The 72,089-nt window shown below is 47.4% G+C and overlaps 1 long non-coding RNA gene across 1 annotated transcript; it reads right to left on the bottom strand.

Annotated features, from left to right (window-relative positions):
• Positions 1-36,479: 36,479 nt before the first annotated feature.
• Positions 36,480-59,238, bottom strand: LOC146789621 (uncharacterized). Its single transcript, XR_014969836.1, has 2 exons — positions 59,092-59,238; positions 36,480-39,784 (listed from the first exon to the last, which is right to left on the bottom strand). It is a non-coding gene; the product is annotated as an uncharacterized LOC146789621 (long non-coding RNA).
• Positions 59,239-72,089: the final 12,851 nt, after the last annotated feature.

The following is a 72,089-nucleotide window of genomic DNA, read 5'->3' as shown; positions in this document are numbered from 1 at the left end:
GTTTCAGAGTCCGTAAGGGAACATAAGGGTCCTGCACTGCATAATACCCAAGTCACTACATAGTGGAATAGTTTTCCCATTTGAGCGATGTGATGACATTGGGAACAATGCAAGGCTTCAGAAGGTGAGCTGGTGATCACAAGTGAGATTTACTGTCCCCAGCATGATTTCTGGTGCTAGGAGGACTTCTGGTGCGATTTTCCGAATGCGGGTGCTTGTGAGCGGTCACGGTCAGAGGGCTGCTTTCCAAGTAGATTTTCTATATCACTCACACCAGCAACCTCCAAATAGCACAAGACTCAAATGCAGACACAGCCACAGACATTGATTCCCACTTTAGGATGTACATTGAGCCTGCCACCTCCTGGTGCTTTTCTCCAGAAGTCACCTCTGTCAGTGGCACCACAAAAGAAAAACTTCCAAGCTACAATTACAGGCATGTTTACCCTCGAGGGGAACTAGAAGTACAACCCCCCAACGGCATGGCATCCTGCTGCAGCACACCTAGAAAATGGAAAAAGCCTTTAAGGATTGTTTGTGTTGCAGGGAGGTGTCCCTTCCTGGACAAAAACAATCCAGGGTGTAACATAAGCACCCTTGAACCATGTTGCAATTCGCGCTAGGCAGCACTCAGTTTGCCAATGCAGGGAAAGAGCAGGAATGCAACATATCTTGGAAATATACATTCCTGCCCCCTCACTTTCACTCAGCTTGGAGCAACACGTGGCCTTTTGATGAATTGGGTCCTGATGCCCTCCTCAAAGTGAATAGATGAAGCCTAGCATATTACATGTCCACTCATATTGAAACAAAGACAGTGGACGCAAGCACTCTTTGAGGCAAAAATAACATTTATTTTTGGGAGTGGCACAAACTAACATTAAAAAACCTCTTGTCTGAACATTGTACCATGCTCATAAATAAAATGTCCTTTTTGCACCAGAGGGAACATGTGAACACAATTATTGTTGCAGAGATATCTATCTATCTATCTATCTATCTATCTATCTATCTATCTATCTATCTATCTATCTATCTATCTATCTATCTATCTATCTATCTATCTATCTATCTATCTATCTATCTATCTATCTATCTATCTATCTATCTATCTATCTATCTATCTATCTGTCTGTCTGTCTGTCTGTCTGTCTGTCTGTCTGTCTGTCTGTCTGTCTGTCTGTCTGTCTGTCTGTCTGTCTGTCTGTCTATCTATCCATTTATAGCTATTAACAAATCTGTAAATAACAGATCAGAGAACCTAACCAAAGGGAAGGGCTTCCGCCAAATGTGCAAAGCAATGCCCCGAATCTAAGAAGAGAAAATTCTCTTCTTGAGTCCCCTCACTCACCAAGTGTTGCCCCTAGGTGACATGCTTCATCATTGGGGCCATCCCAGGTAGCTACTCTCTGGGGTGTGCTGCATCTTGCAAAACTACGTAGGAGCACTTTTTGTGAATAAATGTGTAATGCAGTGTTTGGGGGAGTGGTGATGGTGATGCTAAACTTACCTATCTAGTGAGTGATTAATTTATTCCTGCTCCTAGTTGGTATGGATAAAAAGGGGTTAATAGTAGGGAGGAAGTGTAACTGTTATGTGTATACTATCCATAGTATTTGGTCGACATGTTTCGAGGTGTCCCCTAAACCTCTTGTTCAGGACCACACGGAGACCGGCCCCATGCTTACCACTCCATGAGAAAAACAATCCTATACTAAATAAATAATATAATATTGAATGAAAATGCGGTCAGCCCGGGTACGAGTTGGTATCATTGACGGAGAAGTGCTGACCCAAGGTTACTACAAGCCCCTCCAGCCTGGCAGTCCATGAGGCACAGCGTTGCCAAAACAGAAATACTACGAGTCTGATTTCAACCAAATGTATTTAATTTTGGTGCTCACTCGTTAGGTGTGCATCTGTTCTTTATTATATTATTTCTTTACTATAGGATTGTTTATCTCATGGAGTGGTATACATGGGGCCGTAGAGGGGACTGGGATGGCAATCAGGGGAGGACAGGTCAGTAGAGTAGGAAAAACAGAAAGTACAAATATGTAACTAAAAACATACACAAAAAAATAAAATAACACAAAAGGAAAGTCAGAAAGTGATATAATAAAGTAGAGGTGGGATTTGGATTGGGATCAGAATGGGATGGATTGGGTTAGGTAGGGCCTAAGAACAGAAAAAACATGTGGGAAAGCTAGGCAGGAGCACTGTGAATAAAACAAAATGGCAGCATGCTTGTGCCAAGAATGAAAAATAAGCACAGAACGCTCTACCGGCACTAAAATCATAGCACGAGCAGTGTGACGTGCATGTTACCCCTCTGGCAGAACAACACAAAATCTCACGAGTTCTGCCCAGGCCTAAACATTACTTGACATCACTAAAAGATGACCTATCTTCATTCCTTATCTGTCTCTCTTTTCTGTTGCGGTTCATTTTCATTATATTTAATGTTTATGTTGGCTGGCTTACCAACCAGTAGTTGTGAGGCATAGCAGGGCCTCTGGTAAAACCTATTTTCCATTTTTCCTATTAGCTCTCAATGATAAACCTCTGTGGGCAAATGCATTAATAATTTGGTCTGACACTATTTAATAATATTCATTGTTGCATATTGGAGAGGCATATATATTGTAAAATATTTTCCATATACATGATGGTCAACATAGTCTCAATATTCGAAAGAAAGACAATGTGTATAGCTGGTTTCCTGGAGGCATTTGAACCAGTCATATATTCTAGGAAACCCACACCCCACATCTTTCTGATTGCTGCTTGGAAAGTAGATGACAATCTGCTTCACCCTGAGAATGATTAACAGAGAATAACAGAGAATAAGCAAGTAGAGATGTGATAGCCCTGATATTCTTAGCATGGTATTTCCTCCAAACCATTTTGTTTGCCATTACCCTGCCTCCTTTGCTGAATTATTTGTGTTGGCTTTAGAACTCTGTGCACTCTACAACTGCCAAGTAGTGCTAAAGTGTTTTTGCTCTCTCCCTAAAGCAGGATACATTGTCCTACCCTTGATTGTCTCATGTAATTTATTTATAAGTGCCTACTATAGGGTACTACATGTTCCCAGGGCCTGCACATTCAATGCCACTAGTGGGCCTGCAGCACTTATAATGCCACCCACTAAAAAGTAGCACTTTAAACCATGTCTCTGGCCTGAAATTGCAGCCTGTAGGGCATTTTTAAACTTCTATATCGACCTAGGAAAATAAAATGTCGCCAGGTCCAAACCTTTATTTATAATACTTATAGGTTACCTCAAGGTAGGCATTAAAGACTTCTAGGGCAGGGTGCATTGTATTTAAAAAGTAAGATATGTGTATTCAAGTTTTACATGCTCTGGCAGTGAAAACTCTTATGTTATTTTCACTGTGGTAAGGCGATCTCTCCAATTGAATAACACAGGAGTAACTTATTACCTTACAAGTCAATAGGCTGTGCCTGTCTTCACGCAAAGGACTCACTCATCGATCTGTCCAAGGTGCATAACTGGTTGGCCTAATTTCATGGCGTCTTTCTTATCTACAGCAGCAAATCCTATTCAGGGATATTCGACCTTGTGGAGCCCTCATTAGCTACAGCTTGCAGCTTTGTCATGAGACCTCCTGCAGCCTTGGCATGCTGACACTTTATCTTCTCAGATATTTTTTCACAGCATTTATAAGTCGAAGATAAGCTCTGACTGAGCCCAATGCACTTCTTGTATTGGACCCGAGCTCCATAATGGTTAGCGTTGTTTCTTGACTTCTAGATGTCTCAGGGTGTCGCTTTGATCGTTTTACCTTAAACTTAAAAAATTATAACTCTGGTTCTTCTGATTGGATTTTTGTCATTTTGGACTCAAACACTGTATTATATTTATTCTATTTTTCTAAACTGGTGTTGTGTTGTTTGGAGTTTCACTTTATTACTGTTGTGTGCTGCATAAATACTTTGCAGATTGTCTCTAGGCTAACCCTGATGACTTTGTGGCTGGGTTTACAACCCCCTCTACCAACAAGTCAATTTGTCACAATCCCCAAATCCAGTCTCCTGTACACTCCTGGACATGTGAAGGATTCAGAAGAAGGACTGCTCTGCTACCCTACTTCCAATATGACTGCCCTACTGCCCCTCAGCTGAAAGAACTGTCTTGCTTCCTACTGTCTGAAGAAGAAGAACTGGGCCTGCTCCTTGAACCCAAGGGTTACTTGGGTGGCCTACTCTTTGAGCTACAAGGACATAACAAGCTCCTGAGGCCTTGAACCATGCCTCTGGACTCTGCTGGAATGAGTACTAACTCTCCAAGTGGTGTGCCCCCAGGTCCTGGACTCTTGACGTGGTGCAAGAGGGGCCCACTCCTACTAGAGTCCACAATCTCGAATTACAAAACTTTTTCCCCAAAATTGATCTAAGAACTAAAAGGAGCCCGGGACCTACCTGCAAGCCGATTCACCACAGTTGCATTGTCGGTGGACTTGACTTTGTCACAGCTCTCACTACATTATTCTCTGGAGCAACTAATCCTCTTCATCGGCTCAATGGCAACTAGCACCTCATCGTCAATGACAACCTTCTAGGCCTGAACATCCATCTTTTTCTGCCATCGTCAACTAACTCACCAAGACCTCATCCAGTGACTCCCCGTCGTTGACACCTTCCTCAGAATACAGCTAGGGTGGGGACGAAATATTCCATTCCCACCGTGGAATTGGTGGAATTTTGCCGACAAGAGTAACGCAGAGTTTCAGCCACATTCTGCCAATCAGTCTGTGGTGGATTTTGTCTCACACAAGCCTCCAGAACGGTAAGTTGGCAAGTGAAATGTGCCATCCCCTTGCATGATTTCTGTTCCCTAGGAAGATATCTGGCACCATTTGCGCTGATTTGTCTAAATCACAGCGCAAGCAGAGGGATGTGTCTATGTTTGCTCATTGGCAGGACTCCACAGAATCTCGTAAAATGTTTATGTACCTCCACGAAATTCTGCTGAGTCCAAAACTTTTTCTTTCAATTTCTTCTAAGTCCAAAGGTAAGTTGAGATCAGGCCCAAACCACCCTTGTATCTGACTTGCACTCTAATGTTGACGGTCATAACTTTTGACTTTTCCCCAGTCTTGCACGACCAGATAACCGGGGTTTCTGCTTTGATTTTTAAGGTGCTAGATTTCACTAAAAACTTAAAAAATACATAACTCTAGTTCTACTGATTGGATTTAATTTGTTTTAGTGTCATGCTAATTATTACAATGTTTTGTATTTCTCGAAATTAGTTTAAGATATCATAGGATAATTTAACTTACTTTAATATTTCACCTTGACAGGAACTGTCATTGTTGCCTGAGTGGGGCTTCCACCTCTCTTAACTTATAACCCAGAAAAGATTGTGAACCATTTCCTATTACACAGGCACCGCTATTGAGTATGTTCACAACCCAGGACTCTGAGGCTCCAGCCCTCTAGTGTTACCTGTCAGATTAGACTAGACTAGATTAGCAGTTTCGATTTTTCAGCTAAAAAGCACCACCAGTACTTACAAAAAATCTGTTTTAAATGTTTTTGCTGAATAAGTGTCCATATGTATGCAAATCACAAACATCTATTGATAGATTCTGCATATGGCTTAAATGATTATGAAGATGTGGAAAACTTTGTATTTTATGGGTAGTCTGAAAAGAACAAACCAGTTATTGCAGTTCCAAATCAAATAAAGATATGCATATAACTCATTTAGTGGATTCTGATTTGTCTGAAACAAACCAGTCATTCAGTTCATGTGAGAATTACCAGAACAATGGCTCCATAGAAACTGTATTTTACTTATTCGGATTGGCCCAAGACTAATCCACTAGAGATCTGAAATTTAAAACATACATGAAATTTGAGAACCCAACTGATGTTGGTCATTCTGTTACATGTAATCATTACATTTTAATTACCACTTTGTCCCTTTTACATTTCACAGTCCTTAATGCAGGGTGATCCACCACTGGGCATGCATTTTGACACCTCTCACCCTTAGTTTAGGCCACAGAAAATCCAAATTACAGGTAGAATAATTTGTATGCCTCCGTGCTGGGGCACAGTTCTCATTATTCCTGCCTTTGTTCTGGATGTCCTCTCAGAGACCATTACAGCACTAATATTGTCACTTTACTTTCTTGGCAGGGGGAATAGCACTGTGCAGAACTCACAGTTCAGCCCTGCAGATTGCAGAAAATGGACACTGCTGTGCTGTTTTTTGTTTAGTTGTAAGAGTAATGATTTTAAAGTATGACTAGCCAGTGGAGTTTGTGCAGTGGCGCAGCATTAAACACCTTGGTGCCGATCACGATCCGGTAAAAACCGGGTACGAACCGTCGGACGGAGCATATTCTCCGTCCGACGCGTACCCGGTCGTCAAAATTTACAAACAAGGAATTACGATTCGCACGGAACACCATTTCCGTACGATTCGTAAAAAAGCCCGACCGAACAAAATAAACCTACCAATGCGATCCGGGAAAGGGCCGACCTGACGTCGGGACGCTCGCAGCCTGCCATTCACGAACCAGGAATGACGATTCGCACCGACGTCATCCCGCACGGTGAATATTTTCCGGCTGCCAAAAACTGCCGGGAAATCAGGACGACGCGAACAAGGACCACCAGTACGCGACGGACACACAGGACGACGCGAACAAGGAGGACCCGTATGCGACGGACAGACATGGACCCGAACCTACGGGTCATCCCGGCCCTCATAGCAGTCCACCTCCTCTACAGGTTACGACGCAGACGCCGCAGAAGGTCAGAACAACTAAGGGAGGGGGGAAAGGGGGGGGTGGGGGTGGCAGGACCAGGGCAGGCCACAAAACCCCCACCAAAGTCACACACCACACATGCCCAGGACATACCTGACACCCATGCCCTGGTCACTACGAGGGGGTGGGGGCGTGTCCAGCTAAGCCAGCGTCCGCCACAACGGAAGTCCGTCACCACGCGAACCGGCAACACAACCAGACCGGTACATCCCGTACCCACGCCTCAAGAGCGTGGGTACGAGACGTACCACGCCCACACCCATGTCACCCCAACAATGGCGGGACGGATCGTACCCACGTGGCAAAGGCCTGGGTATGGCCCGCACAAGCATCACATAGCGTGGGGATAGAGATGTACGGACCCTACCCCCACCCCCCCTATGCATGGAACGTACCCCCACCCCAACAGTGTAAGTACGACCCGTACCCTCACCCGCGTATGCATGGAGCGTACCCCCACCCCAACCGCGTATGTACGTACCGTACCCCCACCCCAACAGTGTAAGTACGACCCGTACCCTCACCCGCGTATGCATGGAGCGTACCCCCACCCCAACCGCGTATGTACATACCGTACCCCCACCCCAACAGTGTAAGTACGACCCGTACCCTCACCCTCGTATGCATGGAGCGTACCCCCACCCCAACAGTGTAAGTACGACCCGTACCCTCACCCGCGTATGCATGGAGCGTACCCCCACCCCAACAGTGTAAGTACGACCCGTACCCTCACCCGCGTATGCATGGAGCGTACCCCCACCCCAACCGTGTATGTACGTACCATACCCTCACCCGCGTATGCATGGAGCGTACCCCCACCCCAACAGTGTAAGTACGACCCGTACCCTCACCCGCGTATGCATGGAGCGTACCCCCACCCCAACCGCGTATGTACATACCGTACCCTCACCCGCGTATGCATGGAGCGTACCCCCACCCCAACAGTGTAAGTATGACCCGTACCCTCACCCGCGTATGCATGGAGCGTACCCCCAACCGCGTATGTACGTACCGTACCCCCACCCCAACAGTGTAAGTACGACCCGTACCCTCACCCGCGTATGCATGGAGCGTACCCCCACCCCAACCGCGTATGTACGTACCGTACCCCTACCCCAACAGTGTAAGTACGACCCGTACCCTCACCCTCGTATGCATGGAGCGTACCCCCACCCCAACAGTGTAAGTACGACCCGTACCCTCACCCTCATATGCATGGAGCGTACCCCCACCCCAACAGTGTAAGTACGACCCGTACCCTCACCCGCGTATGCATGGAGCGTACCCCCACCCCAACAGTGTAAGTACGACCCGTACCCTCACCTGCGTATGCATGGAGCGTACCCCCACCCCAACCGTGTATGTACGTACCGTACCCTCACCCGCGTATGCATGGAGCATACCCCCACCCCAACAGTGTAAGTACGACCCGTACCCTCACCCGCGTATGCATGGAGCATACCCCCAACCGCGTATGTACGTACCGTACACCCACCCCAACAGTGTAAGTACGACCCGTACCATCACCCTCGTATGCATGGAGCGTACCCCCACCGTGTATGTTCCAAGCGTACATATCCAGAAATAGGAGGTGTGTGTGCAGAGTCCTCCCAGCAGTGCCCTGAGACAGGAGTGGTGGGTGTGGAGTCCTCCCAGCAGTGCCCTGAGACAGGAGGGGTGGGTGCCTAACACTCCCAGCAGTGCCCTGAGACAGGAGGGGTGGGTGCCTAACACTCCCAGCAGTGCCCTGAGACAGGAGGGGTGGGTGCAGAGTCCTCCTAGCAGTGCCCTGAGACAGGAGGGGTGGGTGCCTAACACTCCCAGCAGTGCCCTGAGACAGGAGGGGTGGGTGCAGAGTCCTCCCAGCAGTGCCCTGAGACAGGAGGGGTGGGTGCCCAACACTCCCAGCAGTGCCCTGAGACAGGAGGGGTGGGTGCAGAGTCCTCCCAGCAGTGCCCAGAGACAGGAGGGGTGGGTGCCTATCACTCCCAGCAGTGCCCAGAGACAGGAGGTGTGCAACACATGTGTGTGAGGCTGGAAGTACCCACATGCATACTGCCTACAAGGGAACATGTCCCCATGAACTCATGTCAACAGACTCCACACACAAGTACAGTGATCACCAAGGATGCCACGAATGTTGCAGGTGGAGACATGGCTCTGCATGCATGGCCAAAGTAGAAGGGCTCCGTCACACACACAGCTCATGTAGACACAGCTCTGCGCTAAAGATTGGGAACACCCTGCAGGGAAGATATCAGGGTACACAGAGGGAGGAATACACCCTGGGACAATTGCACCATGCAGTAACTGCTTACATGAACAAAGAAAGTTAGCTAACACCTTGTGATGGCACACAGATCCCAGGGGTCCCCCCAATGAGCAGCCCACTACTACATTTCCCACACACCCAACACATAAACACCACCCAAAACCATGTAGCAGCGCAACCAACACCAATACCAGCATAGCAGTAGTGTCAGAATGAAAAAAAAAATAAAGCTTTATTCAGCATGATCACAGTGTCCGTGGATTGCAGGCAGTTAAATATTCACAAAGCCCATAGGGCAGTCAATAAGTCTCAGCTGGATGGGGGACACAGTGGGATGCGTGTCCCCTAGCTTGCCTGCACAGTTACATGCCGTCGTCTTCCACAGGGGTGAGGCCATCAGGGGGGGGAAGCACCAGGCACCGCAGGGACATCAGGGCAAAGGGGAGGCGTTGTGGGTGCAGGGATGGAGGACTCCACCACAGGGGGTGGGGCAGGGCCAAAGGCGGAGGCCAGGATGGCACTACACACCTTTGCAAGGTCCTCCAGGGAGTCCCCTGCACCCGAAGGATCCACAGGCCCCAAGGAGGGGGGGGTCAGAGGGATGGGTCGCAGCGCCACCGGGGGAGGGCGTAGACAGGGGGGGAGAATCAACCACCGTGACCGAGGACTTCCTTGACTGCTTGCGGGGTGGTGTCACTGTAGGGCTCAGGGACAGAGCGGCCATGAAGGAGTCCTTGGGGGAGATGTGGCCAGGAGAGCTGAGGGGAGGGGATTTGGAGGGAGTGGACTGGGTGGAATGCGGACTCCCACTATGGCTGCGTGTCACACGTTTGCCCCCCGACCCAGTGGGTGTGCCTACCTCACCCTGTGTGTGCGTGTCAGGAGGAGTGCGGTGGACCTTCCCTGCTGGTGTGGTGCCTGTGTCTGTTGATGTGGGTGCATGCCGACGTGTGGGTGTACGTGGGACAGGCATGGGAGTGGGAAGTGTGGATGGGGCAGGGGTAGGTGGGGGGAGGTCGCGCTGCAGGAGACCCACTGCTGCAGTCAGTGTCGAGTCTATGGACCTCAGCAAGTTGCGTTGGTCAGCCTGCGATGAATGAATGCCCTCCAAGTATGCCTCGATGTTGTTGAGTGTTTGCCCGTGGGCATGGAGGACATTAAGGATCGCAGCCTGACCAACCTGCAGTTGCCGCTGGATGTCCACAGACTCAGCATTGGCGGCAGCAGTGGAGACAGGGGCAGGGGGTGCGGTGCCTGGCATGAAGGAGACATGCGGTGACCGGGCACGCTGGGAAGGGACACGAGCAAGTGGGAGGCGGCTGATGGGAACTGAGGGGGCGGTGCGAGGTGTTGTTCCGCTGTCAGCTGCTGGTGCAGCCTCCGCCCACTCGGAGACATCCTCCTCGGACCTGTCAGCTTCGTATTCTGATGTGCCAGTCGACAGGTCCTCGGCCACACTCTCCTCCGCCTCTGTCCCACTCGATGTGCCAGCCCCGATTTCACGGCTGGCACTGGTGCTCGGTCCCTCCGCCTGGTCTGTGTCCATGTCTCCCTCTGTGTCCCCCGACGATGCTGTGGGCAGGGTGGAGAGACAGAAATTAATCAGACACCTGTACACATCTGTCACATGAGTCCAATCTACATAGGTAACATTGCATAGCCTGAAAAGGAAGATCCCTAACATCTACTAAACAAGGTACCGATATAGGGCATGAAACACACAGTTGGTTGAGCCACCATGCCACTGAAATACCATGAAGAGCATGAGACAATAGCTAAAGACAGGAAACGGAGTCTGACATAGCACCCAGGCCCTGGGGACAATCCAGCACTGCATCTGCACCACACAGCGTTGGCGAAAATACCGATGACCAGGGACCATATCCATGAACTTGAGACACATGCTGCATAGGTAATGCAGAAAACATGCACAACATGACTCGGTAACTGCACCTTGCGTGTGTGTCCAGACAAACATCACACACTGCCCAGACCCAGCAAGTAGAAATCTGGATTTGACATATAGGCTTTGCCCGCCCCAACCACCCCCTACACGAGGCAAATAGTTGAGACACAGGTGGCACCAACATCTCATAGTCTGGGTGATAAACACAGGGGCAGGCAAAATGCAAGATTGGACGCCAAACAGCCAAGGTGCGCCTGTACAAATAATGAGGTACCAGTGCCCATCCTCAGATGAGTATAACAAGACACACAGGCACTAGCAACTGTGAGTATGAAGAAGGACATTCAGGTCAGGCTGCACAGTGGACACCTGTACAAAATAGCACGTCTATATACATGGTGCCAGAGGACAATGGCACAGAGCACAACCTACGCTGTAGACACTGAGAGTGCCCACGTTTATGATGACACATACAACACCGATGAAAAGGTGCCCCAGGGGACAGTAGTGGCCACGCAACTCCATGCTCCTGAATGGTAATGACTGCAACCCACGCCACCATCCCTGCAGTATGCGTATCGCACACTCATGCACATCATGTCACAGGCCACTACATAGGACATGCGCACTGTAAGGCATGACACATGAGAGACCTACTCCCATGTCTGGAGTCAGCATCAGTGCCAACTGACATGGAACCCACATGCAGTGAACTTGACAGGGCACAGCCAAGGTCCCAAAACCTGTTACCCACCACCCCCACACATGATGCTACAGGCATAGTTCTCGTGGACAAAGCGCCAGCCTACATTACCTTGTGAAGGAGTGGCTACACACAGACCAGGGAACACATTGCAAGGAGGGGAAGGGTGGCAGTGGCGCAGCGCTATACTGGGGCAAAATGGATCTGCACAGCACCTTTAAACCCTGGCAGTGAATTCATGCTACTGTGCCCTTACAAATGCCGGTGACACACAACACACACATGTACCTACCCCCTTCCGGCTGCTGCTTCGCCTGTAAGCGCCGATCCAAGTCTGGAAAGACCACCGGCAGCACACGCCTGTGGAGGTGGCTCAGACGGCGGCGCCCGCGGTTCTTGTGGCTCTCAGGTGAGTCCTCCAGCAGGACCCGTGCAATCCTCCGCGTCCAGCACCGGATATCCTGCCAGCGTTTCCTCACCTGGGACAGGCTCCGCCTCCGACCATCCACACCCCTCACGGCACTGACGTCGGTCAGCCAGATCTGCTCCTTGGCAGTGGCGCCTACCTGTGAGGAAGAACAAGTGACACCACATCAATACACCAGCCACATGTCACAGAGAGACATTTGATAACAAATTAGCTGGTAACAACAAGGCATGTCATGCAGCCAACGCATTGCACCTTTGTCATAGGGACATGATCCTCTGGTGAGGGAAAAAGCAGTACGTGCCATAGTGGGTACACAGGTGGAATGATGGCAATGTCACAATCAATGATCAAGGCTCACACTGTGCATCACACCCACCCCTCCTGTCTCAGGGCACTGCTGTTAGTGATAGGCACACACCCCTCCTGTCTCAGGGCACTGCTGTTAGTGATAGGCACACACCCCTCCTGTCTCAGGGCACTGCTGTTAGTGATAGGCACACACCCCTCCTGTCTCAGGGCACTGCTGTTAGTGATAGGCACACACCCCTCCTGTCTCAGGGCACTGCTGGGAGCACTCTGTACCCACCCCTCCTGTCTCAGGGCACTGCTGGGAGCACTCTGTACCCACCCCTCCTGTCTCAGGGCACTGCTGGGAGCACTCTGTACCCACCCCTCCTGTCTCAGGGCACTGCTGGGAGCACTCTGTACCCACCCCTCCTGTCTCAGGGCACTGCTGTTAGTGATAGGCACACACCCCTCCTGTCTCAGGGCACTGCTGTTCGTGATAGGCACACACCCCTCCTGTCTCAGGGCACTGCTGTTAGTGATAGGCACACACCCCTCCTGTCTCAGGGCACTGCTGGGAGACATCAGGCATCCCCCCCCCTGGGACCCCCCCAACAGTACATGGCATGTGTGTCACACCAGGACACAATGGCAGAAGTCACAGTCACAACATAGGGACAGTCTGTGTCAGAGGCCTATGCACTCACCTGATACCCTGGTCGCCCATACAGCATGGGGTAGTGTGGGAGGATCACATCCAGCAATGCCATGTTCTCCTCCAGGGTGAATGGCTGTGACCTCTCCACAGCCCTTGACATGGTTCCAGGGAATCAGTAGCAGCAGCTGGGTCGACGAATTCAAAGATGTGCAGGCAAGTACTCCCTCATGGGACCTGGCTGCCTTATATGTGCCTTTCTGCCCTGTCTCATGCACAGGAGTACAGAGTGATTGGTCACTCACATTTGCATCCTATGTTTCCACCAATCCCTTCAAGCCTAGCAGTCTGTGTGTACTCTATCGGTTTCATTCTCCTGCATGATGTCAGCTCCACAAACACATTGCAACAAAGTATTTTTATTCCAACTGACTTCTGCTGTTCACCTTCCAGAAGAAATTCGAATTTTGAACTTGGTCTCCATGACAACCAGCATGCATGTAGGCCTTAATACTTGTCCCTCATGTGTCCCCTATGTAATTCTGAGCTCCACACACAGGTACGGTGCGTTCCGGGGCCCTAGGGCACCCCAAATGCATTGCAACGGCCCGTACACGCGTGACTACGTTCACTATCAGTATGTGTGGCCTCGCGTATGCGTACTCGTAGTGGTACGGGCCGTACACACGCCTGTACGCTCCCTATCACTACGAGTACGCATACGCGAGCCCACCCATACTGATAGGGAGCGTACAGGCGTGTGTACGGCCCGTACCACTACGAGTACGCATACGCGAGGCCACACATACTGATAGGGAGCGTACACACGCCTGTATGCTCCCTATCACTACGAGTACGCATACGCGAACCACACATACTGATAGGGAGCGTACACACGCCTGTACGCGCCCTATCAGTATGTGTGGCCTCGCGTATGCGTACTCGTAGTGGTACGGGCCGTACACACGCCTGTACGCTCCCTATCACTACGAGTACGCATACGCGAGCCCACCCATACTGATAGGGAGCGTACAGGCGTGTGTACGGCCCGTACCACTACGAGTACGCATACGCGAGGCCACACATACTGATAGGGCGCGTACAGGCGTGTGTACGCTCCCTATCAGTATGTGTGGCCTCGCGTATGCGTACTCGTAGTGGTACGGGCCGTACACATGCCTGTACGCTCGCCATCACGATGGGTACACATACGGCAGCACTCCCATAGTGATATGGGAACGTACACAGGCCCTCTTTGCAGCAGTACAGCGGTATTCACACATCACAGTGGTGACAGGCGGCACACAGGTAGGGATAGGGCGGACATACTTGTCCATGGATGGACATACTTGTCCATTAATTGACATTGAGGCATCGTCTGTGCATCACTACATGTGTGGGGCACAGGTGTGAAAGGCCTGTGATGTGGAACATTACTCCTGAGTCGAGAAGGCACCAGATGTATGATGAGATGTGTACAGATGTACTGTGTGATGGTGCGATGTGTGCCAGGCATGCCCTTGACTCCTTTGACATGTGTGCATGTCGTACTGCGCACTTGGGGTGAGCGTCACTGGCATGGCACGGACACCAACACACGGAAGTGTCCCCTGATGCCCGGTACAGGGGTTATGACACCTGACTTGTCACTACCCACGGTGCACAATGTGACTATGTCATGTATGTGTGGGGGCTTCACATCAGGTTGATGTTGGAGCACCCTCAAAAGCTGCAGCCGTTGCAGCAACAAACATGTGTCTGTGTGTAGATTGTCATTGCACACTGTTCCGCACACCATGCCACATGTGGTATCGGATGTGAGGTGCACATGTATGCATGGGACACGGAGTCGCGTGACAAGGACATGTCAGCATCCTCACAAGGTATGTGTGGTGAGTCATGACATGTGCACCTTCATGGCAAGGTGTGTGGGCTGGCCTAGTGTAATGTCATGTGACCTGTGGCTCCAGTGTTCCGCTACCAATCTCTGCAATCGGCATCCTACTGCTGCTGATGTGTGGGCGTATGTCACTCCTGTGTTGCGTCTGGCTGTTCACTTGCACTGGGACACAGCTATTCCCATGGCGTGGCATGGGGAGGTTCTCAATCTCCGTGTGTAGCTGGGTCTTTGAAGGAGTGTCACCTTGCATCCATACGTGTCCTGGCCATGTAGCACATACCTGACTCCCTATGTAGCATGTGTGTATTGCCAGATTAACATGTGCTCAGTACACATGAGTTGTTGTCGTAGTGCACTCACTCTTCCTTGTCACTTCAAAATTACTGCAGAGCGCCGCCTCTTGCCCGAAGAATTCCAGACTTGGCTGCCATGCAGGATAATGACAGCATCCGGCTCTACCGCTTCACACAACCGTTGATTCTGGAGTTGACGGCGAGACTGGCACCACACCTGCAACCGCAGCACAGGAATCCCACGGCACTGACACCCCAGCTGAAGGTAATGGCTGCCCTACATTTTCTTGCCACGGGTACCTTTCAAAATACCATAGCTCATGTTGGTGGCATGTCCCAGAGCACGTTCAGTGGTGTGCTGCATGATTTCTTAGAGGCCATGTTGATTCACCTGGATGACTTCATCAAGTTCCCAACCCCTGAACAGATGACTGAGGTCAAGCGTGGATTCTATGCCCTGGGAGGGATGCCCCATGTCATTGGGTCCATAGATGGGACACATGTAGCTTTGGTACCACCACACGCACAGGAGGTGGCGTACCGCAATCGGAAGCACTACCACTCCATCAATGCCCTTGTGGTGTGTCTGTCCAACATGGTGATTTCACATGTCTGTGCTCGTTTTCCAGGATCAGCACACGATGCCTACATCATGAGGCGTAGCAGGATGCCTGATATGATGATGCAGCTGTGCAACGAACGGGCATGTGTTGTTGGTGGGTACAGTCTGTCTGTCCTGTATTCAGTATAGCCTACCAGCACGACCGCTTCACCACTTCTAACGATGACCATGTGCTTTCCATGTAGGGGACGCTGGCTATCCCAACATGCCTTGGCTGCTCACACCTCTCCGCAACCCCATCACGCCGGCCCAGCTCCGCTACAACACCGCCCATGGCCGGACAAGGCGAGTGATAGAGAGGACGTTTGGCATGCTGAAGAGCCGATTCAGGTGCCTCCACAAGACCGGCGGCGCACTCCCATATGCCCCGGCGAAGGTCTGCAAGATCTTCATGGTCTGCTGCATGCTGCACAACATGGCAGTTGAAAGAGCAGTGCCACTCATCCTGAATCAACATGACGAGGACCATCCACCCGTGGAGGACGAAGGGCTTGGCAATGGGGCTAGTGATGTGGAGGATGTGGAGCCGCAAGAGGACATCCGGACTCGGCTCATTCGCGACTTCTTTGCATAGTGGTGAGTACCAGTGTCTGAGTGTGCACGCATTGGTCCCCGTGTGGCATGCGTTGTGATGTGTGTCTCCACCTGCATGTATGGCACGTGAGTCAGAGGTGTGTGTGGGTGTGTCACTGGAGTGATGGTGCCAGTGATGGTTGTACTTCCGCAGTCATAATTGTGACCTAGCATGTTGTTATCCATACATGTGTCGAGTAAATGCACATGCAAGTGGCTGTGCTTTTTGTGGCTGACTTCTTGTGTGTTTCTCTTCCCCAGGTACCTGCGCATGCCGTCTGCTGGTTGCATTGTTGTGGCACTGCTATTCCTCATGGACATGACATCGTGGGCTGACTCAGCGTTACAGGCACGGACACGTTTGGAAGTCTCCATGGGGTAAGGGATGCATCTGGGGTGTATTGGGTGTGGCAGTTGTTCACGATGTGTGCACACTGCCCCTGTCGGTGTTTGGTTCCTCTGCAGCCATGTCGCATCCCCATGGGACACGACATGCAGCTGTGTACACCTGAATAGATGGTCTGCCTGGTTGACAGTCATCAGTGATGGGATAGGGGATTGTGATGATGGCATCAATGTGTGTGACACTGCCCTCGGACACATTCGGTTAGCATTGGCTTGACATGGTGTGGGACTTCGACATCCGCGGATCTATGGTGTATGGCAGGCTCTCCGTGTGCAGCTGTGGGTATTTAGCTGTTAGCCGACGCTTGTGTGCCAGTTCCATGGCGAACACGCATGTGTGCTGCTGAAGGGGGGTGCCAGTGTTGGACCCACATGTTACTCCACATGATGTGTTCATGTGTACTTCGAGTTGCCTCTGCAATCCCGAATACATGACTAATAAAGGTGTCCCTATGCCTCCAAGGTGCCTCTTCTCAGTCAATGCTGGTGTGTTGCCATGGTGCATCCTGCTTGTCTGGCATGGTATTCCCTGATTGTGGCTATGTGTCAATGTGTCGAGTGGCAAGATGCAAGCTGTGTGTGTGGGCTGAGACTGTGTATTGGGCATGATGTCCATGACTGTGTGGGTATTGTGACATGTGCCATCCCCATGCATCCAACGTTGGCCAGGCCCCCATTCTCTGCATCCACCGGACTCAAGCTTGCAGGACATGTTTCTGCCACCTGTCTACACATACCTGGGTGCCCCCCAGGACACTGGACTGGATCCCTGACCTCTGCGCATGACTGTTGCTGTACTCAATGTGTCTGTCAGCACGGTTGTTCGGTAACCCCCTCAGCTGGTTGGGCCCATCACGGGTGTGTATGGTGCTCCATGTCTGTCTTGCCTAATACACTGTGACCCATGTGTCCTGTGCCAGACTCAGGCCCCAGGGTGTGGGTGGTTGAAGACAAAAGATGACTCAGGCATGTTTTGACTTTACAAGACACATGTTAGGTAATAATGCTACCAGCAGGCATCTACTCTTCATAGTGTGATTTATTATTGAGGGGGGGGGGGGGGGGGAATCAAAGTGAGTGTCTTTCCGGGAAGTTTGAATCCAAAGTTCAGTAGGGGAGTTGGTGTCCTTGCCATTGGATGTCCTCAGAGTCCATGCCACAGTCTTTGTCAACATTGGTCAGCCAGTGACCAGCAGGGCCATGTGGCAGAGAATGTCTCTTGATGCTGTGATGCTGTTGCTCCAGTGGGCCAGGTGCCAGGCCAGGTGTCCTGGGAGATGGTGATGTAGCGCCGACCCTCACGGTCCTTTCCGTGGACGACCCGGCCTCCTGCGGGGAACCTCACCAGCAGGCCGTGACGACATCTGGGATGCTCCGTCGGATGTTTCCTCCTCCTCCTCCTGATCCCTCCCTGTGGGTGGTGATGTTCTCCGCCTTCTGGCACAGGGAGGGTCGGCCATGTTGTCGGCCATCCGACGGAGTGTAGCGTGAATCCCCTGGAATGCCGTCACTTGCTCAGCCTGTCTGTCCTCCATCCTCCGTTGGTGTACCAGTAGACAGGCATGTAGCTCCGCATGTTGCTGGGCCTGCTGGATCTTTATCTCATCGAGGCTCCCCTTGATCTCATTGAGGGTGGACACAACCTGGGCCATGCCTGTGGTGTCCTGCCGGTATGAGTCCAGGATGTTACGGACATGGGAAAATACCGGATCCCCAGCCAACTGGTCAGGCTCGTGCCTCCGCCGTCCTCCACTCCCACCACCCCTGCCCACTTGCGCCTGGCCTGCCCTTGCGGGCACATCGGGTCTCCGGGACCCCTGAGGGGTGGCATTGGCGTTGTCGCCTGCCTCCTCCTGGGTGCCCGGGACACCGTGTCCCTCCTGGCCAGCCTGGCTGCATTGTGGTGTTGGGGCAGGGATCCTGGGTGTCTCCTGGGATGTGGCAGGAGTGGGGGTGGTGGTTGGCACAGTTGTACCTGACGCAGGTGCTGCAGGCGGTTGGACACCAGAGGGGCCAGGTCGGTCGGGGTCGTCCACAGAGTGGTGAGAGTGGTCGCTGCCGGTGGGATCGGGCTCCTGCAGATCCGGGTCCTGTGAGTGTTCCCCCCCAGTGTTGGGGGGTGCACCACGACGTTGACCTGTGTGTGAGAGAGACAATGTTAATTTTGGTCCATGCAACATCCATGTTTCATCATTTCCTAAGTTGGCACATTTCCTCTTGGAATTAGGATCTGTCTTGCATTCCACTCACAGTGCACTTGTGCATAGGTGTGTCCCTTGGGCACCACTTTGGCACCTTTAACTATGTGTGGCACAGTCTTACTTGCTGCGTCAAGTGTGACTGCAGTCAGCAGTGGAGTGGGCAGGTGTTGCGAGCCATGCATTGGAGCCTTCCGTGTAGCACTGTACATGTGCACATGGATTTGTTCCACACACTTATGTGATGCAGGTAGCTGTCATTGTGCTCGTGCACAGGTTGTGACATGGCCCTGTGTTTTGCCATGGAGAAGAGGGGGGGTTCTGGCACGGGCCACCCTTGGCTACATGCACGCAGTCTACCTGCTGACGAGCAGACATTCCCACACACCACACGGCTGATTTGCTCTCCCTGTGTCTCCCTCCCTCTCTGTCCCCCCCTCTCCCTCCCTCTCTGTCACCCTCTCCCTCCCTCTGTGTGTCAGCCTCCTCCCTCTGTCCGTCTCCCTGTGTCTCCCTCCCTCTCTGTCCCCCTCTCCCTCCCTCTCTGTCCCCCTCTCCCTCCCTCTCTGTCCCCCTCTCCCTCCCTCTGTGTGTCACCCTCTGTCACCTCAGCCCAGCTTCCTGGGCACACACTGTTAGCAGATCTTTGAGTGGCCCTTGGCTTGTTGATGTGAGTTTGTTTCTGATCTCCAGGCACCCATTGGGTGTGATGTGTGTCTGTGCGCTGCTGCTGTGGTGGTGTGTGCTGCCACTCTTTCACAATGTTGGCTGTTCATTAGCTGCTGTCATGTGCAAAACAGTGCCTTCACCCCCATGTGTTGATGCAAGGCGTCTGCCATTTGCTGGCAAGTCATTCCTGTGTTGGGACACACTGTTTGTCTGGCTGTGACCTAGGCCATATGGGCAGAGTGCATTGTTGTCTGCTTCGGAGTCGCACTATGTGATTTTTGGGGCCCAGCCTCCCGCCATCCAGGTTACCGTGTCATGTGTTGTTGTCTTCTGTGACTTGCCATTGTCCAGCTGGGTGCATGGGGCATGGTGGCAGCAGTGGCATGTGCGTGCTCATGGAGTGTGGTTGAGTAATGCGATGGCTTGTGGTGGTTGCGTGCCTGTTAGTGATTTTGGTTGTGGATGCCGTTCCCCCCATGTGAGGTGCGTTGTTTGTGTACTCACCCGGGTCTCGGAGTCCTTCTAATCCTTCGACTGCCTCCACCGGCAGTATGGCCATCACCCTCTCCTCCCAGGGATGGTACTGTACGGGTCTGCGGGAGGGCCCTCCTCCGGTGGCGTTGGCCTGGTCGTGTTCCTCCTGCCTCTTGGCTCTGACCCTCCTCCGCAGATCGTACCACCTGTTCTGGCATTCCTGCCTGGTCCTCCTGGTGTCCGCAACAGCATTCACAGCATCGACGATGGTCTGCCACATGGCTGTTTTTGCTGCCAGGCTGGTGTTTCTGACCAATGTTCCAAAGATCTGTGGCTCGACTCTGAGGATTTGATCAACAAGGACCTCCAACTCTCGGTTACTGAACTTTGGATTCTTGGTAGTGGGCATGGTGAGGGGTGTGGGTGGGGATGGTGGGGGGGGTGTGTGGATGTTGGGGGGGGGTGGATGGTTGTGTGTGTGTGTGTGTGTGTGAATGTGATGAGGGGGTGTTTGTGAGGGTGGTTGTGTGAAGGTGTGCAAGTGTAAGGTGTGGTGTAGCTTGTTGTATGGTTCTGTGGTGTCTGGCAGCAGTGAGTCTGTTGCAAAGGCTCATGGTTTGTGTGTGTGGGCCCTTTTTATTGGTCCATGGGTGGGTGTGGCAGTGTTTGAATTTTGGGTGGGTGTGTTATAAGTAGTGGTGGTGTTTTGGCCCTCTGTTTGTCTTTGGCAGTTGCAGGTCAGTGAAGGTGTATTTGTAGTGTTTGTTGGCCATGTTTAGTGGCTTTGTGCCATTCGAATAGTGTCTTCTTGTGTTGTTTTGTTTTGTCCTGGTTGTGTACGTGCGTTTTGAGCGTGTGTACGGTGTGTAGATGGGCCATTTGGTTGTACGGTGCTGTCCTTGTGTGTGGGTTGGTACGACTCGTACATGCGGTTGTGATGTTGGGGCCTGGGGTGCGCTCCGTACTTAGGAGGTTGTGTTGGGGGTAGGACCGGAACGTACTGGGGTGTACATAGACGGTGGTATGACACGTACTGGGGTGGGGGTACGACTGGAACGTACTGGGGTGTAGGTACACGGGGGGTATGACACGTACTGGGGTGGGGGTGGGGCTCGAACGTACTGGGGTGTACATAGAGGGTGGTACGACACGTACTGGGGTGGGGGTACGACTGGAACGTACTGGGGTGTACATAGACGGGGGTATGACACGTACTGGGGTGGGGGTACGACTGGAACGTACTGGGGTGTAGGTACACGGGGGTATGACACGTACTGGGGTGGGGCTCGAACGTACTGGGGTGTACATAGAGGGTGGTACGACACGTACTGGGGTGGGGGTATGACTGGAACGTACTGGGGTGTACATAGACGGGGGTATGACATGTACTGGGGTGGGGGTACGACTGGAACGTACTGGGGTGTAGGTACACGGGGGGTATGACACGCACTGGGGTGGGGGTGGGGCTCGAACGTACTGGGGTGTACATAGAGGGTGGTACGACACGTACTGGGGTGGGGGTACGACTGGAACGTACTGGGGTGTAGGTGCACAGGGGTATGACACGTACTGGGGTGGGGGTACGACTGGAACATACTGGGGTGTACATAGAGGGTGGTACGACACGTACTGGGGTGGGGGTACGACTGGAACGTACTGGGGTGTACATAGACGGGGGTATGACACGTACTGGGGTGGGGGTACGACTGGAACGTACTGGGGTGTAGGTACACGGGGGGTTTGACACGTACTGGGGTGGGGGTGGGGCTCGAACGTACTGGGGTGTACATAGAGGGTGGTACGACACGTACTGGGGTGGGGGTATGACTGGAATGTACTGGGGTGTAGGTACACGGGGGTATGACACGTACTGGGGTGGGGGTACGACTGGAACGTACTGGGGTGTACATAGACGGTGGTACGACACGTACTGGGGTGGGGGTACGACTGGAACGTACTGGGGTGTAGGTACACGGGGGTATGACACGTACTGGGGTGGGGGTACGACTGGAACGTACTGGGGTGTAGGTACACGGGGGGTATGACACGTACTGGGGTGGGAGTGGGGCTCGAACGTACTGGGGTGTAGATAGACGGTGGTACGACACGTTCTGGGGTGGGGGTACGACTGGAACGTACTGGGGTGTAGGTACACGGGGGTATGACACGTACTGTGGTGGGGGTACGACTGGAACGTACTGGGGTGTACATAGACGGTGGTACGACACGTACTGGGGTGGGGGTACGACTGGAACGTACTGGGGTGTAGGTACACGGGGGGTATGACATGTACTGGGGTGGGGGTGGGGCTCGAACGTACTGGGGTGTACATAGACGGTGGTACGACACGTACTGGGGTGGGGGGTACGACTGGAACGTACTGGGGTGTAGGTACACGGGGGTATGACACGTACTGGGGTGGGGGTACGACTGGAACGTACTGGGGTGTACATAGACGGTGGTACGACACGTACTGGGGTGGGGGTACGACTGGAACGTACTGGGGTGTAGGTACACGGGGGTATGACACGTACTGGGGTGGGGGTACGACTGGAACGTACTGGGGTGTACATAGACGGGGGTATGACACGTACTGGGGTGGGGGTACGACTGGAACGTACTGGGGTGTAGGTACACGGGGGGTATGACACGTACTGGGGTGGGGGTGGGGCTCGAACGTACTGGGGTGTACATAGAGGGTGGTACGACACGTACTGGGGTGGGGGTACGACTGGAACGTACTGGGGTGTAGGTGCACGGGGGTATGACACGTACTGGGGTGGGGGTACGACTGGAACGTACTGGGGTGTACATAGAGGGTGGTACGACACGTACTGGGGTGGGGGTACGACTGGAACGTACTGGGGTGTACATAGACGGGGGTATGACACGTACTGGGGTGGGGGTACGACTGGAACGTACTGGGGTGTAGGTACACGGGGGGTATGACACGTACTGGGGTGGGGGTGGGGCTCGAACGTACTGGGGTGTACATAGAGGGTGGTACGACACGTACTGGGGTGGGGGTATGACTGGAATGTACTGGGGTGTAGGTACACGGGGGTATGACACGTACTGGGGTGGGGGTACGACTGGAACGTACTGGGGTGTACATAGACGGTGGTACGACACGTACTGGGGTGGGGGTACGACTGGAACGTACTGGGGTGTAGGTACACGGGGGTATGACACGTACTGGGGTGGGGGTACGACTGGAACGTACTGGGGTGTACATAGACGGTGGTACGACACGTACTGGGGTGGGGGTACGACTGGAACGTACTGGGGTGTAGGTACACGGGGGTATGACACGTACTGGGGTGGGGGTGGGGCTCGAACGTACTGGGGTGTACATAGACGGTGGTACGACACGTACTGGGGTGGGGGTACGACTGGAACGTACTGGGGTGTAGGTACACGGGGGTATGACACGTACTGGGGTGGGGGTACGACTGGAACGTACTGGGGTGTACATAGACGGTGGTACGACACGTACTGGGGTGGGGGTACGACTGGAACGTACTGGGGTGTAGGTACACGGGGGGTATGACACGTACTGGGGTGGGGGTGGGGCTCGAACGTACTGGGGTGTACATAGACGGTGGTACGACACGTACTGGGGTGGGGGGTACGACTGGAACGTACTGGGGTGTAGGTACACGGGGGTATGACACGTACTGGGGTGGGGGTACGACTGGAACGTACTGGGGTGTACATAGACGGTGGTACGACACGTACTGGGGTGGGGGTACGACTGGAACGTACTGGGGTGTAGGTACACGGGGGTATGACACGTACTGGGGTGGGGGTACGACTGGAACGTACTGGGGTGTACATAGACGGTGGTACGACACGTACTGGTGTGGGGGTACGACTGGAACGTACTGGGGTGTAGGTACACGGGGGGTATGACACGTACTGGGGTGGGGGTGGGGCTCGAACGTACTGGGATGTACATAGACGGTGGTACGACACGTACTGGGGTGGGGGTACGACTGGAACGTACTGGGGTGTAGGTACACGGGGGTATAACACGTACTGGGGTGGGGGTACGACTGGAACGTACTGGGGTGTACATAGACGGTGGTACGACACGTACTGGGGTGGGGGTACGACTGGAACGTACTGGGGTGTAGGTACACGGGGGGTATGACACGTACTGGGGTGGGGGTGGGGCTCGAACGTACTGGGGTGTACATAGACGGTGGTACGACACGTACTGGGGTGGGGGTACAACTTGAACGTACTGGGGTGTACCTAGACGGGTGGGGGTATACATACACGGGGGGTATGTGTCGGACGTACGGGGGCTGGGGGGAGTGTTGGGCGCGTATGCGGGCACATGTCTCCATGGTTGCTATAGGAGTTCGGTGCGGACGGTGTTTTTTCCATACGGTTGTAAGCTCGGACGCACGGGATGGATCGTGATTCCTCGGTCGGACTTGGCTTTTCACGTTTGTAAGGTAAATCGTCCGAGGACGTGTCGGACACATTTTCCGACCCGAGGACGTGTGGGGAATGATTCCCAGTGCGGTTCGTATGGACTTTTTACCATGCGAATCGTGATTGCCAGTTCGTGCGGCACTTGTACGATTCGTACGGTAAAAAGACCCGATACGAGTCGTACGGGGACATTTTTTACCGGATCGTGATCGGCACCCTTATGTTTCAGGCAAAGAATGTATTTTTATTTTGGAACAGCTCCACTTCCACAGGCCTTCTCAGTTGTACCTAATAGACATGAAAGTGCAACCACAATAAGCTGTGAAAGTGCACAAATTGATGCCAAGCAGAATGGTCATGTGCCAGCGGAGAAATGCTGCCGCATGCATCAGGGAGTCCTGCCTACAGATGTCTTAGCCCCCCTCCCTTCACTTTCCTTGCCTAGCTAGAACAAAAACAGGAATGCAGACAGGTGAATATGTGAATCTGGAAAATGATAATGAAGGAAGAGAGCACAAGAGTGCTTAATTTGTGAAATAAGAAGTACCAGGGCCCTTGTTGGGAGGCCACTGCAACTGGCTCCTCACATTGTCCCTATTAGCACAACACAACTACTAACCATCACACTTTTACAAGTGTGAGAATTCAGACTATTCCAGGCCCCCAAAGCTATAAAAATGGCTTGAGCTTACAGGTATTGTAATTTTTAATGTGCTTTGAATAATAAACAGCTGTTGTTGTGCTCATCTCTAAACTAGACAAACAGCGCCGCCATCGGCTGGTGTTGTCAATTAGGTGCCGTTGCCGAGCACCAGAAACCACCATCTCAAATTAAGCACATGAGCACAGGTGCACTTTCTAAATGGAAAGAGGTAAATATGCAGCAGTCTTGCAATATTTGATATGCATTTGGATAGAATATCGATCTTTGTGTTGTATTCATTGTTTTATATTTGACAGTGTTCTTTATTGGCTTATCGATGGAGTGATGCATGCAGGGAGCATGTCAATAACACCAAACCTCTCTTTGAAGGATTTACTTGTCCCCATCCCCTCTTATCTGATAATTGAAGAGAATGGAATAGACTTAAAAAACTTTTAAGCGAGTAGCTTTCCAGTTACATGCTTCTACCACTGTGTCTACTGCAATATCTATGGGTTTTTTGCTGTTGGTCTCTAATCCAGTTGATCACACTCTCCATATGTCACTATGTATATCCTAATAGTCGATCTACCAGTGATCCAGACACTAGGTATGGCAATTACTATTATATACTGTTCCCTCTGTTACTTTGTTTTTTGGCAGAACAACTCCAACAACTTCTTGAAGCAACCTAATTTGAATAATGATTCTCTGAAAAAAATGCACATGCACTGTAGTTTAGACAAGGACACTTCTCTACAACTAGTCAGTGATAAGTTTTATATGAGGGAGTCATAGAATATATGTTAGGAGGCAAAGTATTGATGAAGTGATGGCACACTTTTTAGAACTTACAATTCCAGGTTTATAAACACTCTTGACTTATGCTACCAAGGAAATGTTCATCAGACAGTTCAGTTTTCAGCATTTTCAGGCACTGCCATTAAAATATAATAGCCATGATGATGGAGGACATGAATGTAAGAATACCATCTACAGAAATATTGCCTGGCATAAACCTTATGTCTCAAATGTTGTCTACAAAAAATATCACCCCAATGGGTGTAGATTTTCTATTACTAAGTCCAACAGGGTGATATTTTTGTAAACAATATTTAGAACAGTATTTATGGCAGACAATATTCTGGCAATAGTATTCTGGTACCATGCCTTTGGCAAAATCTGTATCCACCCCATCGTTTTAAATTTGAATTCCCTGATATCTTTAAATAATAATATTAAATACTGGTCATATGGGCAGACTATATGATTGTGGGTTCAAGGGATGCACCCGCTATGTAACATGTGAACACGAAGTACGAACATTCTGTTAAGAGGGCACGCTCAGCTAAATTAGAAACATAGGAATAAACCAGATGTAACACAACATCACTTGTGCTTGAGGAGAGCATGGAATGTGTCTCCCTTCTGCAGAGGTTAGCAAAAGTAATTTGATTTGTTTTGGACAAGGTGTTTGATGTCATTGCAGCAATAGTCCTCACATTGGTTTCAGCTATGCCTATTAGTTGATAATACTGGATCAAAACCTGAATGCAGCATCAAGCAGAGAAGAAATGTCTTCTTATTGGTCAGGAACTTTGTGGTATTAGAGTAGCGGATATCTACAAACATATTGTTTAACATAGCAATATCTTGTTTTCTGTTCAGGCCCAGGAACAGCTTAGTTGATGTCTGTCTGTTGATGTTTCTCATTCAGGTGCTCATTATGATGTCGGGCGGAATCACTAACACCCGACACCAACTCAGTCATGGGACCGACTGACACGCGGTCGGCGGTCCCACCGACTGATTTCAATGCGACCTAACACAGTTCGGTCGCATGGTCCCTTTCCTAAATGGGAGCTCGTGTTACGGCTGCAAACCAGCTGTAACACAAGCTCCTATTGAGGAAAGGGAGGTGCAGCTCATCCCTGCACCCCATGGCAGGCACCTCAAGTTGACTGCCACAAGGTGCAGAGATCAACAGGGGGGCACAATAGGTACCCCCTCGGCTTTAAATTCGATTTTGAGTTGCTTATCACTCTGGGGATGTTTGACCTCAGGTAAGGTTAAAGGTTGGCCCAAATTATTTTGGATTTACTAATAACTTTGTCACTGTTTTATGAATCTGCTCAAAATCTGATAGACACAACAATGTCTCTATGGGTGTAAGTTAATGATCAATTTTCTGTAGCATAATTAATTGCTAGGAGCACAAGGGAAAAGCAGGGAGACAAAAGATTCAATGCAACAATGTAAATTTGTTAAATAGATAACTACATATATTTGTTATATAGAAAACTTCATATATTTAAACATGTATGAAAATAGCACTGCGTTACATTAAATGGCATGTAACGTGTGGGATACTGTGAACAAGTGCTCATGAAATGGTGAACAACGCAAGTGACACGTGAGGAAGTATGTACAGCGACACGAAGGGGCACAACAAACAGTTGTTAATAGAATGTACATTGTAGACATACCCAAACAATAAATGTTAATATATACAGGGGGATTTAAGATGGGTATCCTCTAAGAAGAAGAAGAAGAATACTTTTATTTGATTTTGTAAAAAACCCTAAAAGAGTGGAAAAACCACCATGAATAAAACTTACAAGAATTTACATTGTAATTATTTTTGTAAAAAAGATAAAAAGTTAACATGTAAGCAGAACTTTCAGAGGGTTTCAAAGCCAGATGTTCTAATACTGCATGAGTTGGTTAACAGGTTCTGCATTGGCCAGGTCTCTTGCCGCGTTTTTAAAAAAGTTTATGGCTCTGCAGGACAATGGGATAGATGAGCCCGTGAGACAGTGAATCACTGCTGCTCTACAAGTTCTTATTTGTTCCTTCCTAAAGAGCTCCCGAAGACCCTTTTTGCTCGTTTCTGCCAAAGCAGGGCAGATGCATAGTAGGTGCAGTAAGGACTCATCCCAAGCTCCACACAAGCGGCATTCCTTTGATTGCCATACGTATTTCCATTTTGGGGTCAGGTCCTTTGATGGTTATGACCCAAGCCTTAATAAAGTGAAAAAATGTTTTTTCTGGTGCGAAAAGTGTTCTAGCAGGTAGGATTGAGGTTGCAACCTCTGGTATGACTGAATCACGACCCAGGCGTGTTTGTTTTTTGCTAAGGCAGTTTTGTCTAATAGTATGGAATGCTGTTTTATGGCTTTGTTGACCAGTAATTTAAAACCGGAGTAGGTGGGAACTGTAAGCCATGCCTCCTCTAACTTCAGTGCTGAGAGGGAGGCCTTCAGAGCTTTGAAGATTGAATTTTTGAAGCTGGCTTGCTTTTCGATTTCTGCCCACCAATAAAGTGCGAGTGTGTTTTCCTCTGCATCCCGCATCCTCCAATAATACTTGACTAGTGTACCTTGTTTGCCAGGGATCTGGTTTTTTAGACCATACTCAAGTCGAATTTGGGCTTGCGGAATGTGGCGGGGGATTGCAAACAGCTTCTTAAAAAGTATTTATTGTTCCAGGTTCAAGCCTATAGCGTCCTTACCATTCAGGATTTCTGTACCATATGAGATAGAAGGGAGGAATTTTGCTGCTATAACCTTTAATAGGTGCCCAATAGATCCACCTGCAAGTTTATTTTTTAAAATTTTGAAGGCAAACTGCAGCTGTTTGGATTTCGTATGACCTTGGGACAGCTGAACCTTGAAGATGAGTTTATGAATCCACCTCGGTCAAAGGTCGCTTGTCCAAAGTCCAAGTAAATTTGCGGTCGGCTTTATGATGTTTGTTAAAGCACATCACCTTTGTTTTTTTGTAGTTGATGGTCAATTAGACCGAGGTGGTATAGGCTCAGAGTTCAGTAATTAATTGTTGCAAACCAATTGGCGTTTGCGCCAGTAAGACAATGTCATCCGAGTATTGAAGGCTGGGTATGGGTGTTGTGCCAAGTTTCGGAGGGTCACATTGGATTGACCTAAGGTGCTCATCCAGGTCAGCGGTGTAAATATTAAAAAGACACGGTGCCAGCACACACCCTTGTTTTAGCCCGTTGAGTGTGTGGATCTTCTTAGGTATCCTCTAAGGAATGGAGCCGTAATTTGTGCTGTAAAAGTCGAATACGTTTTGGCCTGTAGCAATGCTTAGGCCCTCATCAGGACCAAGTTACAGTTATTTATATGACAGAGCTGTGGGTAAGAATAAAAACACTCAGTGGTGGACCAAGCGGGGGGGAGAGAAGGGGGGGTAAAATAGAAAAGGGATTTAGGATGAGCCCAAGAGGGAGGGTGAAGACAGTCAGAACGCGGCGAACAAGAGGTAAGGGTAGAAGGATTAATGCATGACTAGGCTCAAAGAAAAATTAGCAGCGCACCAAGCATGTGGTCCCTGCTGGTGGTCTGGGATGCACAGGGGCAAGGGGGAAGCATCAGGGGTAGCCAGGGGGAGTCACGACGACTTACTTGATAAGCGAGACGTATTTTTCTATGAGCCTAGTCTTCTAGTCTGCTAATCTGCAGTGTCCTGATCTCCCCAAATTGAGCCACTCCAATTATCCCTATACTTCAGCAATTAGTTCTGTTACATTCTCAGCCCAAATCTTTTTTGAACTCTGGAAAGCAAGCTGTTGTAGCTAACCAATGCCTTCTACCCTCTGAGACTAGCCATCATTCAAGCACTTGGAGCCTAGAAGCGATCTCTGCCCCTCCCCCTCAAAGGAGCTCCTGCAACATCAGGAATGGTATGAGTTCTCACAGAATCCTTTCTCTCTTGCTCGGAAGATCTCATCCACTGACTAAAGGAAATGGGCAGAATCATGGTGGCTCACCCGAATGTCTGACAGAATATCGACAGACAGAAAATCGACCTACAAAAATATCGACACAAAAATATCGATGACAAGAAAATCGAGATCCTCTCTACAACATGGTAAGTACAAAAATATCGAAAATAAAATATAGAATGTCAAAAATATCGTTATTAAAAATATAAAGTATTTTTTAGTTAAAACAAAATATGTAAAATAAACCAAATAATACTTATAAATAAAATAAACATAATTAAATATATGTTATAATGTTTAAAATTAATAATTAATATATATAATGTAATAAAACATTAATTAAACATATACATATAATATATAATATATATACTTACTTAATAATACATTTTAATAATTGTTTTAATAACTTATAACTTGTTAACAATTATTATAAATTACAAATACATCATACACATAAAACAATAACATGAATAAAAATTAAATAATTATATATAACACATTTAAAAAATTACATTTAATTTGAATATTGTTAAAATTAATTATATATTACATTAGCTAAAATAATACAAAAAATATTAAATATCAGAGAGAATAAAACTACTACTCCAGCTCCAAAAAAAAATAGTAAAGAAAATGTTGGATAGCGTAGAGCTAAAAATTACTATTTCCACTCCAGGGAGTGTAACAATAGGGAAAGTGTAGGATAGCGTAGAGCTAAAAATTACTATTCCCACTCCAGAGAGTGCAACAGTAGGGAAAGTGTTGAATAGCAGAGGGGTAAAAATTACTATTCCAACTCCAGAGAGTGCAACAGTAGGGAAAGTGTTGGATAGCGTAGGGGTAAAAATTACTATTCCCACTCCAGAGAGTGCAACAGTAGGGAAAGTGTTGGATAGCGTAGGGGTAAAAATTACTATTCCCACTCAAGAGAGTGCAACAGTAGGGAAAGTGTTGGATAGCGTAGGGGTAAAAATTACTATTCCAACTCCACAGAGTGCAACAGTAGGGAAAGTGTTGGATAGTGTAGGGGTAAAAATGACTATTCCAACTCCACAGAGTGCAACAGTAGGGAAAGTGTTGGATAGCGTAGGGGTAAAAATTACTATTCCCACTCCAGAGAGTGCAACAGTAGGGAAAGTGTTGGATAGTGTAGGGGTAAAAATTACTATTCCAACTCCAGAGAGTGCAACAGTAGGGAAAATGTTGGATAGCGAAGGGGAAAAAATTACTATTCCCACTCCAGAGAGTGCAACAGTAGGGAAAGTGTTGGATAGCGTAGGGGTACAAATTACTATTCCAACTCCAGAGAGTGCAACAGTAGGGAAAGTGTTGGATAGCGTAGGGGTACAAATTACTATTCCAACTCCAGAGAGTGCAACAGTAGGGAAAGTGTTGGATAGTGTAGGGGTAAAAATTACTATTCCAACTCCACAGAGTGCAACAGTAGGGAAAGTGTTGGATAGCGAAGGGGTAAAAATTACTATTCCAACTCCAAAGAGTGCAACAGAAGGGAAAGTGTTGGATACCATAGGGGTAAAAATTACTATTCCCACTCCAGAGAGTGCAACAGTAGGGAAAGTGTTGGATAGCGTAGGGGTAAAAATTACTATTCCAACTCCAGAGAATGCAACAGTACGGAAAGTGTTGGATAGCGTATGGATAACATTTACTATTCCAACTCCAGAGGGTGCAACAGTAGGGAAAGTGTTGGATAGCGTAGAAGTTAAAAATAACATAGTTATAAATAAAATAATTATTTAAAATAATTAGTGATTTAAATATTAAATAACTCAAAATTATTTACAAATACCAATAAATAATTATTACAAACATAACTACCAAAGAATAATTAATTAACAATACATTAATAATAAATACCAATAAATAATAATTAATACATATTAATTACCAAATAATAAATATTAAACGATCAAATATTTTTCATAACCAAAAACATATGAATTATTAAAAAGTAAATACCAATTAAAATATATTTAACCATTTTAAAAAATATATACCGCAAAATAATAATTATGAAACATTAATTACCAATTAAAAAATATTGAACTATTAAATATTTTTCAAACGCCACACATTACTTACCAATTAATAATTACTTATTAATATATTAATTAGAAATATCAATGCATAATATTTAATTATATTTAATTCACAATTAATGATTAATCAACAATTAATTATTTTTCATAACCAAAATATTATAATTTAAAATATTTACCAATTAATAATTACTGTCCAATTAATTAATTATCAATACCCAACAACTAATTTAATAATTACTTAATTCGATTTCAATTACTTCCAACACTATTCCCCTATAAACGCACGACACACTCCACTAATAAAATAATACACTTAACATAATTATCAATTAATCAACTAATTAAAACTAATTGCCAATTAATAAAAATTAATCACCAATTAATACTTAATTAACAATAATATAATTATCAATACCAATAAATGAAAATAAATTATTAATTAATTACAATTAAATTACTTCCCACCCTATTCCCCTATAAACCCACAACCCGCTACGGAACTTAAACGCAAAAATGTATTAAAATCAATTTATAATTCCTACAAATGTATAATTAATTCCATATAATTAAATTACTTCCCACCCTATTCCCCTATAAACCCACAACCCGCTACAGAACTACAGAACTTAAACGCAAAAAATAATTAAAATTAATTTATAATTCCTAAAAATGTATAATTAATTCCATACAATTAAATTACTTCCCACCCTATTCCCCTATAAACCCACAACCCGCTACGGTACTAAAACACAAAATTGACTTAAAAAACCATTGTTAACATATAAAAATTGTATACATATATGTTAAAACCAGTAGAACACTTAACTAAAAACATATAACACATACATATTAAATACATATTAAAATACATAACAATAATATAAATATCGATATTAGTAACATCAATATTAGTAAAATCGATATATTTGATGTCGATATTACTAACTTCGATATTACTAACATCGATATTAAAATACTTACCTTAGGATCGATATTCTGTCCATAGATATTATTGACATCGATATTCTGTCCCTTCGATATTTAAAACTCGATATTTGTGTAGGTAGATATTTTAGTTTCGATATTTTGGCTGCTCACCGGCTCACCCATTATGGTGACTCAGCCAATTACAATTAACAAGTTTACTCCTAAGCAATGCACCTTGTTTTCATTTAACAGAGTTACTCCGTTAACACTGTGGACATGCGGGATCAATTTGGGAGGGGTGATATATATGCATAATGTTCCCCATCTGCTGCAAGAAGGCAGGGAATCACTGATCATCAAAGTGACCCATTTGATCCAGTATGTTCGCAAATGCTCTTCACTGATTCACCCAAACATAGTGAGAGTGATACATTGTGAAACTTTGGGCGATGATTATGTTAACATTTTGCTGTCATCACAGGGCATGGCAGATGAACTGCAATGGATGTTTGGTTTCCTTACCCAGTGACAACCAACATCTGCCTAAAATACATTCCTCCTCTGGCTAGAGCCAATAACCATCAAGCTGCTTCAAATACCGACCTAAACCTCCCAAAGGACTTTCACTAGGAGGCAGGAAGACAGAAGTGACCCTAGACGCATGTCCCCAATCCACAAAATCTCATCCTCACTACAGCTCCCCAAGACCAGTGAACCGTTCTTCCTGAAAATGTTGCCAGTCTTAAATCCAAATGATCAGATCCGACAAGGAAAATTTTGTTGACTCTTTTGATATCTGTTTATTCCAAGAATCTTTGTCTGTGGATCCGGTGTACAGATCGAGCTTCACAAACTTTAGATGTGACGCAACCTCACAGGGGAGAGGGCGGATATCTAGGTCAAAACCACAGTTAAGTACAGAATTGGTAGGTTACTTCTAAACTGTGCTGAGACACTTGGTTTGCTAATCACTTTACCAGATGATAAGCATCTTTACATATTTAACATGTACATGTACAACAGGATATATGGAAAGAACAGGAAACAGATTATTCTTACTACCCTTGAGCACTTAGTTGATCATCTTTCTCCGATGATTGTGGGTGACTTCACTGTCACCTTGGAGCAATTTGACAATTCGGAGTCAGGTTTAACAGAGGAGGAATACGCTGCATGAGGAGTCCCACAAATAGATCCAACCCCAGTGAAAAGCTGTTCCATACTATCCACCCGTCTGTTGGGCCTAACAATGAAACTTGGCCTTGGAGCCTACAATGGTAGGTCTCCTTTGTACTTAGCAGGTGCCCATATTTTCAAGAGACTCAATCAATAAATATATTAGAATTGACTATTATCCTACTAGTTCTACAATTGTGGTCGCACATGGTGGACAGTGAAAAGTTTAGATCGAACTGATGGTGACCACAACACATTAAAATAATGAATGGGCATCTCACCTTAAATTGTAGTCTTTATAACTCTAGGCTCCCGGTGGAACTTAACCTCTCAAATAACAAGAAGGCCCTAAAGTGGTCATATGTTTCTGGCAAAGCTTGCCTAATGGCTCAAATGTATAATCGACTGGCTGAAACCATAGAGAGTATGAGCAGTATTGGTCCCTCTGGTGAAGGCGAAAACCTTCTTCTCAAATATGATGATGAACTCTTTAATCACCCTTGTGAATTACTAACTAGGAAATGTAATAGTTTATTCAAAAGGAGACTCAAGCATCCATTTTACACTAGGCAGTGTAGACTTGCAAAGGCCTCTTTAATGATATCTATCAAAGCCAATAATTGTCAGCAATCCCTTCCGGCCAGGAGTTATTACAAAGAAGTGTTGTCCAAAGCTAAATCAGAGTTGGAAGATGAAGTATGAAGGGATCTGGCTAATGCTGCTCAATTAGGGGATAATAAGGTATTTTGGAGAATACTTTCTCATGGAAGCAGACATGCTACTTCTCAGGTCGACTACCATCTCCAGCCCCAGATATGGGTAGAACATTTTGAGAGCCTATTCTCCAAAACTGGAAGGAACTCAGGTGCTGCATTAAATCAGGGACCAACCATGTCAAATGGAACAACATGTCCCCTTGTAATATCCCTCAAAGAGTTTCTGGCTAGTTTGATGGCCATTGTCCCTGGGAAGGCCTCCGGTCTTGATTGCATCCCAGGTGATTTGTTTGCCACAGAACCACTTGTATGGAGCCCAGATCTCAATCTGCTGTCAAAATGTATCTTGCAGGGTGGCCACTCCCAAAGTCCAGGCAACATGCAGTGATAGTTCTTATCAATAAGAAGTGCGGCCAAGATGATCCCCACAGTTATAGGCCCATTAGCCTAATACATGGATTGCAGAAGCTCTTCTGCTAACAACGCTTGGGGAAATTTACAGTCTGGGTCTCTGAGAGGAACAGTCTAACAGATCTTAAAGCAGGTTTCTGCATGGATTAGTGCAATAGATCAACACTTTTGTTCTTGTGTAATACATTGGAAAATGATGGTACTGGAGATGGTCCAATTGTATGTGGTCTTTGTCAATTTAATATCAGCTTTTGATTCAATCCCCCGCCATGAGCTCTGGAGATCATCACAGGCCACATGGGAGTCCCAGATAACACTTTATAGGTTCTAATAAGACTGCTTGAAACAACTATGCCCATGTCAGATGTTCAATGAAAACTACTTGTGGTGTCTGACCCTATTTCATATCTGTTTTTGTTAACAGTATTTTAAAATGTCTGTTGTGGTGCATTTCTCATTAGTAGGGCTCAAGTCTTTGGAAATGCTTCTCAGATAATCATTTGTTTCTCTCTATCCACAGCAGCACCAGTACTGTTGGCAGTTTTTTTAAATATTTTCTCCTTTGCACAAATGCATTTGTAGTGTTTAAATCGTACATGTGTAATATCAAATCTCTGCCTGCAACAAGGGCTGCAGAGTCTACTGTTACTGCCGCAAATACACAATGTTTTGCCGTCAGTGTTTATATCTGTTCCTTCACACAAATGCACTCATAGCATTTTGATTACCCATATGTTTTTTCTAAGGCAAATTAGTCGAATTTCTGCTTGCAAGAATTGATGTTACGCTTAATGTTGCCGTCAAAGTATGTGATGTTTTTATGAAATCTTATTTATATTTGCTTCATAGATTTTGAATCTTAAATAAACAAATTGAAATGAATTGATATATTTTGGTAAAATTTAAATTAAAAAATAATTATGGCTGTTATACATATATTGTATTACTTTTAATATAGGATTTCATTTCATTTAAAAAAAATAAAAAAATAAGTAGAAATATATATATATATTTAAAATTTACAAATAAAGTTCCCCTTGCGGTCGAGGCACACTCAGGATCGCCGCTTAGGTCTTCTGAACATAGCCCCTTTTCAAGCATTATGCTCTTCCTCATGGGCAGTCTATAAAGCAAAAGAATGGCGGTCAACAACCAGCAATTTCCCTCGTTGGTTTTTATTGTTCCTTGATTCAATAATTATGGTGCATTCTGGGGCTGGTAGTTGTAATGGGATACCACCAACTCATTTCAAGCTTTTAAAAAACAATCAATAATCTTTGAAACAAAAATGTCACATGAGAAATGCAATTGCAATACCAGGCATCTCCCGAGTCGCCTCGCCGCTTGAGCTCCGGCGGCAGCAAACCCACAGAGTTCATGTGGTGGTGCCATCCGTGACCCGGGGGGTCACTCAAATATGCAAACAAAGTTCCCCTTGCGGTGGAGGCACACTCAGGATCTTCGCTGAGGTCTCATATAAATATCCCCTTAGAATTTGCTGCCAACGAGTTACGCCTTTCCTCATGAGCAGCATATAAAGTAAAAGAATGGCGGTCAACAACCAGCGTTTTCTCTCGTTGGTTTTTATTAGTCCTTGATTCAATAATTATGGTGCATTCTGGGGCTGGTAGTTGTAATGGAATACCGCCAATCCATTTCGAGCTTTTAAAAAAAAAAATCAATAACCGGGGAACCAAAAATGTCACATGAGAAATGCAAATGCAATACCAGGCATCTCCCGCTTCGACTCGCCGCTCGAGCTCCAGCGGCAGCGAACCCACAGAGTTCATGTGGCGGTGCCATCCGTGACCCTGGGCGGTCACTCAAATATACAAACAAAGTTCTCCTTGCGGTGGAGGCACACTCCGGATCGTCGCTCAGGTCTCATGTATATAGCCCCTTAGAATTTGCTGCCGACGCGCTTCAAGCATTACGCCCATCCTCATGGGCAGCCTATAAAGCAAAAGAATGGCGGTCAACAACCACCTTTTTCCCTCGTTGGTTTTTAATATTCCTTGATTCAATAATTATAGTGCATTCTGGGGCTGGCAGTTGTAATGGGATACCGCCAAACCATTTCAAGCTTTTAAAAAACAATCAATGATCGGGGAAACAAAAATGTCACATAAGAAATGCAATTGCAATATCAGGCATCTCCCGCTTTACCTCGCCGCTTGAGCTCCAGTGGCAGCAAACCCACAGAGTTCATGTGGTGGTGCCATCCATGACCCGGGGCGGTCACTCAAATATACAAACAAAGTTCCCCTTGCGGTAGAGGCACACTCAGGATCGCCCCTCAGGTCTCATGTACATAGCCCATTAGAATTTGCTGCAGACGAGTTTCAAGCATTACGCCCTTCCTCATGGGCAGCCTATAAAGCAAAAGAATGGCGGTCAACAACCAGCGTTTTCCCTCGTTGGTTTTTATTATTACTTGATTCAATAATTATGGTGCATTCTGGGGCTGGTAGTTGTAATGGGATACCGCCAAACCATTTCAAGCTTTTAGAAACACAATCAATAATCGGGGAAACAAAAATGTCACATGAGAAATGCAAATGCAATACCAGGCATCTCCCGCTTCGACTCGCCGCTCGAGCTCCAGTGGCAGCGAACCCACAGAGTTCATGTGACGGTGCCATCCGTGACCCGGGGCGGTCACTCAAATATACAAACAAAGTTCCCCTTGCGGTGGAGGCACACTCCGGATCGTCGCTCAGGTCTCATGTATATAGCCCCTTAGAATTTGCTGCCGACGCGCTTCAAGCATTACGCCCATCCTCATGGGCAGCCTATAAAGCAAAAGAATGGCGGTCAACAACCACCTTTTTCCCTCGTTGGTTTTTATTATTCCTTGATTCAATAATTATAGTGCATTCTGGGGCTGGTGGTTGTAATGGGATACCGCCAAACCATTTCAAGCTTTTAAAAAACAATCAATGATCGGGGAAACAAAAATGTCACGTAAGAAATGCAATTGCAATATTAGGCATCTCCCGCTTAACCTCTCCGCTTGAGCTCCAGTGGCAGCAAACCCACTGAGTATATGTGGTGGTGCCATCCATGACCCAGGGCGGTCACTCAAATATACAAACAAAGTTCCCCTTGCGGTAGAGGCACACTCAGGATCGCCCCTCAGGTCTCATGTACATGGCCCATTAGAATTTGCTGCAGACGAGTTTCAAGCATTACGCCCTTCCTCATGGGCAGCCTATAAAGCAAAAGAATGGCGGTCAACAACCAGCGTTTTCCCTCGTTGGTTTTTATTATTCCTTGATTCAATAATTATGGTGCATTCTGGGGCTGGTAGTTGTAATGGGATACCGCCAAACCATTTCAAGCTTTTAGAAACACAATCAATAATCGGAGAAACAAAAATGTCACATGAGAAATGCAAATGCAATACCAGGCATCTCCCGCTTCGACTCGCCGCTCGAGCTCCAGTGGCAGCGAACCCACAGAGTTCATGTGGCGGTGCCATCCGTGACCCGGGGCGGTCACTCAAATATACAAACAAAGTTCCCCTTGCGGTGGAGGCTCAATCAGGATCGTCGCTCAGGTCTCATGTATATAGCCCCTTAGAATTTGCTGCTGACGCGCTTCAAGCATTACGCCCATCCCCATGGGCAGCCTATAAAGCAAAAGAATGTCAGTCAACAACCACCTTTTTCCCTCGTTGGTTTTTATTATTCCTTGATTCAATAATTATAGTGCATTCTGGGGCTGGTAGTTGTAATGGGATACCGCCAAACCATTTCAAGCTTTTAAAAAACAATCCATTATCGGGGAAACAAAAATGTCACATGAGAAATGCAATTGCAATATCAGGCATCTCCCGCTTCACCTCGCCGCTTGAGCTCCAGTGGCAGCAAACCCACAGAGTTCATGTGGTGGTGCCATCCATGACCCGGGGCGGTCACTCAAATATACAAACAATGTTCCCCTTGCGGTGGAGGCACACTCAGGATCGTCCCTCAGGTCTCATGTACATAGCCCCTTAGAATTTGCTGCAGACGAGTTTCAAGCATTACGCCCTTCCTCATGGGCAGCCTTAAAAGCAAAAGAATGGCGGTCAACAACCAGCGTTTTCCCTCGTTGGTTTTTATTATTCCTTGATTCAATAATTATGGTGCATTCTGGGGCTGGTAGTTGTAATGGGATACCGCCAAACCATTTCAAGCTTTTAGAAACACAATCAATAATCGGGGAAACAAAAATGTCACATGAGAAATGCAATTGCAACACCAGGCATCTCCCGCCTCGCCTCGCCGCTCCAGCGGCAGTGAACCCACAGAGCTCATGTGGTGGAGCCATCCGTGACCCGAGGCGGTCACTCAACTATACAAACAAAGTTCCCCTTGCGGTGGAGGCACACTCAGGATCGTCGCTCAGGTCTCATGTACATAGCCCCTTAGAATTTGCTGCCGACGTGTTGCAAGCACTATGCCGTTCCTCATGGGCAGCCTATAAAGCAAAAGAATGGGGGTCAACAACCTGCATTTTCCCTCGTTGGTTTTTATTATTCCTTGATTCAATAATCATGGTGCATTTTGGGGCTGGTAGTTGTAATGGGATACCGCCAAACCATTTCAGGCTTTTAAAAAACAATCAATAATCTGGGAAACAAAAATGTCACATGAGAAATGCAATTACAATACCAGGCATCTCCTGCTTCGCCTCGCCGCTCGAGCTCCAGCGGCAGCGAACCCACAGAGTTCAGGTGGTGGTGCCATCCGTGACCCGGGGCGGTCACTCAAATATACAAACAAAGTTCCCCTTGCGGTGGAGGCACACTCAGGATTGTAGCCCAGGTCTCAAGCTTTTAAAAACCATCGAGGGAAAATGCTGGTTGTTGACCACCATTATTTTGCTTTATATGCTGCCCATGAGGAAGGGCGTAATGCTTAAAACGCGTCGGCAGCAAATTCTAAGGGGCTATGTACATGAGACCTGAGCGACGATCCTGAGTGTGCCTCCACCGCAAGGGGAACTATGTTTGTATATATATTTAACATTATTTAATAATTTAGAGAAATTTTTAAATTGTGTCAAAATGTGTATGAAATAAATATTTATTTATTTATGTATTATTTAATTCAAAAGTTAATTTCCTTTTATATGTATGATACATGTGTTTTTATATGTTGATTTGTTAATTTGCGCTTATTAATAATAAGTAACAAAAGAATGTTATATTTAAAAACTTATATTAATATAAAATGTTATGTAAACATTAAGATACATAATAACACATTTTTAAGTTTTTAGTTTGATCATTTTTGGGGCACATCTTTTATTAATTAAACTAATTTCATAGTTTAATTTTGTATTTAATTAATGCATCTATATTTGATATTGCAAGATTTCTAGTGTATGGAATTTTAGATATTCAGTAAGCAATATTTATATTTAGTACATTTTTATTTATTTAACTTATATATTATTTTTTTATGAGTATAACAATTTAAGATAATTTGTGACACCTTCTACAATGGTATAGATTAGAGTGAGAATAGTAATTGTAAACCCTTCAATATTCAACACCTTCCAAAAAATAGTATTGATTGGAATGGGAATAGTAAATTTAACACCTTTAGTATCCAGCACCTTCAGGGCATTTTCCCAGTGGACCTGAAGGGTGGGAGCCAGTTTTGAACCCATGGGGGCAAGTTTTGTAACTGGGGTCGGCTTTTTCGGCCCCCCTTTAACAAATGCGCAAGTGGTACAGCATGAGCAGTGCTTCTCACCAACAACCACCCCCTACTGGAGCTGGTCGAGCAGATTTCCAGGGCTGGTTGCAGTTCCCAGTCCGACCATGAGCACCTTCTCCAAAAAAAGGTGTAGATTGGAGGAGGAATAGTAAATGTGCACTTTTAGTATCCAATCCATTGCCCAAAATGGTATAGATTGAAGTGAGAAATTCAAATGTAACCCCTTTAGTTTCAAAGATCTTAAGGAGAATTGTGTACATTGGAGTTAGCATTAACTTGTTGTATATTCATGGTATATCTTATACTTTTCATAATAATAAAGTGACATAACAAAATGTATTAAGCAAACACAAGGAGATGATGGACGGAGCACTGAAACTTTTCAGACACTCACCCCCAGTCACAGATCTGGGTTGAATCTATCATCGTTCTTTAGCTCACTTCGCCAGGGCGCAGGGTCAAGACTGATTTGCATATGGCAGGGTCCAAACTGGAATGGCATGGTGAGCAAAAAAACGATGGATTTAGGCCCAGATCTCTGTACTGGGGTGAATGTATGACATTGTTCTGCATTCTGTCCATCAATTGTTCTTTTTGCATTTGTCACCCCGAGTGGGACGGGTATGCCCAGACGTGGGTCCCGTGCTCTCCATGCCACTGGAGTCAAGCTATCCTGGCTGATGAGGGCTGAAAGCCCGAAACCGGTCTGAGGATGCTTGCTTCCAGTCCAGGGAGGACCTGGCCTGGCAGTTCGGGCTGGACTATTCCCAATGGGCGCAGGGTCAAGACTGATTGGCAAATGGCTGTGTCCAAACTGGAATGGCATGGATAGCAAACAAACAATAGATTTAGGACCAGATCTCTGTAGTGGGGTGAATGTATGACATTGTTCTGCATTCTGTCCATCAACTGTTCTTTTTGCATATAACAAAATGTATTCTCTGTGTATGTATAAAATGTATATTGCATACATATTTTTACACATATGAAAAGCTTTCATATTTGTACTTTTAAATAATATATTCATCAGTTTTCAATAGTAAATAAACCATAGTAAATGACAATTGGGCTTAATTTGAGTCTCCCAACACCATTGCAGATTGGGAACCACCCGACCATAGGTCGGCGGTTCCAACTGCCGTATTCGGATGCGTTTTCAATGGAAGCTTGCGCGGTGGGTAGAAAAGGCCCGCAGCATAAGCATCCATTGAAAAATGTATGTTTTAAAACCCGGTGCCTGCCACACAGTGCAGGGATGTGTGCCCCCTAGGCCCCAGAGCGGAGGGCCAGGAGGGAAGGGGGTCTCAGGGCTCCCAATGTTGCTTTTCCGACAGCCTTTCCATGTCAGAAAGGCCGACATGGAATGGCTGTCAGAAACCAACATCAAAATCCCGCCATCATTAAGGGATTATGAAGGGTTTCTGACACACCGACGGGCTCCTCGGAAAGCGTTGCACAGTCCCTCCACCTGCTGCCTCCGATCGCACGCATTGTAATGCATCGGTCGGAGCGCAGCAGTAGATGGCGGTTGGACCACCATCGTAATCAGCCCCAATTTTGTAGAGTTGTACATTTTTTTAATTGTTTTTTCATTTTTGTTACTTTGTTAATGTGTACATCAACATAGTTGTTTCACATACATTTTTACAAAGAAAGTTTTACAATTTAGTAAGTTCTTTTAAAATAATATTGCTGTTTAATAGCATTATTCATTTTACAGTTTATATACCTGATTAATATGACTGTAACATTTTACAACATGTTTTACATTTTAACACATTTGAATTTTTTTTAACACTTTATAAATATTTTTATAATTAATCCCCATTGTTTTCTATACGGAAATAGCCTTTTCCTATGTTCATTCAGCAGTGATTTTTTTCCCTCTAACTTATCTTTTGTAGCCTATTTGTCTCATTTTTGTTTTATTTTTGAGAAAGAAAGTTGCAGAAAGGTGTGCCAGTCATCGGAGCAGGTAAGTCCTTTTTTAAGATTTTTTAAATATAGTTTTGGGTAGGGGGATCTAAGGAATTCTATTAAATAGTAGTTAGAGTGCTGTTTAGTGCTTTTTGATAAGTTTGAGATTTGTTTTCAAATTTTTGTTGATTAGTCATTTCTGTTATATATAAGTTGTATTTGTTGGTGGGCTATAATTGTTGTATATTATATAATGTTATTGTAAGTGCATTTTATAAGTGAATTGCTATGTTACTATTTTCCTTGAATTTACTGTGTTTTTTAAAGAAATAATTTTGGATTCTAGTAAAGCAATATTTTTATTTTCCCCGAGTGTTTTCTCTTTTAAGAATGTTTTGGGTTTTTTAAGGTTACTTGAAAATGTGGATTGCATTGATGGATTTCTACTGGACATGTGCTATTTTTACATTTTTGGGGGTTCCTCTACATGTATTTCTTCTCTTTTTAGCGGATGATATTTTTGAGTGTATCACTATGGAAGAAGATCTGCAGCTACTAAACTGTAAGTTTTGTTTAAGTTATTTATTTTTGGATGTGGAATTATATATTTATTTATGAATTTGTATTTTATGTGATTGTTGTGAATTATATTCAATTTTATGTGTTTTATTTATTTGTTTTACATTAATTTATTTACATTATGCACTGTAGTAGGTTGGTAACTTTTTTATTAATAAACATATTAATTTTACTCAGCTTTTTAATTTCGCATTTATGTTTTATAGCTTTATAAACTGATAAATATTTTGTTGATCAATTAGTTAAAACATATTTTTGGGTGCAGGTTTAGGCTTTTACTTTGCGCTATGGGGTGTTGGGTAGGGAATAAGAATTTGTAAAAATACGTTTTAGCTATTGATTCTAAGTAGTCTACTCCTTCGTTAACAAAGAGTTTTACATAACATTGTAGCATGTTGTACATTCTATTGATATGTTTGGTTACTTCAGGTTTATTTTGGGGTACTAATTGTTCCATTCATAGTTATTGATAGTTTTGTTCTTTGAGTAGGATTTCAATGAAGGTTGGGTTCTGCTAAGTGAGGATTGGAATTTATTATGCAATTTTTCCACTGTGTCATTAGTTTTGGCTTCCTTTTCCATGGTGCTGTCAAAGATATTCTGCCATGGAATATGGATTTTGATTTGGTGTCTTTGTTCTGATTGGTACAGTATGCCATTGCCAAGCTAGATGTCTGAAAAATAGTCCATCAGGGGACTTAGTTTGTGCTCAGTATGCTGGTAGAAAGGACTTTCAATCAGTAAGTTGTAGACGGTAGCTACCTCTATGACAAGAACATAGGTTAGTGCTATCATTTTTTTAATGTTAAAGGCAAATTGGCCATTTGTTGCGTATTCTACACTTAGGGCATTATTACAAGTTTGGCGGTTCCGCAGTGTGAGCATGGAGAGCTCAGCGGTCCAACTGCCATATCACAAGTTGGGTGGATTGCCTTTGCAAAGACCACTGCTGGACCACTGAGACCACTAGCAGACTGACGACTGCCAGATTCGCAATAGGGGAAAGGCAGCCTCCATAGGGTGGTAAAGGGGAGCTGCACCACCATCCATATTACAAGTTGTCTGGTACACGAGCGGACCCCGGCAATCCGACCACCTGCTTCAAGAAGGCAGTGACGAAGGATTTGAGGTGTGCACTCACCACTTTCTTGTTCTTCCAGGCAGAATCCAACGTGGATCCCTTTCTCCGGGTCCCCCCTTCGCAGCAGGATCTTCACACCAAGGATTATGACTCTGTTGCGATCTACAGGTAAGTCTTTTTCATACCATAAACCCATTGCAGGACTGCCCACATATTAGCTGAACCCCAGAAATGGATACATCATATTTTCCCACATACATCATGCATATGTGTTGTATCTGACACATCTGCAGTCGAAATGCACACACAGGTATCAATATATTTGGGAAAGTACTCACCACCGCTGCATTATTGATGTATTTTGTTTTTTCTGTCATTTGTCTGGATTTTTATCTGTTACATGTGATACACAGCTAAAGTACATGTTTCCAGCTTTCTTTTGACTTTAAGGTAGTGGACATAATTTGGAGTGCAAAGGGTCATCAGTGTGTAATGAGCATTTGCATGTGACACGCTGTTTGCCACAACAGTAATTGATGGTACATTGGTGTTCAACTTGACCTTCAAGACATCATGATGTGCTATGAGTAATAGTTAGATTCCGTTTTTTTGGGCCTTGTGTGAGCATTGTGTAAATCTCACACTTGGATACATCCTGTTTGGTTGCATCTCTTTACAATGGTGTATCACAAGTGCCCAAGTATGCAAGGTGACCAACTATCCTGATATGGACATGAGGATGGAGTGTAGACAATTCCATCAATGCATTTGGGTCTGTCCGGTGTTTATAACATGAGTGGACCTAATGGACCTAACTGTTTGCAGGTTATGTGGCATGCATGCATGTGCTCATGCTACATTTGAAGCCTATGTAGTGAACCATGAAGGTGGTGTGATATGTGGACTTCTTCAATCGTTCCTGGTAATTTGTAATGGTCAGGTATGGGAATGTTGTTGCAATAAACCCATATTGCATGTCATTTCAGATACATCAAGGGCAAGCAGAGGAGAAGGGGCCAACATCGGGGGGAACAGATGGTCATGTCAGTTCTGGGTGAGACACATCAAACAGGAGGGACCCAGTGACCAGGAGAGTGCACAGAGTGCCCCTGAGGACATGAGCTCAAACTCATCATCATCCAGTGGACACTCCCGAATGGTGGCAGACTCAATAAGATCAGTTCCACCTTCATTCTTGTCTGCCACCCCCACTCCTATCACCACCCTCCCTGCTGTTCCCCCACAAGTTGGCCGTTCTCGCTCCCGTAAGAAGGAAGTGGCTCCTTTGCTCCAGGTACCTCAGCCCCTGCCGCTGTTAGCCCTACTGCCCTGAGTGAGGAGACTATTGACCTCCTGAGGAGCATCTCCGTGGGTCAGACTGCAGTCCTGAATGCACTCCAGGGGCAAAGCACCCAGTTAAACAGATGGTTGCCTACCTTGAAGGCATTAACACTGCCATGTCTGGCCTACAGAGTTATTTAAGGCGCTGACCTCCTCCCTCACGGTAGCCCTCCACCCATCCTAAACTTCTACTCCCCTCCTACTGTTTCCCATCCGCATTCCCTTTTCGCAATCCCACACACACTTCATAAAAAACCAGCACCACACAGAAACACAAGACATTCTAGAAACTCAAACATACATGCACACAGCAGACACTCACCTCCCTCACCACCCCAGTCACTCCCAACATACCCCCAGGCACCACAGCAATACATACATAGCCCTCCATAGACACACCCATACCCACAGATATCACAGCAACATACACTGACCCCCTCCACAGACACAACTTTTCCCGCAGACATCACAGCAACGTACACTTATCCCTCTTCAGTCACAACCACACCCGCAGACATAACAGCAACACACACAGACCCCTCTACAGACACAACCATTTTCGCAGACATCACAGCAAAACATACTGACCCCTGCACAGAGACAAACATACCTGCAGACACCACACAAACCCACACTGACCCTTCCACAGGCACAACCATGCCTACAGACAACACAGCAAGACACACTGACCCTGCACAGACACAACCATACCCGCAGACATCACAGCAACACACACTGATGCCTACATAATGCCCAGCACTTCCACATCACTCCCACTAAAAAAAATGAAAACGCTCACATTCAACCACACAAAAGATGCCACAAAACACACAGGGCCTAATTTATGGAAAACTAATGCAGCGTGGTGCCGCAAGTTATTTTGCTGAGCCACGCTGTGTTAGTTTTGAGGCACAGGAATGTGACATATTTACAGTAACATGTCGCATCCTCTGTGACTTTCCCTGCACTGGCATACAAATTGCTGCCATGTGCCGGCGCAGGCACCCGTGCACCATGGTGCAAGGATGTCTGCATCGTGGGGAGATTGTTTCTGTGCAGGAAAGGGCACCTTCCTGCACACAACAATCACTTGAGGTGATTTCCTCTTTCAATGCATGCTGTAGAATGCAGCATTCATTGAAAGAGGAAAGAATGAGGAGAAATGGAATGTTCTCCTTGTTGCGCCTCACTATGCCAACCCTGGGGGTAGTGTAGCATCCTGACGCACTTACAGGATTATGATTGCTCTTAAATCTGGAAATGCTTCAGTGGACATGTGTGTTGTGTGGGAACACAGACAGCAACACCCATGTCATGCCCCTAACATGCACAGTGTTGCGTGACATGGGGCAAAATATATGAGCACACATAAAGCCACGCAGGGTGGCTTTACGTGTGTTTGTAAAATTCACACAGCAGGTTGTGATGTTGGTGCATTATACAACGTGATGCACTAACGGTGCAAGGGGCTCATAAATAAGCCCCACGTGTAGACAGCAGACCTAGCTCACGCTTCCACTCCCTCATACTTTTGTGGAGTTCTGCATGGACATGTGTCCACTTTGCAGTGTGTCCCTTACAGCTACTTCATCTTGATGTGAGCCATTTGCTGTTAGTGCTGTGTTTGCTTTCATAGGTTGCACTTACCCATTGACTACACTTGCATGGCACTTCATTATGCTATTAGTTGTCTCTGATATACTTTGGTTCCCAGTTCGAGTGCACATGGAGTTTGTCAGGCATGTGCAAAATGTACTGTGCCTCAGGGCCCCGGCTTTTCAGGGTTCCCCCTGATAGAGGCATAGCTATCCTGCAGAGAGTTTTTCCATTGTGGCTTTAGATTGTTTCTCACACTGAATCTATGTAATCCCATTGACTGACATTGCCTTTTCATGTGGGTGACACATGAGAGTCCAGTACAGAGTTGTAGCAAAGAAGGTGTGTTTCACTTTAATGACACTCTCATACAGGTGTTTCCTTGACATCAAAACATGACCTGGGATGTGTGCAATGTGAGTGTATCACATTCACTATAACATTTTGGTTAGAGTTGGAGTGAGAGGGCCTCATGGTAGTTGCAGTTAGTTCAATCTCACTCTAGCAACACTTTGAGAAAGGATAACCTGAATGACAAGTGAAGATCAGTAGTGACATGGCAGACAAGTGAGGAAGGGCAAAAGGAGTCTAGCATCTTGGTTACAGTTGGAGTGACTAGGCCTCATGGGGAGACAAGTGAGAAAGGGCAAAAGATGTGTGACAATTAATAGGTGTGATATCGATGAGGAGGTGCTACTCATCACTATCACTATCACTGTATATCATTTGCAAAAACATGTCCATTTGTGTCCAGTGTGCCTGTGCAGTACCAATGCTTTGGCCTAGGAGGACATCCTACAGATGTAATTTTGATGATTGATATGACACTATCCCAGGCAGGGTCCCTGTACATGTGCAAATTACTTAGGGACCCCAACTCCCTTGCCTGGTCTATGCCGGGGCATCGTTTTGAAGAGGAGTTTATGGAAACAGGTAGTGGTATGACTTACTGCCGATTTTGTCTGTGACGGATTGGGTTTTGAATGTGATCGAGCAGTGGCAGGATGTGTCCGATGGGCTCTATGATGTTAGAGGACAAATAGAGGTGAGTTTCGTCCTTATATACATCCCTTTCCACTGTCTCAGATGCAGTGGTTGGACCGCCATGGTCTCGCCGGCTGCTAAGCAACTTGTAATTGGGCGTGGGGTTTCACTGGTGGTCCGCGCCTCACACAGCTTCAAGAGGCCCATTCCGCAGACACCCTGGTCAGAGGTTGCTGCTGGTGTCAGCGATTTGGGCACGGTCTTCGCAGAGCCAATCCACCCAACTCATAATATGGCGGTCTGACGGCCGAGCTGACGGTGGTCGGACCGCCCCCACCGGTACAACAGTCCATGGACCGCCAAACACTTAATAAGGCCCATAGCCTGGAATAAACCTCCTGAGTCCTCTGCTTTCTCTGCATGAAAAGCAAACTGTTTTAGTCAATGTTTATTAAACTGAATGAATTATTTAAAAAAATAACACTTTACTTCTGTTTTTTTCTTCTTGCTTTGTTCTGTCTATGAATCCTGAACACTGTTCTTACAGTTATACGAATAGATGCTTTTTGAGGGATGTGAAGGTGTAAACGTTGTCAATAATTAGGGATATGAGGACACTGTTGCAATCTCTTGATACATTTTCAAAAAATATAAAGCACTAGAGTGATCTTGTCTGTATACAGGAATTTATTTTCCATCAGTGCAAATGTGCGCTATCAAGTACATATTGTGGACCGTCACAGTAGGGGCTGGTGCATTTTTATCACAACCAAGATTACTTTGCTTTGCCAATGTCAAGATACTACCTCAGCAAAAGATGTGGGATGAACATTTTACATTGACTAGAGGCAAGAAATAAAGATCTATAGCACTTTACCTACATTGGCTTCTCATTAGGCCTTCCAGTTGATTAAGTTCTCCAAGTACCATTGCAAATGTTTATATAAAATGTGCATTTTCAAAAAGAAAATGTGGTACACTCAGATCTTTATTTCATTTCAAGGACTGATATCTTTCATTCATGACAGTGCCACTCCTGCCTGGGGGGCTGTGACCATGCCTGCTTGTGCTTGTTAGTACCTGCTTGAGCTATAAGAAGTGAGCCTTGAACAGGTGAGGTGTAGGCCATTTCTCAGTCTAGGCGAGTCTTCATTCAGAAATTAAATAAAGATGTGAGCTCAGTAAGGTTTTGTTTTGATTCATTAATAATAAAGGTGGTTTGGCTTTCTGGAAGTCTAAGTTAAAGATTTTATAATGCTATCATGTAGGAAGCCTAAGTGGTATGGAAGCCTTTGATCTCAAGTGCTAGGTCTGCGCTAGTGGTGTACTTGTAGCATACTTGTGGGATCCTGGTGACATTTTCTGTTGACAGTCTTCCTGGCTACTCAAGGACTTACTTCTAGCCTTTTGAAGGTCCCAAAAAGCTTTCACTGCCAACAAGGCCAATACAAGTCTGTGGTTGTGGCGAGGGGTACATGTGAAGAGACACACAAGGCTGCAGTGGAACAGTGGGACTGAGTGATATACCCACTGCACGCAAATTACTGCTCCCTAGGAGGACAAGTGGCAGAATTCATAAAAGGACTATATAAATGTAGCCATTTGCAATGTTGGTTGAATATAATGCACCTGGATGTTTTCTTTAAAATTCCTATTCAAGGCTAAATGGTATTGATATGGAGATTATCTCACTAAATACATATGGAAAATAGAACTATTGCTATTTGGTACGAATGGAAATGCTCTATTACTTACCGGTAATCTTCATTACTCTGGGTCCCGTTGTTCTCATCCCATTCAATACAAAGTGGAAATAACCATCTCCCAACAGAAAAAAAAGACCAGAGGAATGCTGGGAACCCTAACCCCGCCCCGTTCCCTACATAATCAGTACTTACCCAGCCTTCCGCCTGAACTATCAAGCCCTCAACAGGAAGGCTGGCCATCTGGGAGGGAGGGCGGGGCGCATAAATGGAACAAAGACAATGGGACCTGGAGTAATGAAGATTACCAGGAAGTAATAGAGTATGACCCCCAGGTCCCTCCTGTCCTTGTCCCATTCAATACAAAGTGGAGAATACCAAACCAGAAACCCGGCCTTCTAAAGCCTGCAAGCACATCCAGGAAATCACATCAAGGGCAGCAACCCAAGGGAAGCAAAAGGGAGGACCGCCGGAAACACCAGGCAGAGCAAACAGACAGGAGGGCGCCCCACCAAAGCAGGGACGCACCCAGCAAAACAACGTGTAAGACGAAGAGGCGGACAACCCACAGTGGGCACCCCCCAAGCAGACAAGGAAGGGGGAGAACAAGCTCAACAAAAAAACAGCAATCAAGGCTGACAACAACAAAGGGCAGCGAGAAGGCCACCCAAAGAAGAGGACCCCCCCAGCGGCACAAGGGGCCAACAAGCCAGACCAGCCAACAGGGACACAACCAAGGACTGGAACCAGAACCAAAGAAAACAGAAGGCGAGAGCGCCAGCAAGGAGGCTGTCAAACAGAAACGAGAAACAGAGAATTCAGGCAAACGAAAAGGAAAAACCCACACTGCCAGGCGAAGGGGAGCAAGCCCAAATACGCGACCAGACCAAACAAGGAAGACGAAAGGAGAAACCGCAAAGAGACCCCGAGGGCAAAACCCCAGAAGGGAAAGGCACCAAAGCAACCAACACCCCGGACCGCAGTGGTCCAGAGAAAGGAAGCCCCAACAGGACATGGCCAAGGACGCGCACTGGACAAAAGGCCAAGAAGCCCAGAACCACCAGGCAGGCACACAGGCCTAATCCAAAAAGGAAAGAGGACACACAAACTCAAAAAACAAGAAAAGGGCAGGACCACCCAGACCAAACCAGAAAGAGGGGAAGCAGTGACAAGACACAAGCCCCCCCATACAGAACAACCTGGACCCAGAGAGCCCAGAGGACAAAGCCACCAGGACCCCACAGAGGAACACCAGGCCCAGGAAAGAAGAGAGCCGACAGATGACCACCCCCAAGCACCCTGCCCAGGAGGCGACACAGAGCCCAGGGACAGGCCAAAAGGGAAAGCCAAGGCACCCAACAAACAAAACCGGGGAAACATGAACATAACCCCAAAATGCCGCCTCACAAGGCCCAAGAGCCAGAAGGGAGCAGGCCCGGCAGAGACCACACACCAGCATGCCCAAACACGGCCAATGGAGAAAGGCCCAAAAACAGAACCAGGGCCAGCCAGGAAAGGCCGAGCAGCAAGAGCCAATGAGGCCAACCCCCAAGGACAACAGGACCAGGGGAAACCAAGGAAGAAAGGGGAACAAGAGGGAGACCCAGCCCCAAACAACACAGCCCCAGAGCACCCCAAACGCAAACACGGGTAGACAGGCTCAGGAAGCCACAACCCTGGAGAAGGCACACACCGACCACTGGAGAAGAGGCGCAACGGGCCCCCAATGGGACAGCCAGCGGACCAAGCAGCTCAGAGTACCCAAGACCAGCGAAAGGGAACGCCAGGGGAGCCCCAACACTAGCAGCAGACAAGTCAAGACCAGAAATGGACGAAGGAACAGGCCATCAAGAGACGCCCCCCCCAAAAAAACAGGCAGACCACCGACCAACAACAGACAGGCCAGCAAGACAGGGGGCCAACAACACGGTACCGACAGAGGCCCAGAAGGGGTGGGACAGGGCCAACAGTCACAGCCCCGAAACCCTAATCTGAGGGGAAAAGAACCCCCAAAACCAGGCAAGCCAGAGAGGCAACAGAAGCCAGGGCGGAAGCCAAGCAAACCGCCCAGCCCCACAAACTCCACGGCCCCGCACGCACTAACGGAGGACAGAAGCAGGGGATAAACCCCCAGGGCAGAACCAAGACAAACAGAGCTTCAAGCAAACGGAAATCCAGGACGGAAGCCAAGCACCCACACAAACAGAAGGACCCGCAGCCCAACCCACACACGGGGAAGGCCCAAAATGGGGAAGGCCCCAGCAGGGTACAGGCAAAAGTGAATGCCAGGGAGGGCAAGAGTAGCCAGAGGCACAAGCCCCAGCAGCCAGGCAAGCAGGCACCCAAAGGGGCAAGACTAATACCTGGCAACGGTACCCTCGACAGAGAAAAAAAGGGGGCACAGAATGACAGGCACCGCCAATGAGAGCAGCTCAAAAAGAGGGGGGAGTGGGGTTCGCAGCCAGAAGGGGGGCGGAGGCCACAAGGAGCAAGACCACCCCACCCCTACAGGAACCAGGACACTACCGTTGAGGGAACAGCCACCCCCAGACAGAGACCACACCAGCCAGAGACTACAGCGGGCCCAGAAGCCCCAAAACAGCAAAGAGAACGGCAACGTAAATTGACTGTTTATCCATGGAGGGAATATCTTTGTTTTTGCCCTGAAGAAAGGCTTGGACCCTCTGTGGCCATAACAAAGAGGCTGAAACATGTTGGCAATGCAATTAGGGTCATAGGACCATTAGATTCTTGAGAACCCCCTTTTTCTGTTTTTAATATCCCCTGTCACTCGAATATTAAAGGGATACCTGGAGTCTCGGGAGGATTTTTAGATCTTTAACCCCCTGGCCTATTCTTCTAAGTGCTCCCTGGAATATGGCCGAGCCCACCCTGACATTTAGGAGTCAGGGTGAACCCGATGATGTAGCATGACACTACTAGAGTGTGTGAGGGTTACTAAACAAAAAGGAATTGTTCCCATTCATGCTAGAATAATCTTATTAGACTCCTTTAAAAGAGAATAGTGCCTAGCTGATAGTCCTATCAGGTGGGATAACTTTTGTGATGATTAGTGTTTAGTTGCTAGGACGTATCCCCTCTTTGTTCTCTTCTAGCATTGTGGAAGACTCTCTCTACCCTTCCGGGCCTCTGGTCATTATACTGTACTCATTACAAGATGCCTGAAAATTGGAGGGATGGATACTAAGGTGGAATTAATGATTCTTTAGATCCTGCTTTCCTCCACCCTCCAATATCGGGGGATTGAGAGCTGTTGGGCCCAGAGTGGGGTTGGATACGTTAACCATACATTACAAGTCAATTTGTGCATGAGGTCCCTATTCTGGATCCTATAATGGCCCCTTTTGCAATAAGGGCCTGTTTATGAGTTGACGGGCCCACCGCCATGTCCTTTAGAGGACTGCAGTATTATGAGGTGACCGCGGTGTCCGCAGTGTGGCTGCGGAAGTCTTGTGGCGGTGGTGAATGGTTTTCCATACATATCCATGCCTGTGTGAGCATTTGTACTGCATATGTGTCGAATGCACAAATATGCATGATACATGTGGAAAAATACCACCTACCCATTGCAGGAGCCTGGCCCATACGTGGGCTGTCCAGGCAATGTGTATATAGTACAAAAAGGACTAACCTGTATATCGCCGCAAACAGGGTCGTAATCCTCTGGGTGAAGATGCTGCTGTGAAGATGGGACCTAGAGAAAGGGATCCACGCCTAACTCTGATGGGAAGAACAGGAAAGGGGTGAGTATACACCCCAAATCCTTAGTTTCCGCTGACTTGAAGATGGCCGTCGCCCGCTGCAGTTGACTTGTCAGAAAACCAACTACAGACGGCGGTGAAACTCACCAGCACCGCCCTATGGCAGCTGCTTTTCTCAGACCACAGCAGCGGCGGTGCTGGATGGTTGGGGGTGTCAGCGGTCTTTGCAAAGGCAATCCGACAATCACGTAATATGGCCGTCGGACCGCCAAGCTCGCATTGTCAGACCGCAACGCAGAAATTTACCACCAGTTTTGAGCAGGTCAAAGCAGTTGCGGAGTGGAGGTGGGCAAGCTCTATCCTGGCAGGTGGGGAGCATTTTGTGGTCACCTCACCGGTATTGAGGGTGTCAGATGAGAACTACACATGTCCAGCAGCCCCAGTCTCGGAATCACAGGTGGTTTTACCTGTTATGGAAGCATACCCTGTAAAACCAGGCCTAGTTTCTGAATTATCAGGTTGCAGGAAACATAGGTCATTTTAGAAATACATGGAACTGTATTCTCCCAGGGGTACCGCTTTGTGCGACTAAAAATGAGGTCCTTGCTGCTGTAATTTATGATATGCAATATGCTTTTTAGGCACTGATATAGCTAAATTTCAGCTCCATTGATAATAAAGCACGCCAATTTACATTTTTCCATAGCAATTGTTTCTAGAGCACGCGTTTTCTAGAAAAGCGCTCTTCTTTAGAGCATTCATTACACCCAAAACTCAAGCACTATTTTTCTGTTAGAAAAAATGTGCAATTATACAAGTGGATGGTTCGGGCTGGTGTACACCACTTCAAAATGAAACCGATGCAAGAGGGGAAAATGAATCACATCAAGCAATTCCTCATTTAAAGACTCGAAGTTCCATCATTATTTTTATAAACTGCGTTATTTTCAGGGGCACATAGCCAAAAAAGTAATTTTTATTTCAGGAAGGGCAAAAGAAGAAAAAACAAAATATAACATGTTAGGAACGATTCTGAGTTAGCTTGAATTCGTCCAGCTGTCAAGGGTTTTTGAATATATTTAAAATTAGCCTGCCTGCTCTTTCGAAAGCGGCATATGGGTTACCTATTGAGCACGCGGCCTTTATTTGCACGTCGCGGCAACATCTATGTAAGCACAGCTATATATAGCGTCGCTTTCGACCTCCCACTGAATGCAGAGAGGGTGCTTGGCACTGATGAATATAAATGCAGGCCAGCAATTTATTTTGGCACAGGGATCCAACAAGCCGAGCGTAGCAGACCGAACTTGTGGCGCAGAGCCTCAGAAATTATTATTGTAAAGCACTCAAAACATGGCCGGTCTCTTTTATTTTTTACGTGTTAACAGCGCCCCCCGAGGCCCGACATCACACGATCCTCTGCATAATTATGGAAGCGCTTAATACATGAGTCATGAAAAATGAGCACCAGTGTCACGTGGTGCCAGTAACACCAGTAGGGAATCATTCGAAAATGTGTATTTATTTATGGCCTGTGCTCGGTAGGACGAGGCCAATTCAGGCGGCAGAATACTTTGCAATGAGAGAGTGTAATTGCATGCAATAATGTGCAATTATAGGCATGCAGACCTGTGGCATGAGTGGACTAATCATTGTTACATACATCAAGCAATGTTAATATTAGCTCACTGCAACACAACAGGGTGAGACACACAGGCTCTGGGTGTTTAGCACACACCGCCACCTTGTATTTGCATCAGATTTTATCGACTGGAGAGAAGGCAAAACACATACAAATGAACCTCAGTATTTTCAAAAATGTTCACCATAATAATCCTAATTGGATCGCTCCGGAGTCGAGATTTGACTACCAAGGGGCGGTATTTAACTTGATGACACATGATGTAATGTGCATGGGGGTAACATGTAATGCTCTAAAGCTCTGGGGATTGGTATTCTGGGTACATCCGAGTCTATGAAGGAGTGTCGATTTGTGTTGTACTTTCTACATGTCAGACTATTTGTTGTATGTATTTCTGTGGATTTGTATAACGGAGTAACATTTGCTTGCCTACAAACATTTGTGTATTAATTGGATAGGTATTTGTGGAATCTGTGTGTGGCTATTTGTGGAGATACCCAATGTGTTCTTAGAGATAGATATGCAGCTCCGCCCCATTGAACAAGACATACACAAACAAGTGTGGGATCAATGTGTGTGTGTGTGTGTGTACGTGTGTCTGACGGCGTGTGTGTGTGTGTGTACAGCAGCTCAATATAGGATTTCTGTTTGACCCACATACAAATTCGTATTAGCTTTATACACCACATGGGCATGCACATCATCTGTGTTTGTCTAAGTATGTGTGTGTGTCTTGTCTACAGTCTTCTTTACTTCATATCAAAAAGATTTTCTTTTGTTATTTAGTGGAATGTGTGCAAACTTTCATTTGTATGTGTATGGCTACTTTTCCTCATCCTATTTTCCATGGCAATATTCAGTACAGGCGGCACAGGCTTTAGTAAGATCATTCCCATCATTAGTCCTGGCCCCTTGAACTACCTCCATAAAAATATTGTTATCCAGAAATGTTCATTTTTGATTCGTGTTTTTGGATCATTAGAGAAGTAATTTAGCTTGAGTAGACATTGCTAATCCGGGCTGAATTGTTCTGGATGACATTTTTAACAAGCATTTGCAATACAATCGGTCTCGCCTTTTGGACTTAATGAGTATTAACAAAGCTGACATTTTTTGTGCAACGTGATATACAGCTTCCACGGACATACAGTGTGAGAAAAGCTGTGGGGCCCTTTCCTTTCAGAAATACATTCCTATGCTGCATAGAATGTTATGCCTCTTATGAGGTGGTGCCGGTAATAGGGTGAAGGGGGAGGCGGCAGTTATGTGCTGTGGGTTTGCAGCAGCACAAGCAGAGCCTGGGGGTGGTGGGTCACTACCTGACAACTTGGGACATGCAGAAAAAAAACATAGCGTAATCTCAACCGTGGGACCTAATTGGACGAGGGCTTACTCAAGGCTGTACATTACAGGGGAAACCACATATGTTCACAATACAGTGAATACAGTGAAGAATCCCAAGTGATATGTGAATGATTATTCCAATGTTCATATGTGCCATGGTGGGCAGAATTTGCGTAGTCACGCTACGCAAAACTTCGCGAAACGGTAAAAAATCTCCGCGAGCACGCAGAGTTCAGCGAACACACGGAATTGCTTGTTCTGCCCGTTGGCAATGCTTTTATCCTGTTCGTGAAAGCTTTTTGCCTGCTCGGGGGTAAATATCTCGTGAACAGGCATTTTGAAAGCGCAAACAAGCAAAAAATTCCACGAAGCGGCGGATCGCAAATTTTTGGCAATTCCGCGTTCTCTGCAGAACGTAAAATTACACAAATTCCGCAAATTCCGCGAGCGGAACGCAATTTCCCGCCCAGGCCTAATATGCATTTAAAGCGGTGCAGCATACAGGAGAGGGGGAGGGATAGGGTTTGAGACAAAACCAAATGTGATGAAGTTGGATGTGTGTGAGAGAAACACAAGAAGGGGGAGCAGAAAGGAAAAGAAAAGGAAAGAACAGAAGAGAAAAGAAAAGCAAGAAAAAAGCAGCGCACAAAGTGTTGAAAGGAGGGTGAGGGGTTAAGTGGTGTAAACATGCCAGTTATGCTGAGGCTGGATATGTGTGCAAGTAAAAAGGAGAGGTAGAGAAGAGAAAGAGAGTAGCATAGTTAATGTGGTTAATGTTGTTATTCATCAGAGCAACACTTCTCAAGTAATTTGGTGGCTATGGATATAATTTGCATTTCTTCAAATTACACATTACAGGCCATCCTCTAATTCAAAAACGTATTAACTACATTATGTGGGGAAGTTAAGAGGTTGCATCTAGGTAATCAATGTAGACGGCATTCAGATGTTGGCGGAAGTCAGGCAGGAGACAGGAAGTCAGGCAGATCGTGGATTGCGGATCGGGGCAGCCACGAGGCACGAATTGTGGTGGGCCTACAGGGGCTATTATGCCAATTCTGAGACCCGAGCCCTGAGCCCCGTGCCCGAGTTTTGAGTCAATGGGGGTTGTGACTCCAGTTGTGTCATGCCATGGCGGTGTGGTGGAGACGGCACAAGGCGCAGGGTGCTCCAATCCCGATGCCGGCCAACAGCAGTAGGAGGAGCAGTGGTCTAGAAAGCCTGAAGCCGAGCCCTGAGCCCCGTGCCCGAGTCTTGAGACAACGGGGGTTGTGACTCTAGTTGTGCCATGCCGTGGCACTGGGGTGAAGCAGGCACAAGGCGCAAGGTGCTCTAATCCTGACACCGGCCAATAGCAGCAGCAGGGGAGCAGTGGTCCAAAAGCCTGAAGTCAGAAGCCTGAGGTGCAATATCCGGACCCCATACCCACCTTACCCGACTACGTGCAGTGAGTCGCGAGTGGTGAGTGGCGAGTAGCGAGCGCGGCCACCACTAGGTGTGGCCGCGGAGTGTGAGCCCGGGAAGCCCACGGAGGCAGCCAGACTAGGTTGTGTAGTGTAGTTCCTATAGTACCCCTGCAGCACCCGTGCTTTTGGATAACATACACTGTGGGTCTGGTGGTAGACTGATTCAGTGCACCCCCACCGAGTATGTTAGCCTTGTTTGCATTAGCTAGCTCACAGTGCCACTAGAATCTCCTTTTATCAGAGAGATTAGTTTTTGGCAACCTCAGAACATAACAACCCTGATTCCTCAGACTCGTGTAAACAATATGCTGCTTTTCACCCAGTCACTCGTGCTTGCTCATTTGGTCTCAGAGAATTACACAGAAGAAACAGTTGAGCGTGTTTACAATAAGAATTTATTGTACCGTTGTTTTTCTAGTGTAAAATATAGGTGCTGCTAGAACTGTTACACAGTGGCAGAGATATAGGATCAGCAGTGCAGTGAATAAAAAGGAATAGTACAGTTCTACCATTTTGCAATAGTCATGAACATATACATGAATATAATGCATTTATAAAATAAAGCACATACTCCTATGATGCCTGTCTAGATGTACCTAAGTGTACCTAGCATGTGAGTAGGTGTGAAAGAGCTAATAAGCCTAGGGGCCAAGAATCCCGCTAGGATTTAGTCGAACCCCATTACCTGAATAATGAGAGTGTGGGACCTCGTCCTGGTCCCGAGTTGGACAATCTGCAAGGGATGTTTAGACCACTGTCAGTTGGAGCGACTGCATGCAGGAGCCTCAGCGTCTCTGGTCAGTGTGTCAGCCTTGATATCTCGGTTCCCTCCAACTACTGAGAGCAAGAGGTGCTGTATTTATACAGAGTCCCTTTGTCCCTTGTGCGTGTGTTAGCCATTGTTTAGTATGAGGATGACGTATGGGAAAAACCTTGTGCGTAGATAGGAGGAAGGTGAAGTAATCCCCCTGGGTAGTATCCTCATAAATTATTCAAGTGTGCGAAGGATGACGTCCTAGCAGTATTGATTGGGAAAAACCCTCCCTCTGCATGGAACTAGGTGAAAGGTTTAGTCCATAAAAGGCGTTCAATCCCTATAAGACGTTTTGTTCATTTAAAAACAGTTTTTAAAAAACGAGGAGAGAAAAAATGTTCTCTTGAAATATGACTTTTGTTTTAAAGTTCCGCAAATCACAGTCCTAAATGAGTTTGATCATACACGTTGAACTACTACAAGCGTAATCAGAAGGCCATGCTTTGTTTTTGAAAGTGTCAATTTAAGGAATTTTGTGGAATAAAAGGGGAAAATCCGAAGTATTTGTGCAGGAAATGATGACCATAATGTTGGTTACAGTACAATGTGTCACAATCTCTGAAGAAACCTCTAACATTTCATTATTAGAAAATGCAGCAGTTTTCTCTAAATCAGATATCATGTTATTGATTGTTTCAGTGTCCCAATCATCAGAAAATGTACTTGAGGTAATGATATCACTTAATGAAATTTTAAATACATGATTAATTTTTAATAGTTCGATCAGTCCGAATATGTTAAAATCAACCTTGTCCCATACTATATCATCCGGTATAGGAACTGCTGTAATGGTCACTGATGACAAGTCTTTTTGTTCACGATGTGGTGATGGATGTGGCTTCAGTAGGATGTTGACTTTTTGGGCTGCGGAACTTTGTTGAAGATAGTGTCCATTAATAAGCATACTAAAAGTTAGTACTAAGCCTAGCCAGAAAAGGAAAAACAATATCCCACAAATTCCCCCGAGTTCAAACCAAGGTGATACCAGGCATGTCTTTTGAAGAAAGAGAAGAAAGTTCTTTAATTGTTGCTTGAATGGTGTTTTGCCTGGCGTCGTTTCCGGCTTGCTTGGATCCGAGAAAACATTTCAAAGTTCATGAAATAGCCAGAAGCAGATCGATTAATTGTAGGAATAGCATCGAGATTAAGTGAAATATTATTTTCCTCTCGACGAGGCATGTTGATGTAGACTTCTGTATTAGGTCTAATTTCAATTTGTGAATTATTCTGATGTTCAGTTTGAATTTGAATGTCTGGTTCAAGTGGAACAAGTTCCATAGCATTGTTGCTTAGTCCTTCATTACTTACAGGTGGCTCTTCAAACGTGATAAGTCTTTCTGTTTGAACTTTTTGGATTTTAGCGTGTGGAGTGCGTCTGCTACAGCGGAGTCCACGAGGCCTACTATTCAGTATCGGCCACATAGTGTGGTTTGATTACTTCGATTTAGACAAATCTTTTCTCCTTTTTCCCGGCAAGAGGCGGCAAAAGTACACTTCTTGTTCCTTGTCCTGCAAGGATTGGTACAGGTGTTCTGTATGGAGGTCCAAATTCCTTTTTGTCCACAATTTTCTCCCTGACCAGATCCCCGACTTTTGGGATCCAGACAGGTCTTGCAGTGACTGCCTTGACTTCCCCAGTGGCGGTCTGCTTTAGATGGACATTGCTTTGTTTTGTCCTGGATTCATTTAGATCCTGTAAAACAGCCAAACGATCATGGATTTCAAATTGTTTTTCATCCGCCACAGCGCCTTCACAATCAAGATCAGGTACCCACATTCTTGTCCCAAAGAGGACTTCATATGGAGTGACACCCCTGTTAGAAATGGGATTTCTGGTTGGCTAGGGCTTGCGCCAAAGTCAGGCAGAAACCACCACTCTAGTCAGGGCAAGGAAGTTACACGCCAAAGATAACCCCTGCTCACCCCCTTGGTAGCTTGGCACGAGCAGTCAGGCTTATCTCTGAGGCAATGTGTAAAGCGTTTGCGCGCGCACCCAGCAACAACACCCAAGGCCCACCACAAAGGAAACTCCACACAAGGTATTCTATAAAAATAGCCTTTGTATTATACCAAACACATTAGATAAAAACACACACTTTACAATGTGCCAACAGGCACGGGCAGAATTTACAAGGGATTATATATACAGGGGACAGGGCCACATGGACCACTGTCAGGAATTAGCACTTAGAACATAGCACAAATCACCAATAGTAAATGTAGAACATAACACAAAGTAACTGTAGAGCACAACCAGTCTCTTCTGGCGCAATAATGACCTCAGCGTCATCACACTAGCAACAGGTATAAAACCTATCCTGCATCTATCACAGGGGCATAAATCACATTATGCAATTCTCATTGGTCTAACGCATTAGACCTAACCACCTAAGTATAACTATACTAGGGGCGCACATCGCACAGGGAAGTACATTCTCCCTACCATCAACCTAAGCAGGTAAGACAACCTTCTAGGCAGAAATAACCACATTTAGAGGTATCAGACACAGGGTGCGCAAAACATGCTATATACAATACATTTCCTAGCACCCAAAAGCACATTAGCATGAATCGCAATAACACCTCAATCACATTAGAGTCCAGGACGCACCAGAACCTAAACGTAGCAGCTGCCCACTACTTGCTGGGCAGCTGGGGCCAAAGCAGGGCCTAAACGCTGCAGCTGGCACTAAGTGCTGCGCAGCTGTGGTAGGCACATAGGAGGCAGGGGCTCTCACTAGCCCCTGAAACAATATCCAGAACGTTGGAGCCACCTAGGCTCGAAAATGACATGTCCCCATGGAACACACGGGCTCCTAAAATAATGGTGGTCAAATATAGCAAAGGGGCTTGCCCCAAAGTACTGTGGGGCGCACTGGCGCTCTCTGTGCAACTAATGCTGGGCTAGAGCCTCCCTGGCTCTCAAGGAAATGAGGGGGGGGCCAAACGTTGGAGCCTTCTAGGCTCTTCAAACAAACTTGCCCACGTGTTGGAGCCACCCGGCTCTGAAGTAATAATCTGAGCTGGCGGTGGAGTCCCCTCTGGACTCGAAATACGGGATGTCCGCCTCGTGGGAGCCTCACTGGGCTCTAAACAAATCTATGCCCCCATGGGAGCGGCCCGCTAGCAGACGGGGCCGCCCCAGAACTTTGCACTCGGTGCCTTTACAGGCATTTTAGTATGGTATCGGCTCCCTCCTCGGCGGGAGCGAAAGGCGGCCCGGACCCCCTTAGAGCCCTCACTCACCGGCTCTCTCGGACGCGCCTCTCACGGCGGGGTAGGCTCCCGCCTCGACTCCTGCGGGGCTGACGATGGAGCATACAACGCTCCGCTTCCTCTGCACGCGGGGCTCTCTCACCACATGAGAGCTCCGTCCCTGGAGGCGCCGGTCTTCGCCCAGTCCCCCATCTCGGGACCGGGACTTCTCTGGTGGAGCCTGCGAGGCTCCGGGGACAATGGCGGCACTTCCGATTCCGTCCCGCAGCCCCGCCCACAACCAGGCGGGCCTACGGGCTCAGCGGCATCTTTTGAATGCGGCTCGGGCCGCGGCAGTGAAACGCGGGGTGGGCACCCGCATTGGGACCACAAGCATTCGGCATACCACAGCGGGGTGGGCACCCGCAAGCCACGAAATCAATTAAAAGAGGCACAAGCGCGGGGTGGGCTCCCGCTACAGCACGCATCATGGGGGAATCCCTACGTCGGGATTCCCTCAGTGGAGATCGCAGCCCAGCGCTGCAAAGATCACACGCATTCCCTCTTCCTTGGGGGAAACCAGATTAAAGCGCTCTCCAGGCGCTATGTTGAGGACCAGAAAAGCACCTTGCTGCAAGGAAAATAAAGCGCTCCCAGGGCGCTAGGCCAGCATAGAGCCTTGGCAAGGTAAAAGGAAAAAGTTCTCATCAGTCCTGGGCATTTAGAAGATGGAGCAAAGCAGCTCCCAGCAAGGGAAAATCCTCCAGGTATCCAGGGGCTGGGCAGGGCCCAGGGAGGCAAGCCTTCCCCTGGGCCCCAGCAGCAGCACGCCCCTGGTAGATTCGAGTTGGAACAAGAACATTTTGTAAGGGGACACAGCCCCTTTTTATACACTACATCCCTTTGTTCTGGGTTCAGGGTGAGGGGGAAAACCAGTCGCAGCTGGTTGGGGAGCACCCTTGATGTGCTCAGCCCCTCACTCTATTCATTGGCAGGGCTAGGGTCGTCAGTCGCACCGCAGGGGGCGGGGCCAGCATTGTGTGTGGAAAACCCTGTCCTATTCAGGACCCAGGTGTACTCCTCCCACCCATCTAGCTGTTGATCTCCCCATTCACCACTGGGTGACTCATCCTGACTCTGGGGAATCCCTAGCCCGTCACATGACACGACCAGCCAATCACGCCACAGACACACTGCACACAGAAGTGCCCACTTCTAGAAGTGGCACTTCCACACTAGGTACATGCACGCCGCACACATCATCGCGCAGCATTCACTCCCACGAGTCCGCACATACCAAACTCGGGCCTGCACACCCCACACATCAGGAACTACTAGGGACACATACATTCCCCATGCATTCCTATGGGAGGGCAGGCCTATCTCACCACATGCACTCAGAGCACGCACGCACTTTACCCTGGGACACAGGGAAAGTGCGCAGAGACCAAACAATTACCACACCAAGTCATCAGTAAAAAGCAAAAAAGTTCAGGGGTGAACCTGCCAGAAGGGCCAAGTCCAACACAACCCCCTTCCAGCCAAAACGCAGGGCAGACCAATCACCACCGTGATGGTCTTCCCTGCTTGGGGCGATAGAACACGGACGCAGGCCCGCACTGCAGGGACACTCTCCGGTTCTACGCCATTCTCAATCAACATGGTTCCATCTGAAAAAAACACAACCGAAAAGAACTCAGGCCCAACTAGGCTACCCCACTGGTACTACCTAGTTGTCCACGGCCAGGACCAGGCCCTAGGCCACCCAGATACCACTGGTCCTTGCCAAACCCAGAGTGGGGGGTAGTAACCCCTGGCATACAAGCCATTCTCCACTCTCCCTCTCAGTGTAGTTCCCAACTACCACTGATCCTTCAACCTAGGGTCCGCACCCTCAGGCTGACCAGAGGTCACGGGCAAGAATGCCCCACCCTACCTCTACTTCTGGGGTTCCGCACCCTCCCAGGGAAGCACCCACCAGAACACAACTCTCCCACCAGTTCAGGACCTCTCTCCACCAACTGGTCTACCACCTGGGATCCAAGTTCACCGGCTGCACCGGGGTCAGAGGCGAGGCCGCCCTCCCTCTGCACCCCCTTCCAGAGTTCCGCACCCTCCCAACTGGAGTGGTACCCCTAGAAGGCAAACCGGCCAGGACACTGACTACAGTCGTCCTTACGTCCAGATCCGGAAACACCGGCTACTGGCTCCCCAACCGAGGGACGTACCCTTTGGTCAGATGCCTGGCGGACCAGGACTTCCTAAGGGTGACACATACCTAGCGTGTCATGTGACAGTCTGCCTGGCGCAGAGCTCACGACCTCCTGTCCCTCTGACAGTGCGTGAAGATGCCCCAGCAACCTGGCGCAGAGCTCACGACCTCCTGTCCCTCTGACAGTGCGTGAAGATGCCCCAGCAACCTGGCGCAGAGCTCACGACCTCCTGTCCCTCCGACAGTGCGTGAAGATGCCCCAGGACAGAAGTGGCATCACCATGGTCACTCATTGGTGGCTCAGCCCATCCGGCTGGCCCCCTGACCCACTGGTTCCCACTGGGGACCTCTCCCCCTCTCACCCCTCACAACTGTACCCCACCTGCTATCAGGGGGGTATCACCTCACAATTGCCCGGAGAACCAGGACTTCCTGGGAGTACATATACGCTCCCGAGGGTGACACATACCTAGCGTGTCGTGTGACAGTCTGCCTGGCGCAGAGCTCACGACCTCCTGTCCCTCTGACAGTGCGTGAAGATGCCCCAGGACAGAAGTGGCGTCACCATGGTCACTCATTGGTGGCCCAGCCCTTCTGGCTGGCCCCTGACCCACTGGCTCCCACTGGGGACTCTTCCCCCTCTCACCCCTCAAAACTGACCCTCTGCACCCTCCACCTAGGAGTGGCACTGCTCGACACCAAAACTGATGGAGGCCTGACTACAGACACTCCCAGCTTACCTCAAACAGGAAGAACCACCTCGAAGAACAGTACAACAGGACAGACTAGGCTCCCTACCTGGTGTTCCCTCTTGGAACCAACCAGTCCTGGAGACTGAGGTTGGGGTTGGGAATACAACCCAGGGTCACGCCCTCAACCAGTTCAGGCGTGAGACCACTCAACCTCCTCACAAATAAGGGTACCTAGCTGGGCTACTCTAAACCATCTCCGCCGCAAGGGTTTGTGGAGATACCTGCACCATTCTTCTAGGGTTACTCCCAAAAACAAGCTCAAAATAATTTACACACACCATTTAACACTCAATCTTCCAGTGCAACACAACATTCATCCACACTCACACCCCCCAGACTAGTAAGGCAGTTTCTACCGCCCCTGATTTCTCAACCTGACCACCACATGACACAGGTACTATCACTCTGGGAACTGGGAATGGGACATTCACATTCATCCAGCGCATTACACATTCATCTCCAAACCCCTCCCAAGACTGGTAAGACAGTTTCTACCGCCCCTGATTTCTCAACCTGACCACCACGTGACACAGGTACCACTACCCCGGGAACTGGGAATGGGAATACATGCACTGGACACACATCTGCTGCCACCACTGGATCCCACCCTCTGGTGAATCCAGAAAACACAATGCACTAAGGGGGATGATCTACCCTCCCGAGCTAGGGACACCTAACTCACAGTGCACAAGAAACACATTTCCAAAGAAATGACATTTAAAAGCAAATTTTAAAACAATAATCCCTATACCATGTGATTTATCTAAATGCAGCGTTTTGTAGTGCGGCCAGTTGCTGCTGCGGTACAGCGCAAACGCAAGTCCAAATCCCACCGCTGATCACCAATGTTAGAAATGGGATTTCTGGTTGGCTAGGGCTTGCGCCAAAGTCAGGCAGAAACCACCACTCTAGTCAGGGCAAGGAAGTTACACGCCAAAGATAACCCCTGCTCACCCCCTTGGTAGCTTGGCACGAGCAGTCAGGCTTATCTCTGAGGCAATGTGTAAAGCGTTTGCGCGCGCACCCAGCAACAACACCCAAGGCCCACCACAAAGGAAACTCCACACAAGGTATTCTATAAAAATAGCCTTTGTATTATACCAAACACATTAGATAAAAACACACACTTTACAATGTGCCAACAGGCACGGGCAGAATTTACAAGGGATTATATATACAGGGGACAGGGCCACATGGACCACTGTCAGGAATTAGCACTTAGAACATAGCACAAATCACCAATAGTAAATGTAGAACATAACACAAAGTAACTGTAGAGCACAACCAGTCTCTTCTGGCGCAATAATGACCTCAGCGTCATCACACTAGCAACAGGTATAAAACCTATCCTGCATCTATCACAGGGGCATAAATCACATTATGCAATTCTCATTGGTCTAACGCATTAGACCTAACCACCTAAGTATAACTATACTAGGGGCGCACATCGCACAGGGAAGTACATTCTCCCTACCATCAACCTAAGCAGGTAAGACAACCTTCTAGGCAGAAATAACCACATTTAGAGGTATCAGGCACAGGGTGCGCAAAACATGCTATATACAATACATTTCCTAGCACCCAAAAGCACATTAGCATGAATCGCAATAACACCTCAATCACATTAGAGTCCAGGACGCACCAGAACCTAAACGTAGCAGCTGCCCACTACTTGCTGGGCAGCTGGGGCCAAAGCAGGGCCTAAACGCTGCAGCTGGCACTAAGTGCTGCGCAGCTGTGGTAGGCACATAGGAGGCAGGGGCTCTCACTAGCCCCTGAAACAATATCCAGAACGTTGGAGCCACCTAGGCTCGAAAATGACATGTCCCCATGGAACACACGGGCTCCTAAAATAATGGTGGTCAAATATAGCAAAGGGGCTTGCCCCAAAGTACTGTGGGGCGCACTGGCGCTCTCTGTGCAACTAATGCTGGGCTAGAGCCTCCCTGGCTCTCAAGGAAATGAGGGGGGGGCCAAACGTTGGAGCCTTCTAGGCTCTTCAAACAAACTTGCCCACGTGTTGGAGCCACCCGGCTCTGAAGTAATAATCTGAGCTGGCGGTGGAGTCCCCTCTGGACTCGAAATACGGGATGTCCGCCTCGTGGGAGCCTCACTGGGCTCTAAACAAATCTATGCCCCCATGGGAGCGGCCCGCTAGCAGACGGGGCCGCCCCAGAACTTTGCACTCGGTGCCTTTACAGGCATTTTAGTATGGTATCGGCTCCCTCCTCGGCGGGAGCGAAAGGCGGCCCGGACCCCCTTAGAGCCCTCACTCACCGGCTCTCTCGGACGCGCCTCTCACGGCGGGGTAGGCTCCCGCCTCGACTCCTGCGGGGCTGACGATGGAGCATACAACGCTCCGCTTCCTCTGCACGCGGGGCTCTCTCACCACATGAGAGCTCCGTCCCTGGAGGCGCCGGTCTTCGCCCAGTCCCCCATCTCGGGACCGGGACTTCTCTGGTGGAGCCTGCGAGGCTCCGGGGACAATGGCGGCACTTCCGATTCCGTCCCGCGGCCCCGCCCACAACCAGGCGGGCCTACGGGCTCAGCGGCATCTTTTGAATGCGGCTCGGGCCGCGGCAGTGAAACGCGGGGTGGGCACCCGCATTGGGACCACAAGCATTCGGCATACCACAGCGGGGTGGGCACCCGCAAGCCACGAAATCAATTAAAAGAGGCACAAGCGCGGGGTGGGCTCCCGCTACAGCACGCATCATGGGGGAATCCCTACGTCGGGATTCCCTCAGTGGAGATCGCAGCCCAGCGCTGCAAAGATCACACGCATTCCCTCTTCCTTGGGGGAAACCAGATTAAAGCGCTCTCCAGGCGCTATGTTGAGGACCAGAAAAGCACCTTGCTGCAAGGAAAATAAAGCGCTCCCAGGGCGCTAGGCCAGCATAGAGCCTTGGCAAGGTAAAAGGAAAAAGTTCTCATCAGTCCTGGGCATTTAGAAGATGGAGCAAAGCAGCTCCCAGCAAGGGAAAATCCTCCAGGTATCCAGGGGCTGGGCAGGGCCCAGGGAGGCAAGCCTTCCCCTGGGCCCCAGCAGCAGCACGCCCCTGGTAGATTCGAGTTGGAACAAGAACATTTTGTAAGGGGACACAGCCCCTTTTTATACACCACATCCCTTTGTTCTGGGTTCAGGGTGAGGGGGAAAACCAGTCGCAGCTGGTTGGGGAGCACCCTTGATGTGCTCAGCCCCTCACTCTATTCATTGGCAGGGCTAGGGTCGTCAGTCGCACCGCAGGGGGCGGGGCCAGCATTGTGTGTGGAAAACCCTGTCCTATTCAGGACCCAGGTGTACTCCTCCCACCCATCTAGCTGTTGATCTCCCCATTCACCACTGGGTGACTCATCCTGACTCTGGGGAATCCCTAGCCCGTCACATGACACGACCAGCCAATCACGCCACAGACACACTGCACACAGAAGTGCCCACTTCTAGAAGTGGCACTTCCACACTAGGTACATGCACGCCGCACACATCATCGCGCAGCATTCACTCCCACGAGTCCGCACATACCAAACTCGGGCCTGCACACCCCACACATCAGGAACTACTAGGGACACATACATTCCCCATGCATTCCTATGGGAGGGCAGGCCTATCTCACCACATGCACTCAGAGCACGCACGCACTTTACCCTGGGACACAGGGAAAGTGCGCAGAGACCAAACAATTACCACACCAAGTCATCAGTAAAAAGCAAAAAAGTTCAGGGGTGAACCTGCCAGAAGGGCCAAGTCCAACAACCCCCTAGAGAGTTTCTTGGCTGGTTGTTTAACACCCGCTGTCCTCCATAAAGGTGTGTGACCCTCCTACCGCCCTTGCCTAATACCCTAGCTATTAAAGATTGCTTTAAGTCCTGGCTTTTCCTCTCCACAACCAAATTTACCTCAGGATGGTACAGAGAGGAGTACCGCAATGCTACGCCCATTTCTTCCATGGCCTCTTTGTAAGCCTGAATGCTAAACGCAGGGCCTCGGTCAGAATGTAACGTGCTAACTGTGTATGTGCCGATAAAGACTCGCAAATCTTTGATAACAGTTCAAGCGTCATCTGGGTGCTGAGGCCATACCCATAGAATCCTGAGCATGAATCCACTGCAACCATGATATATTTGAAAGCCCCGTCCGTTTGTAAGGGGCCTCAGTGGTCCAAGTACACACATGCGAGAGGTGCGTCTGTGCTGGTCTTGCTACCGCAGAGCCTTTCATCTGCTGGCAGATGTCGCAATTCAAGACATAGTCTTTAGTTTGCTTAGTTAACCCTGGCCACCAATAGCGCTGTTTCAGTAAAGAAATAGTTGCTGTAACGCCAGTGTGCGCAGAGCCCAAACCTTCATGTGCAGCTAGTATTAAACCTTGCCTACGATCCATATTTGGTATTGGTCTATCCTTCACTCCAGGAGTTTGATCATATGGAATATTTTGTGCATCTAACTTGTAGGAGTACTTGAGCAGAAACATTTTAGGTACTGCTGTGCTGCCTTTGCTAGAAGCGATGACAGCTATCATAATATCTCTATCTATTCTCGTTTTTGAACGAGTGATTGCAGCTATGGAAGCCATGCGAACAGCCCCCTTTGCGGCTTCATCAGCCAATGAATTCCCCGCAACGTGAACGCCATCACCTTCATGACTCAGTGTACGGATCACATGAGTCCTTGGTAGCTCGTTTTTCAAAAATTCTACCTGTTCCCATAACATTTTATGCTTAATTGTGCCACCTTTCACGTCCTTAAACCCGTTTTGTTCCCAATGATGTAAATACTCATTGAACGACTGTACACAGTAAAAGGAATCACACACGATGTGTAGGGAATTTGTGATCCGTATTTACAAGTGCCAGCATTAGTTCTCTTAACTCTGCCAACTGAGCCGTGCAGTCTCCTAGAGATTGTGTGTTTGTGCCACTAGGATGGAACTTGCTATCAGGCATGCGACCTTTAACGATAGCACACACTGAGCTATATTGCTGCTTACTTTCTATGGCCGGTTGCGCAGATCCGTCACTATAAATAATATATTCATACTGATTGAGAGGCAAGATTTAATTTGGTAGAGGATATTCTTGTTCGTATTGCAGGAATGCTTGTGTTTTTAAGCTTGGATCAAATCTGTATTCAACGTCTGTTGCAGTAAGAGAATTAGCCCATTGTATCCATCTTGGATGTAACGCTTTCGCATTTGGAATTCTGGCCTTTGTAATGGCTTCTAAAGCCGGTACCAGGGTTATGACAATAATGCGTTTCCCCTGAGCCAGTGCTCTTTCTCTTGCTACAGCCGTCTGAACAGCTGTCAGGATTTTTTCAGTTGAAGTGAAACGCCTTTCTGCATTTGTGTACAGGTGTGATTTGTATGCGAATGGTACTGTTTCTCCTTCATTGAACGTTAAGTAAGTGGACCCGCAATTATACGAATCACGAAGTGCCGTACATTTACGCGTGTTTGTAAGTGTTTGGAAGCTATCATGTCTTCCTGGAGTGAACAAAGAATATTAGTATGTTCTTGTGTCCCATTTCTTGCTGAAAAGTCAAGTTTTATAAAGTCGTAGAAAAGTTTTACCCTTTGTGCGTAATCTAAAATGTATGTTCTTCCGGAATTTAGGAATCCCAATATTGATTGTACATTTTTTAATGATTTTGGAGGCTGGAGCAACACACACTTTTCTAAAAAAATTGCTGCCAGACTTTTCCTTTCACTTGACAGCTCATATGCCAAAAATAGGACATTGAGGTGGGCTATTTTTGATTATTTAAAGTTAACTTTGTAGCCCTCAGTAGCAAGACCCATAATAATGCTGCTTACCCTGGTCAAGTGCCTCTCTAAGTCGTCGTCCGTCAGATAAATATCATCCACATAGGACAACGCTTCTTCATCAAAGTTTTGAAGTAACTCTGTTACCCTTGCTGAAATTACCCCGGGTCTATTCTTATACCCTTGGGGAAGTCAACAAAACTGTCGCTGTGACCCTAATGCACTGAATGAGGTCAGATACCTGCTTTCAGGCGCTATATTTTGGCTGAAAAATCCATTTGAGGTATCAAGTGTTGTTTTGTATTTTTTGCGCACAATGTTATTCATCAATGCGGCACTATGTGCATTTTGGACAGCAAATGTCTTTGTGGATGAGTTTAAATGTCTGTAATCTAAAACTAGATGATATGTATTATCGGGTTTAGAGATGGGAAACAAAGGATTGTTCATTGGAGAGGTACATTTTTCAATGACCCCCTGGTATTCAAGGTTGATCTATGATCTCCATGACCTGTTTTTTAGCTTCTTGCTTTATTTGGTATTTTCTCAGAGCATTAGGTGAAATTATTAACGGGATCACGTGGTAGGTTGAATCCTCATCCCACCCAGCGTGATTTTTGTACACTGCTGGAGCTTGGGCTACTGCCCACTCCCGTGCATATGCATGTTTAAGGTGAATGGGAACATGATCGGAAAATGCAGGAAAAATTATACTTTCTCCCCTGGGGCACTCCATTACAAATTCTGGCGGCCATTCTTGTTCTGCTAACAGGATGTCATAACCAGATGATAAGTTCTTCCAAAAAAGACCTTTTACTTTCCTGGGCTTGTCCCCCTCCATCCGGAGTGTTATTTCGTGTAACTTATGTGGGAATTTCACTCTGGTGTCTGGTGTTTCCACAGTGATGTAAGAAGTCCGCTGTCACCAGAAATTCCTTCAGGTTCCGGC

The sequence above is a fragment of the Triturus cristatus genome, chromosome 10, assembly GCF_964204655.1.
Source record: "Triturus cristatus chromosome 10, aTriCri1.1, whole genome shotgun sequence".
Taxonomy (NCBI): Eukaryota; Metazoa; Chordata; class Amphibia; order Caudata; family Salamandridae; genus Triturus; species Triturus cristatus.
The sequence above is the reverse complement of the archived record's forward strand: the minus strand, read 5'-3'. Positions and strand labels throughout refer to the sequence as shown.